The sequence below is a fragment of the Gobio gobio genome (genome assembly GCF_949357685.1).
Source record: "Gobio gobio genome assembly, chromosome: 20".
NCBI lineage: Eukaryota > Metazoa > Chordata > Actinopteri > Cypriniformes > Gobionidae > Gobio > Gobio gobio.
The window spans coordinates 4509074-4581162 of record NC_137113.1 but is presented as its reverse complement, the minus strand read 5'-3'; the positions used below and the strand labels follow the sequence as shown (position 1 = coordinate 4581162).

The window sequence follows — 72089 nt, the reverse complement described above, 5'->3', positions numbered from 1 at the left end:
CGCAGCTGGCTATTAAAGGGAATGGGAGATGAAACTCTGATTGGTTTATTGTAGGGATGCACCGAATCCAGATTTTTGGGGTTCGGCCGAATACCGAATCCACTGGTTAAGATTCGGCCGAATCTGAAACCGAATACCGAATCCTACTCCCATCCTCAGTCCATTATCAATGTAAACACATTAATGAAGTAAACAACTTCCACAGCAGTGTAGGGATGCTATTGACCATTTAACCGTTAATCGAAAATAAGAACTTTGACCGATTAATACTATCAGTTAAACGGTTTAAATGTTTTTAACGCTTTTTTGCTTTGTTTTTTTTATGCATGTTTAAGAAAAATATGCTGTATAGCGTTATTTGTTCACTCACGGAGCGTGTCGACGTGCAACCACAAATCAGATATATCTTGCAAAATTAAGCAATGGAAAAGCTTACTGTGTGGAACCATTTTGACAAAAAATACAACAGTAGTACAAGCTCCTGACTGGTGGAAAGCAAATGAAAGGCGCTTCCTGAGGCTGGCCACTCTAGCGAGGCGTTATCTCTGTATTACCGGGGCATCAGTGCCATCTGAAGCCTTGTTTAAGGCTTTTCGTAGTGCAGTTTTGGTGAAGTTTACTGAAGTAAACATTGTCGCGTATGTTCTTCTCGCCGCTGTTTCCTGATGGTTTATAGAAAAATGACCCCAAGTCACTCTCTGTCATTTCAAAGAACAGCACAACGGAGAGCGCAGGAGGCGAGCGCGCTGCAGTGCGGAGACAGAAGGATTGAGAGGTTGTCTTCTGCCGCGGGTTTAACTGTCAACAGGCTGTGCTCCAGACTAACCCACATCACTTAGACATGTTACTTAACCCTCTCGAGTCGGCTGTCGCGCCGGCGTGATTGGCTTGCTTTTTTTGTTTTAAGTGCCAAAGAGACTCAAATAACTTTGTCGTTTTTTATCATTCAGGCAAGTGTTATAAATCATTATAATCTGTTAAGTTTCAATTTTTTTTGTGTACAGTCACAATAAAAACAAATTGTTGTGCTTTTTGCAAAATAAGGGAAACAAACATGATCTTCAGCCTCTCTCTCAATGATGTCTTATCTGATTCTCTTCAGAAAATGACCTCTAGTTTAGTGAGAACTTGACACACAAACATGAGACAAATGTCTAAAGAAACGTTGAAATGTCAGGTTTTAAATCATGTAAATCAAAATGAAAACAAATATTCTGTGCTTATGTAATCTGTGTGAAAATTGGGAGATATCAGTCAACTCATTACTGCCTCATTACCCGCTAATGCGGCCACGCCCGCGGACCGCGAGCTCATTCAGATTCAAATACAGGCAATCCATGCGTCGACGCCCACACACACATCAACTTATGCAAACAACTAATGAAGCTATGGGTCAGATACATCGCTTTGAGTAATAATCCTGGAATAATTCTCCTAATGGAAAGCTGATTGAGAGTTCATTGTCAGGTAGGCTAAGTTTAAAAGGCTCAGTTAGCATCTGTGAATATTAAATGCAAAAAGACTGTTTAAATATAAATCCTGATGCAACATGACGCAAGACTGTTTAGACAATATTTTATTTGGCCTGTTTTCGTTTTGTATAAATTGTATCTTAATTTTAATCAATGTTTTTAATATAGTTGCTTCTTATTTTATAAGAAGTCAATATAACAGACAATAGCCTTAGCGCTGCATTGCACGCCTCTCATAAATGAACTTAAGATGGAAATTATATTTGAGTATTAATTGCCTTTTTTCCAGTGAAATTTTTGTTTTTGTATAAATTGTATCTTAATTTTAATCAATGTTTTTAAAACGAATTTTGCTTCATATTGATGTTTAAATATTATACCCTATGTTGATGTTTTTTGTTTGTTTTTTAGAAAGTTAATTGCTTTCTTTAAACTGAATTTCGTTTTGTATAAATTGTATCTTAATTTTAATCAATGTTTTTAATATATTTGATATAATATAACAGACTGGTATAATACATATATTAGTATATTTGATACCAATATAGCAGACAATAGCCTTAGCGCTGGCTCATGCATTTCACGTGTTTCTGACTGAAGCTCGAAATGATATTTGAGTATTTTGTCTATTTGATCGTTTACAAATGATTCAGAAAATATTTGTTATTGAAATGACTGGGAAAAAGTGTCCCAATCAACCTAAAGTCACCAGATATTTGAAATCATAATTGCATTGCATAATCCCAAATATTTTACTTATAACATTCATCATTACCAATTGTCACAATATTACTGTTTTTTTTTAGCTCTTCTTTCAAAAACATTTCTGATTGAAATCTTGTTTCTTTTTTGGCAGATCATTTAGCTTGCTTTAAGTAAAAGAACATTTAGATTTCCCCCCAGAAAACTTTTTTTTTTTTTTTTTTTACTGTTACTGTACTTATCTAGTAAACCTAAAATCTAGTAGGCCTACCTAAAGCTCATTTATTATGCAGCTCATTATTATGCAGGTCTTTGTTTCTCAGGAGTGAGCACATTATTATCCATGGATTGTTCACGTCTACTCGCATAAGGCCTGAGTAAAGAAAAAGTGTTTTACAAAATGTAAATTAATATATTGTTTTATGTGAATGAGTAGGCTCAATAATTCTCACATCAGTTTAAAGCAAAAACTCTAAACAAAAACACCCAATAATCAAAGGGCTTGTGAACACATATCTGTTGTGTGTTTTGAAGCCTTAATTTAAAAAGTTTTTTTTTAGTTTTTTCAAAAATTATGCATAAACATTATTCTCTCAAAAATACAAGCATATACATACATGTTGCTCACATATTATGGTAGCCCAGTTTGTGCTGAATACAGTGTAATTACACTTTTGCCATTAATATGTTTATAAGCAACTGAATAATTCACAAATGTCAGAGCATGACAAAACTTCCAAAGGGCCCCAAAACAGCTCAGACTCCTAGGGGTTAAAAAACAACAACAACAAAAAAACATACATGGTGTAGATTGAGGTAGCCTAGGCCTGCTATTTTTATAAAAAAAAAAAAAAAATAAAAAAAAAACGATTCCGGTTCTTCAAAGCTTCAAACGGATTCAGTGTCTTTTCGTTTTGTCATCTTAATTTGGTAATTATTTAAGTGAACAATATTTAGTGTAGGCCTATTTATTTTATTATTTTTATTTACATTTAATCTGTGCATGCGGCTGTTTGCATGGTAAAATAAAATACATTTTGGCTGCTGTCTGTAGATTCCATCATGCAAAACTCGTATTCTTTCGGGTATTTCATACGCAAATGTTGTTTAGGGTCCTTGCCACCACGAGACAAATCGGCATTGCAAATTGAACATGTAGCCTTTTTTTGACTTAAAGTACTGCCACGTTTTCTGTTCATGAGTTCCATTTTCACTTTCAACAGCGGCGTCATTACGTTGACCAGCGGAGCGTGCATAGTGCAAGCCTAGGGTTCGGTTCGGTGGAAAAAAATTCAGCCCAATATTCGGCCGAATCCGAACCCGTGCATCCCTAGTTTATTGGAAGTTTATTGGTATTGGAACCCACCCACTACTCATTAAGAAAATAGGGACAACCCTTTTAGACCATGCGCCGGGCGCGCCAACCATTTTTCCCATCATTAAACTAGCAAAACTGGATTCGAACACTCCCTAAGTACACTTGCGCCGACCACACACTTGCGCCGATCACACACTTAGATCGTTAAAATAGGGCCCTTCATGTTAGGCAGAGGCAGATCTTAAAGTGACAGCAGCCACTAATGCTGTCTGTCATTAAAGTTAAATAAAAGAACAAAGGCAAAAGAGAAAACTGTAGCTTTAATAAGGATTAATCTATAATTCATTTATAATGTATGTAGTTAAGACTGTAAAGTGTTTGAAAACTTTATTAAATTTCTGTATATTAATTATATATGAAGGTCACAGGTAAATATGACATTTATTTTAAAGTATATATAATTTATGTGAAGATTGTTTTAAGTTCACTTAAATTAAAAGTTATTTTTTTAAAGCATAATAAATGTTGAAATTGATAGATTTCAGTTATACTGTAATGTCTATCATTAATGTTTAAAAAACAAACAATTTAATTGAGACATCAGTATCAGTATTAGCATCAGTGATACTGGCCTTCATTCATAACACTGCATGAAAAGTGGGATTTTCGACCCCATAAACGCCTGTATACTCCTGGAAATCTCCCTAATTTTCGGCAGTTTTCGACAATTTAGAGGCAGCGAACGTCGCGTTCGTCTGTGCCACAAATTGTCGTAAACGAACCATGACGTAGGTGGAGAGCCCCCCCGCTGAGAGACCGCGCGGAGGTGCGACGCCTCTAATTTGCATATGAATAGCAGCGAAACCAGAGAGTCAACGGCCAGACTTGAATTTACTCACTCACTATTGGCTGAAGCCACTACATTTAAAAAAGAAAAATCCCTCGTGATTGGTTGGCAGATCACTGCAAACCAATCATTATTGGTCCCCCTGGCTCATTATAAATGTAAACCCCAATAATAATAATAATAAATATATAATTTATGTTGTAATAATTTGTTTCATATTAATGTTATTGTGCTATGAAGTATTCATACCATCAAGGAATATATGGGAAAATTATACGGACCGTGCCGTTTATTCAAACAAGGGGCTTCATTTATAAGCATACAGCTGTTCATTCAAAGAAAGGGCTTCATTTATAAAACACAGCGGTTTACTCAAAGAAAGAGCTTTATTGTTAAACACACAACTATGTACAGTGCAGCAGTAATGTCTCGTAATGTAAAGTTCGTCGAGCTCCAGGCTGCGAGAGCGCGGTGGCCGCACAATCCATCCAGACACCCCGTCAACAAAGCCGTCTTCCTCGTCAAACATGAGTTCAATGGCCGCGGACTTCCAAACGTCCACCTCATCCAGCACACTCTTGCTTCCAGCAACTGTAATACAATCCATAAAGACAATAAGCAACCTGAAAAATACTCACATTGACAAAAAACGGATCTAATATAATAAATCTTACCCTTTTTCTTCTTGATCGACTCCGAGCTAAACTTCGCAGTTTCTGCCTGCGATGTAAGTTCAGGTTGTTTGTATCTGAAGCTCCGGCGTGTCGATTCATAATACGTCTTACAGGCAGCTGGAAAACAATTACATGAGACTGGTATTAATAAAAACAGTCACGGTAAAATTAAACAAGGAATGAGAAACACATTAGAAGTTACTTACACACAATTTCGTCATGATCAGCGGTTAAATCTGGACTCGCGGAAATCTCTCCAAGCAGATAAGAGCTCACGGCTTCGTTATGAGGCGGGGATAGTCTGTGTAAACAGAATGTGCAGTTTTAAGCTCGGATCTATTAACGCATCCATTTCCTTATACAGCTGAATAAAAGCATATTCTTTAAATCGTAACGTTACATTACCCATGCTGTGGTTCATAGCGGCTGCAGTTTGCCTCAGAGTTGTGAAGACGAAGACAGCCTCCTGAAAATGAGTCCAAAAAGTTCGTCGCGTCCATGCAGAGATTGAGTTGAAGACGGTGTCCTGTCATTGTTGATCACGAAAAAGGAAAGCAGCAAAAAACATAAAAAAATAGTTTAAAGCTCGTCTTCTACGCGTCATGGCCATGACCTCGACCTCGCACCTCATTGGACTAGGGCTCTGATATGGAACGCGCCCGGGGCCAAATCTCTTTATACGAAACGCGTGACTTATGATCGTTTCAACCTTCAACACGCCCTGTTTTCCGCTTCACGCACAGTTTTAACATGTTAAGAAGACACATTTGAACGTGTTTCTTAACGCGCACATTCTGTACATGTCGAAGCGTAATATTTTTTTTTTAAAGCAGACTTACCTTTAGATGTAGCCTAGGCTACATACATATTAATATAAGATATTAATTAATTGCTTAACTGACTACTGTGCTAGAGTAAAGTAGCCTAATGTTACAATGTATATTAAGTAAATGCTTAATATTATACAATTATTATAATTTATCTATATGGGTTATTGTTTGTTTTTTAAAGTTAGGCTATATATAATTTCTAAAAGTATAGGCTAATTTACACAGCACATATTTATAACTGAAAACACACACAACTTTATTCACTTTCACATAATAATGTTTTTGTAATTTGGTGTTTAGTTTGTTGTATAGTTTGTTTATACTGTTCTGTCTCTGTTTTGTTTCCAGGAACATCTGATGAGTGCTATAATAAAATGACTTCATTATATTTAAAATATGTTTTGATATTCATTTTATTTATATTATTAATATTTTATTTACCCATAAACGTGTCTTTAGGAAGCCATAAGTTATAGAGACAAGAATAACTTTTGCCATTTAAATGCCACATTCATTTACTGAGGACCCATACAGCCAATGATCATGTGTGAAAACACTTATACATAAATTGATCACTTAGAAATCAAAACTAAGGTTTGAGAAAGAAAGAATATGCATACAACAAAATATATTGTTTCATAGCAGCTTCAGTAACAAGTTCAAAACAAATTCTGCTGTAAACCGGCTCTAACAGGCCAATATAGTGTCAATATTCAGCTCAAGTGACTTCAGTGTTGATTCAGTTCAGTTGATTTCAGTTCAACTGTAAATTCCATGTTAATCTTGAGTACCTATAGAGTAGTGTTGCATCCGTCATATCTCTGTAGAGTCTTTAGTTTGATCATATTTATAACGCTGTACCGATTCTTTTCGAAAACACCCGAGCTCATGCAGGCGTGCAGAGCTAAAGAGTCACGGACACACACACACACACACACACACACACACTACATCATGACATTATCCCTGGATAACTTTCGATTCACTATAAATGCCACCCAGTTGTGCATTGTGTAGTTAGATATATGCAAAAACAACATTTTTGGAAATAGTTAAAATAGTTTTGCACAAAGTGTTGCTTTTGCAAGAGATGTCTGATGTTTTGTGTGTAGAGTTACAAGAAATGGAGCCATATTTTCAGAAATTGTGTGTAAGCAATTAGATAAAACTGTAAAAGAATCCAGTTTATTTTAGTTCAGGACTCATAGTCCAGGTGTTAGTAATCTGTGCTTAATCTTTGTTCCAGGCAACAATTTTTTAACTCACGATTAACTAGATTAAGGCCTACTCTTGGCATAATTTAAACCAGGAAACCACCTATTGAAAATCTGCATTGATAATTCATAAAATGTGGTGTGAGCTCAATTTAAATGACAATTACAGAAAAACACAATCTGACTTAACTATAAACACACAAACTTGTACTTTTCACATTTATGATTAATAGCCATTTAAAAAATCATTCACAGTGCAGGGTGGAAAAATTAATGTTGGTATGTAAACTGTATGCTTTACTTGATTTATTTGTGTGCTTTGGTTCATTGTCTTGTTGCATCACATAACCTCTCTAAAGGTTGAAGACATGAACTGCTGTCCTGTATTTTTTTATTTTTTTTACATAACATTGGTTATTGCTAATGACATACAGAGTAATTAATCTACACTGTGAGCCCGGACAAGTTGAATCTACTTAAAAAATTGGAGCAAACTGGTTGCCCTAAAAATTTAGTAATGTGTACTAAAACGAGTACATTTTACTTAAATTTAAGATAACATTTTAACTTAAACTTTAAACTTGTTTTAGTCAAAAAAATTCAGAACCTAGATAAAACTCCCCCTGCTGCTACTCTGATTTGCATTTTTGTAGCTCACAGCATGTTCATTTACATGATAAAGCCTCCCCTAGAATTAAGGGGAGGGGGGGTAATGGGGGGACAACTGCCAAGCAAGGCCCACGTCAATTTACCACAATTTACGGCAGTTTTCGGTGTTGCCTGCAAATTGCCGTGCACAGTCGTAAACCTGAAGTTTCACGGCAATCTACAGTGTCACATACTGACGAAAATCCCACTTTTCATGCAGTGTAAAAAGATGCCATTACAACAAATATTTAAAATATACTGTCTTTAAGTTGTCGCTACATTAATCTGGAGAGTAACTGTGAAATTATTACAATATAAAAAAAAAACCATTAAAAACTGTGAAAAAATAGCGATTAATTAGTTTTAATCGATTGATAGCACTAGCAAATATATTTACCTGCACAGTATGTGTGAAATATATTAGAAATTGCTACAAATAAAGTCACAATTGTGAGATAAACACTGTAAAATCGAATTAGTTAGACTTACTTAAATAAAGCATGCAAACCGATTGCCTTAAAAAAAACAAGTAAAGTGAAATAGAAATAGTATGTTGAGCTAACAAATGCTTAGTTGGTATAGTTCACTTACACAAGAGTTCTAGTAACTAAAAAAGAACTGCAGAGAGTACTTGATAATTTATTTTAGATGTACTCTTGACTTAGCATAGCTACCATTGTTGTTCCCGTTGTTGTGTTTTGATGCTGAATGTTGAAGTCTATGTGTGACTCAAGCATGATCAACTGCAAGATATTGTTACAAATATAGAGGGATTATATCAACCCAATTGAAAGTTGTTTAATAAAATTGTAAACAATCATTATACGACATGACATATACATTACATACAGTGAGGAAAATAAGTATTTGAACACCCTGCTATTTTGCAAGTTCTCCCACTTAGAAATCATGGAGGGGTCTGAAATTGTCATCGTAGGTGCATGTCCACTGCGAGAGACATAATCTAAAAAAAAAAATCCAGAAATCACAATGTATGATTTTTCAACTATTTATTTGTGTGAGACAGCTGCAAATAAGTATTTGAACACCTGAAAAAAATCAATGTTAATATTTGGTACAGTAGCCTTTGTTTGCAATTATAGAGGTCAAAGGTTTCCTGTAGTTCCCTTTCGTTCAGTCACTACGACGTAACGTTAGTGACTAACGAATGGGGGTTTCGCTTAGAAGCCTATCAACTTCGAGTTTTGAGAAAACGCCCAATGGCGTGCCAATGCCATGGGGCATGCGGAATTTGCATACGTAGCTCCGCCTCACTGCGTGAGTATATAAGGAAGTACGAGGCAATATCGCATTATGTTTCTGCTTTCGGAGCCAAGAGTACCTACCTCTTCACTCCTACAGCCTTCTGAGACTCTGTCAGCTTCTTCGAGACGAGCAGCTTTCCAGTCGGTGTTGGTGTGACGGCGCGTTCCAGTGATCGCATACTTCCTGCCTGCTGATCTGTGCAGTGGTCCACCTGACAGCTGGTGTGTGTTTCCCTGGGCGCTTCGGCATCGACTGCGAGGCTTTCCTCTCACAAAAAGAGCTTGCGCGTGGCACGTCTTTTTCAAGACGGCTCGCCCGTGCACTTCCGGGTGCGATCGATTTTCCGCTGCTGTCTGAGGACGCATTCACTGCTCGAGCGTGTTTGGGCTTCAGCGCGCACGGGCAGTGTTTGCGGATGTGTCACGTTTCCATTACGGGGGCGTGACCATCGCGATGTCACGGTCGAGACTCAATGATCTCCGTGAGGAGAGAGAGTCCCCTCTGCCACACCCCAATCTACCGTCCCCGAGTGAGATGGTACTTTGGCTGGTGGCCAGGGTGACCTGAGGGCGGTGCTGTGGTATTAAGAACCCCGACGTTCATTCCTCGGGCCACACCCCCCTCTTATACATCGCCTCCGCGAGTGTTGGATTGAATCTACGGCCCGTCTCTGACGCCCCGTTCGTTCAGTTCACGCTCCGGATAGCAGTGAGATGTCGATCGCCGCATCCCAAGGTGGGCTGGAGTCCTTTGGGGATGACGATTAGGTTGTGCTCCGCCTCCGGGTGTGTCAGCACTGCCTGATCTGACCTAAAGTTGACAGCCATGTTATCTCGGGCAGCCGCGAGTCTCGCGCTGGTGTGGAACTCCGCCCAGTCGTGGGTGCTCGTGGTTGCGCGATTGGTTTTTGGGGGCGGCACCCGACAGCTGTTGGGCCCCGCCCCCAATGCCTTTCGCTCCCGGGGTGCATGAGGAGATCACGCGGTCCCGGAAGTCCCCGTGCTTCTCGCGACCGTTTGGTGGCCTCCTCCGCCTTCTCTGCCCTTGATGGGGCCGCGGCCTAGGGTACACTGGGGCCCCCTCCCCCCCCACTGTTGAACTCTCTGTTGCGCACTACGGTGTCCACAGAGGGCTTTGACGTGGCGTGGTGTGGCTGTCCTAAGCACCCCCCCCAAAGCCTGTGGGCTCGTCTACTTCGGTGGCGTGGTCCCGCAGTGCTACGGGCAGGCCGCCGCCCCTTTGCACATGCACAAGGGTGGAGCCGACCCAGGGCTCTTCATTGAGCTGCGTGCCGCAACTGACCCCGCCCCCGGGCGGTGAAGGTGGCCACACGCTCCCTGGGTCGGGCGATGTCCACAGCTGTGGTCCGGGAGAACACCAGGCCTTACCTGGTGATGTGGAGGACGTTGAGCGGGCCCGCCTCCTCAACTCACCCATATCCCAGGCTGGCCTCTTCGGCGGCGCGGCTGAGAACTGCGCCCAACAGTTCTCGGCCGCCCCAGAGCAGACTGAGGCTGCAACACGTACTGCCCCGGCGGCCAGCTGCTGCACCAGCCGCCGGCCCAGTCGCCTCAGTCCGCTCGCCGCCGAGGGCGCCCTCCCTCTTCCCGCCCGGCCCCAGCAGCAGCCTTCACCTGGGCCGCGCCGTGGAGGTGGTTGAGGATGTCGCCCAGTCCGCTCCCCAGACTGGTTAAACGCCAGGATGGAGGTGGACAACTCAGAGATGGGTTCCAGTTCTTCCCAGGGGATGGTAGCAGGGCCTCTCCTTCCCCCGGTGGAGGGCCGGGGGAAAATCCTTCCGCTGCTGGCCCCCGGGCTAGCAGCGCTTGGGAAGAACTCATGTTCCTGTCTCTGAGCACCCAGAGACTGGTGATGACAGTGCGCGCCACCCTCGGGTCTCGCCACTCGCATCCCTCTCTGTCGCCAGCCCCCTGGTAGAGCAGACCCCAGTGGAACGCGAGTCCTTCCCTGGTCTCCTCTGTCAGGGCGCAGCCGTTAACCGTGCTCCGACCCGGGGACGCCCAACAGCCTCCCCTGTCCGCGCCGGTAACGCTGCCTCGCTGCCCCACCCAGGGTACGTCTGTCGTCCGGATGACCCCGTTGGTGCAGTCTCTGGAAGCCTGGCTTCAGCTTCCGGGGCTGTCCCGCTGGGCTGCCCGGACCATCAGGCTCGGCTACGCAATTCAGTTCGCGCAAGCTCCTCCCCGTTACAGGGGAGTCCGCTATACCATGACCGGGGCCCATGCCCCCGTCATGCGTGTGGAGATTGCCACTCTACTGGCGAAGGGTGCGATCGAGCCTGTCCCTCCAGCCGAAATGAGGTCGGGGTTCTACAGCCCCTACTTCATTGTACCCAAGAAAACCGGTGGGTTACGGCCAATCCTGGACCTTCGCATCTTGAACCGATCCCTTCACCGGCTTCCGTTCGAGATGTTGACTGCGAAACGCCTTTTCGAATGCGTTCGTCCGTACGATTGGTTTGCAGCGATTGACCTGAAGGACGCCTACTTCCATGTCTCCATCCTTCCTCGACACAGACCGTTCCTACGGTTTGCTTTCGAGGGGCGGGCATACCAGTACGCAGTTCTCCCATTCGGGTTATCTCTGTCCCCTCGCGTCTTCACGAAGATCGCCGAGGCAGCCCTTGCGCCCCTTTGGCAGCACGGGGTCCGCATCCTGAACTACCTTGACGACTGGCTCATACTAGGCCACTCTCGAGAGCAGGTTTGCGGACACAGAGATCTGGTTCTCCACCACTTAACCCGTCTGGGCCTTCGGGTCAACTGGGAGAAGAGCAAACTTTGCCCCGTGCAGAGGATCTCTTTTCTCGGTATGGAGATCGACTCGGTCGCCATGTACGCGCAGCTTTCGAGCGAGCGCGCGCAGTCTCTGCTGACTTGCCTCCGACAAATCGAGAGCAAGAATGCGGTTCCACTGAAACTTTTTCAGAGGCTCCTGGGGCATATGGCATCTGCAGCCGCGGTAACGCCGCTCGGATTGCTTCATATGAGACCGCTTCAGCACTGGCTTCGCGATCGAGTCCCGAGATGGGCATGGCAGTCTGGCACGCTCCGGGTCCAAGTGACTCGGGCCTGCTTACAGACACTCACCCCGTGGTCGAACCTCAGCTTTCTACGGGCTGGTGTGCCCTTAGAACGAGTTTCCAGGCATGTTGTCGTATCGACGGATGCCTCTGCCACGGGCTGGGGTGCCATGTGCAATGGACAAGCAGCCGCGGGCTCCTGGACAGGACCCCAGCGTCTCCTGCATGTCAATTGCCTCGAGTTGCTGGCAGTACGGTTCGCCCTGCACCGCTTCCGAGCGTTGCTGAAGGGTCAACATGTGCTTGTCCGGACAGACAACACGGCCGTAGTAGCGTACATCAACCACCAGGGCGGTCTACGCTCCCGCCGCATGTCTCAACTCGCCCGCCATCTCGTCTTATGGAGTCAGAAGCGCCTGAGGTCCCTTCGTGCTGTCCATATTCCGGGAGTCCTGAACCACGCAGCCGACGAGCTCTCGCGGTTTCAGCCTCTCCCGGGAGAATGGAGACTCCATCCCCGGACGGTTCAGCTGATTTGGGAACAGTTCGGCGACGCACAGGTAGACCTGTTTGCCTCCCACGACTCTTCCCACTGCAGCCTGTATTATTCCCTGACCGAGGGCACGCTCGGCACGGATGCACTGGCGCACAGCTGGCCGCGGGGCCTACGCAAATATGCGTTTTCCCCCAGTGAGCCTACTCGCACAGCTTCTGTGCAAAATCAGGGAGGACAAGGAGCAGGTCCTTTTGGTCGCCCCGTACTGGCACGGCCGGACCTGGTTCCCCGAACTCATTCTCCTTGCGACAGCCCCTCCCTGGCCTATTCCTCTGAGACCGGACCTCCTCACTCAGAGACGGGGCACCCATTGGCACCCGCGTCCCGACCTTTGGAACCTCCACGTGTGGCTCCTAGACGGGACCCGGCAGGTTTGAGTGGCCTACCACCTACGGTGGTCGCCACCATCACTTCCGCTAGGGCAGAGTCCACTCGGCATGCCTATGCGTTGAAGTGGAACCTCTTCGTCACCTGGTGCTCTTCCCGCCAAGAAGACCCCTGGAAATGTCCGATCGGGTCCGTGCTTGAGTTTCTCCAAGAGGGGCTGGAGCGAAGGCTGTCTCCCTCCACCCTCAAGGTATATGTGGCCGCAATATCTGCCCACCACGATCTCTTGGAGAACAAAAAGGTAAGTCAGCACGACCTGGTCATCAGGTTCCTGAGGGGAGCTAGGAGACTGAATCCTCCTCGCTCTCCTCTCGTACCCTCTTGGGACCTCGCAGTAGTACTAACTGCTCTGCAGAGACCTCCCTTTGAGCCTTTGCGGTCGGTCGATATTAAGTTTCTGTCTATGAAGACGGCTCTGCTGACCGCATTGGCCTCAGTCAAGAGGGTCGGGGACCTGCAGGCATTTTCGGTTGACGAAGCGTGCCTGGAGTTCGGGCCGGCTAACTCTCACGTGATCCTGAGACCCCGGCCTGGATATGTGCCCAAGGTTCCCACCACTCCGTTCAAGGACCAGGTGGTGAACCTGCAAGCGCTGCCTTTGGAGGAGGCAGACCCAGCCTTGGCATTGCTCTGTCCAGTACGCGCTCTCCGCGCCTACGTAGACATGACGCAGTGTTTCAGGACCTCAGACCAGCTCTTTGTCTGTTATGGTGGACAGCGGAAGGGAAGTGCTCTCTCAAAGCAAAGGCTGTCTCACTGGATAGTGGACACCATTGCTTTGGCTTACCAGCAGCAAGGCCGACCATGTCCCCTTGGTGTGAGGGCACACTCCACCCGGAGTGTGGCTTCCTCTTGGGCTCTAGCGCATGGCGCCTCGCTAGCAGACATCTGCAGAGCTGCAGGCTGGGCGACACCCAACACATTCGCCAGATTCTACAATCTCCGAGTGGAGCCAGTGTCCGACTATGTACTCGCCCCCCCGAGGGGCCGGTGATGGGCCAGGCTCAGGTGTCTTCGCTTGCTCGCCACTCCACTCCACGGACTGGATACGTGCGATATTTTCCTCAGGTGAGCTCCCCGAGAGCCCTGAGCTCCTCCAGCACTGTCGACGCCGACATCAGTTCAGTCTGCCCTCTCGAGCCCAGACCCTCATGTCCGGCCAGGTGCCCCATGTGCATGGTTCCCTCTGGCGACCCCCACATGTGTATTTCACCGTAAGTCTCCGCAGTGAGCGGGTTTCTTCCCTTGGCGTGTCCCCGCCACCCCTAGGGTTAAAAATCCACCTTCGGCTGGTACCCTAGAGATCTTCCATATGCAACCCTCTCCGGGTCATATGTGTCTCTTAAGTCCTCCCCACGGGTAGGCATCTTGGCATTCCCTCACTGGGATATGCTTCCCAGTGTACCTTGGTAATCCTGTGTTAAGTGGGAGTCCTTCGTCCGTACTAGTCTTACGACAGGGAACTCACACTTACGCAGGGCGCTGGAAGACGGCTGAGTGGCGGGATTATATTGGGACCCCCATTCGTTAGTCACTAACGTTACGTCGTAGTGACTGAACGAAAGGGAACGTCTCGGTTACGGATGTAACCCTCGTTCCCTGAGGAGGGAACGGAGACGTAACGTCCCCTTGCCACATCAGCTGTGTTGCCTGGAACGCAGGAGTTCAGTCTTGGCTCCTCAAGCAGGTAACATAATGCGATATTGCCTCGTACTTCCTTATATACTCACGCAGTGAGGCGGAGCTACGTATGCAAATTCCGCATGCCCCATGGCATTGGCACGCCATTGGGCGTTTTCTCAAAACTCGAAGTTGATAGGCTTCTAAGCGAAACCCCCATTCGTTAGTCACTAACGTTACGTCTCCGTTCCCTCCTCAGGGAACGAGGGTTACATCCGTAACCGAGACGTTTTTCACCAGGTTTGCACTGCAGGAGGGATTTTGGCCCACTCCTCCACACAGATCTTCTCCAGATCAGTCAGGTTTCTGGCCTGTCGCTGAGAAACACAGAGTTTGAGCTCCCTCCAAAGATTCTCTATTGGGTTTAGACCTGGAGACTGGCTAGGCCACGCTAGAACCTTGATATGCTTCTTACAGAGCCACTCCTTGGTTATCCTGGCTGTGTGCTTCGGGTCATTGTCATGTTGGAAGACCCAGCCTCGACCCATCTTCAATGCTCTAACTGAGGGAAGGAGGTTATTCTCCAAAATCTCGCAATACATGGCCCCGGTCATCCTCTCCTTAACCCTCAGAGCCCGACGGCATCGCCCACGACGTCACACGGCACCTCCGATAAATATTTATAATATTTAATGAAAGTTTTATCGATTTTCTTACCGTTTTTACCAGCAGAAAGCTAACGAGCTAGCCATCACGGGGGTGACTTTGGTGTCTTTGTAGCCTTTACAGAAGGTTTTCTATCCAGCCTGGAACATGTGCATCTTTTTGGAGTTGTTCAGCAATAAATCAAAACGCTTACATCCAAGATTTATCCACTTGATGTCCATAATTTATAAATTTTCCGTCATTTTTGCCGCTAGCTCGATGCTTGCTGCCATTTTGGATGAGGGTTTGACCAATGACAAGCTGATCCGTCATCCACGTTGGTGTGCGTCATTACGCATGAACCACAGCTCTGTTATTGTGGAGAGAGAGAGACGCACGGCAAGTAGTGTTGAGGAGAGAGAGAGACACGCGGCAGTTTTGAGTAGTTTTGGAAAAAGGAAAAAGTTTGAGGAGAAAGTTTGAGTAGAAGTTCCTGATAGGAACTGTTTTGAGGCTTGGCACCAGTAAATATCCAAAATCCAAAGAGGCCAAAAACGCCTGGACTTTGTTTGGAAAAATGTAAATAGTTTTGGTTCTGTATGTTTATTCCTGAGTTCCAGGACTCCAAAGACTTGAACAAACTGTTTTCCAGAGGAAATATGCTTAGCTTTTATTTATTTGTGTGTTTTCAATAAATATTTGAGTGATTCAATTTCCGTTTTATGTTTTCATTTGTCTTTATGGTCCCATAACTTATTTTACATTCAGGTGACGTCAATGCAACACAAATATACTGACAGTGCAACTTGTCTTGAAAAAAAAGAGGTGTGTCAATTGTCTGTGCACAACAGGGTTGATGTTTTACTTTTTTAGTAAATAAAACCAGGCGGAAAATTAATTGTAAAAATACCCTTAGGTCTTAAAGGGTTAATACAGTGCAGTTGCCCTGTCCCATGTGCAGAAAAACACCCCCAAAGCATGATGCTACCACCCCCATGCTTCACAGTAGGGATGGTGTTCTTGGGATGGTACTCATTATTCTTCCTCCTCCAAACACGTTTAGTGGAATTATGACCAAAAAGTTCTATTTTGGTCTCATCTGACCACATGACTTTCTCCCATGACTCCTCTGGATCATCCAAATGGTCATTGTCAAACTTAAGACGGGCCTGGACATGTGCTGGTTTAAGCAGGGGAACCTTCCGTGCCATGCATGATTTCAAACCTTGACGTCTTAGTGTATTACCAACAGTAACCTTGGAAACGGTGGTCCCAGCTCTTTTCAGGTCATTGACCAGCTCCTCCCGTGTAGTTCTGGGCTGATTTCTCACCTTTCTTGATCATTGAGCCCCCACGAGGTGAGATCTTGCATGGAGCCCCAGTCCGAGGGAGATTGACAGTCATGTTTAGCTTCTTCCATTTTCTAATGATTGCTCCAACAGTGGACCTTTTTTCACCAAGCTGCTTGGCAATTTCCCTGTAGCCCTTTCCAGCCTTGTGGAGGTGTAAAATTTTGTCTCTAGTGTCTTTGGACAGCTCTTTGGTCTTGGCCATGTTAGTAGTTGGATTCTTACTGATTGTATGGGGTGGACAGGCGTCTTTATGCAGCTAACGACCTCAAACAGGTGCATCTAATTTAGGATAATAAATGGAGTGGAGGTGGACATTTTAAAGACGGACTAACAGGTCTTTGAGGGTCAGAATTCTAGCTGAAAGACAGGTGTTCAAATACTTATTTGCAGCTGTATCATACAAATAAAGAGTTAAACAATCATACATTGTGATTTCTGGATTTTTTTGTTTAGATTATGTCTCTCACAGTGGACATGCACCTACGATGACAATTTCAGACCTCTCCATGATTTCTAAGTGGGAGAACTTGCAAACTAGCAGGGTGTTCAAATATTTATTTTCCTCACTGTATAGGTTGCTTTTAAAGGGTGATCTAATTTCTAACTAAATCATTACATATGGTTGGTTTTCCAGTCAGAAGCTAGGTCAATTTTTAAAACAACCTATTTATTACTTATCTTCCTTTGCTGCAATAATATGAATGTTCCAAGTGCCCAACCAAAGGGACACTGATCACATAATGGTTATAAATATATATTTATAACCATTATATATATATTTTTTTTTTGCTTGACAAAATGGCACTCAAACCAATCAATTAATCTTAACTTGGATTTTAAACAAACAAAGCATACATATTTGAGTGTTTTGCGAGAGCTGTGGTCTGCTATAATAACTGAATGCAAAACAAGTTGTGCAGTTGATAAATGCTATAAATTCCAAACACATTGTGATTGGTTCTCACTCACCGTTTATGAGCAGAAGTGACACACACAGTGAGATCAGAAACCTCATTGTGATGAACGGTACCTGCACACACACATATATAATGTACACACACGTTTCTTATATTGTGTTATATTTCATTCCATGTTTGTTGAGGATATTTGTAAAACAACTATAACATTCACAGATATAAAAAAATAAATAATAATAATAATACAACATTTAGATCCATCAAAAGCTGGAGCCCAATGGACTAAAATAAAGAGAAAGAACTTTACCTGAAGTCAGAGCAAACTTTCTTCAGCCTCTCAATACAGTGATTCTGACCAGCAGCTCTCACAATCTTATCAATGCCTTTAATAACTGTGGGTGGACCAATACTGGAACCAGAAGTCATTTCTACAGAGAGCATAAGTAATATTTTTACCTGCAGAGTAGGTCTCTACTCTCGACCCCCCTAAATGAAGCTTTATATAAGGCTAATAATGCTTAAATGCCACACATTAAATGGATCACCACTGACATTAGTACCTGAGCGAGTGTTTAAAATGCATATGAACAGTAAAACTGAAAAAGTTTAGACTACCCTCTTAAACGTAATGCTGTTAAACTGAATGTACAAAGCAAACTGTTCGCTGAAAAATCCACAAAACATCACTGCAATAAAAGTGTGGCTTGCAATTTAGCGGGTTCACATTAGGCAAATGGGTATCTAATATTTGTGTACTGAGTGACAATGAAGGGAAAAAAACAAGGACTAATCAAGGAAACTGATTTACAAAGACCGCAGAGAATACATACATTTAGGCTAAACAGACAATGTGGGTATTTCCCTAAAGCGAGGACACCTAACGTCTCTTTTATATAAAATGATTTGTCATATACGTGTATATTTTATATATTGTTTGCACAACACTTTTCATTAGGCATGCACATGAGTTGATCATTTAATTTAAAGAATCAGCTCTGACCTCTGTTCTTGGAAATTTTAAGGAAGTGAAAAATATTCAATGGTTTACTGGAGCAGAAGGTTTGACTCTTTAGGAATGTTCTACATTCCTCACTTGCACACTTAAAAAAAATGCACTGATGCACTGTCATGCACTTAAAATGTGTCTTGACAGTAATGTCTCCTCTGTAAATTTACAGAATAGGCTAAAATGTAATTTTTTAACAGAATTCGGTAACACTTAATTTTGATGGTCCCTTTTGAACATTCTGTTGATTATAAGTAACTTTGCAACTACATGTCAACTAACGTCTCGGTTACGTATGTAACCCTCGTTCCCTGAAGGAGGGAACGGAGATGCCACGTCGGAGTACCGACGAATAGGAATCTCGCTCGCGAGAGCCAATCTACTTCGAGTGTAACTAAACGAGCCAATGCACATTGGCATGCAATGATTGCACCAGGTGCTCATGCCACGTTGTGCGGGTATAAATGAGACACAGGTGATTGCATCAAATCAGCCTTTTGCTGAGGAGCCGAGTAGGTAGACAGGCACCCCAGCAGGGTACAGAGGACATGGCGACGGGACGTGGCGTCTCCGTTCCCTCCTTCAGGGAACGAGGGTTACATACGTAACCGAGACGTTCCCATTCAGTCGTCACTCTCCAACCCCTGTTGCAGGAAGGAAAGCACAGACGCGTTTGAACATCTTCAGGGGTCTTCTCGGCGAGAAGAACACCACTCGACGAACAGGTCCCACTTCAAGGCGTAAGCCTGTCTTGTAGACGGAGCTCGTGCCGAAGTGATGGTGTTAACTACCTCTTGGGGTAAGTCACCTAGAACCTCCGCGTCCCGTCCAGGGGCCAGACATGAAGCTTCCACAGGTCTGAACGCGGGTGCCAAAGGGTGCCCCGTCTCTGAGTCAGAAGGTCCTTCCTCAGAGGAATCGGCCAAGGAGGGGCTGTCGCGAGGAGCATAAGTTCTGGGAACCAGGTCCGGTTGGGCCAGTACAGCACCACCAGCAGGACCTGCTCCTCGTCCTCCCTGACCTTGCACAGTGTCTGTGCAAGTAGGCTCACTGGGGGAAACGCATATTTGCGCAGCCCCTGGGGCCAGCTGTGCGCATGGGCATCCGTGCCCGAGTGTACCCTCGGTCAGCGAATAGAACCACTGGCAGTGGGACGTTTCTGGGGAGGCAAACAGGTCGACCTGTGCCACCCCGAACGGTCTCCAAATCAGCTGAACCACCTGGGGGTGGAGTCGCCACTCGCCTAGGAGCGCAGCTCGTGAAAGCTCGTCGGCCACACGGTTGTGCACACCAGGGACCTGAATGGCCCGAAGCGACCTCAGACACTTCTGACTCCAGAGGAGGAGATGGCGGGCGAGTTGCGACATGCGACGGGAACGCAGACCACCTTGACGGTTGATATACGCAACGGTCGCAGTGTTGTCCGTGCGGACCAGTACATCTTTGCCCCGTAACCACGCTTTGAGGCGGCTCAGAGCAAGATGCACTGCTTGCAACTCGAGGCAATTGATATGCCAATGCAGGTGCGGGCCCGTCCAAACCCCTGACACTGCATGCCCGTTGTACGTGGCTCCCCAGCCCATGGGGCACTCCGGCCCGAAGGAACGAGGGGTCTGACCATGGACTGAAAGACTGGCGGCAGGCCGGTGTGATGCTCACCCGGAGAGTGCCGCGTTGCCACGCCCATCTCGGGACTCTGCCGTGTAGCCAATGCTGAAGCGGTCTCATATGAAGCAGGCCGAGCGGTGTTACTGCCGCAGCGGCTGCCATATGCCCCAGGAGCCTCTGAAATTGTTTTAGTGGAACCACCATCCTGCCTTGAAACGTGTTCAGGCAGTTCAGCATTGACATCGACTGGACACGCTCCTCTGGGAGGCACGCTGTCCGTTCGACCGAATCCACACCGAGAAAAGAGATCCTCTGCACGGGGGCGAATTTGCTCTTTTCCCAGTTGACCCGAAGACCCAACTGGCTGAGGTGTCTGAGCACCAGGTCCCTGTGTTCGCACAACTGATCCCTGGATGGACTGTGCTAGAATGAGCCAGTCGTCGAGATAGTTGAGGATGCGAACGCCCTGTTCTCTCAGGGGAACAAGGGCCCCCTCCGTGACTTTCGTGAAGACACGGGGGGACAGGGACAGCCCGAAGGGCAGGACTCTGTACTGATATGCTCGACCCTCGAACGCAAAGCGCAGAAACGGCCTGTGTCGAGGAAGAATCGAGACATGAAAGTACACGTCCTTCAGGTCAATCGCTGCAAACCAATCTTGGGGACGGATGCATTCAGAAATGCGTTTCTGCGTGAGCATCTTGAACGGTAGCTTGTGGAGGCTCCGATTCAGGACTCGCAGGTCCAAGATTGGCCGTAACCCACCGGTTTTCTTGGGTACAATGAAGTACGGGCTGTAGAAGCCGGTCTTCATATCGGCTGGAGGGACCGGCTCTATCGCGTCCTTCGCCAGTAGGACAGCGATCTCCGCACGCAGGGCATGGGCATCTGCGGCATTCACCGAGGTGAAGCGGACGCCCTTGAACCTGGGGGGGGGGCGCCGGGCGAACTGAATCGCATAGCCGAGCCAGATGGTCGGAATGAGCCAGCGAGACGGACTGGGGAGCTCTAGCCAGGCTCGCAGAGACCGTGCAAGCGGGACAATAGGGACCACCGCCGTACCCACCGTGGGGCAGCGAGGTGGAATGCAGGTACCAGGCTGGGGCGGCTGTCTCGTGGAGGCGGCCCGCAGCACGGTTGTGAGTGTGCGGTGCACACTTACCTGATTCCATGAGAGGGCAGAGGGTACGTGAGAAGGCTAGGTTGCGTCCTCGAACCGTCCACTACTGTCCACTGGCGAAGGAGGAGGATGAGTGTAGTCCGGCGTTTGACCGTCCACAGCTCTCCGAACCCCCTTGGGACCCAGAGATGGGAGGAACTGCTTTTTTTGTTTGTTTTTTTTTGAGAATTTGGGTACCACTGGTTGTGACACCAGCGGCAGAACGGATTTTGACTCAAGATTTCCTGCCCGGCCCTCCTCCGGGGAAGAGCAGCCCCGCCCATCTCCCGGTCACCCGTCTCAGAGGTGATGTTTCACCGACCGCTTAAACAGCAGCAGAGACAGGTAGCGTCATCTTCCTGCAGGACACAGTAGAGCAGGCTGTGCCAAGTGTGTTTTTTTTTTTTTGCAGGGGACGACGCCTTTGGCGACGAGCAGACTGAGGGGCGGCCCACGAGGCACTCTGATGGTACGTCGGGGGAGGTTCTTGATTGCCTCAGCCTGCTACCGACTGCGAAGAACTGCTGGGCCCAGTTCTCAACAGTGTCGCCCAAGGCCATCTTGTGAGATGGGAGCATCGAGAAAGCGTACTTTGACGACCACTCACATCTCAGCAAGGCAAGCCAGGAGGTTTTTCTGGACCACTGAGGTGGACATCGTCTGGCCGAGGGCCTGCGCCATGACTTTGATCACGGTTAGTCAACATGCACAGCTCAACCTCAACTCAGAACTACCCTTGTGCAGGCAGGGGTGGTCTGCGTACAGCCACCCCACCGTTGAGGGTAGTGAGAGAGGAAAAACTTATGCAGTTTTGGCCCTTTTGGCTTTCCATATCCAAAGAAGTGCCACACTGCCATGTTTTCGATGCACATCCGGGAGTGATCCCGGGAAGCATGGCTGTTAACTCTGAATCCGATTCAGCGAAGCACACACCATTACAGTGGGCTCAGCATCATCCTCATTCCCAGAGCACAACAGCCCTCTCTCCGATGCAGCGATTGACATCTGATCCTCAGCTGGAGCACTGAATGAAATGCTAGGTTCCCCCATAAGAAGGACCAGCAATTTCACCCAGAGCTGCACAGCTTGCAGTGCGCTAGAGGGGGAGGGGCCCTAGAGGGTTGGTTCCCCGAAGGAGAAGCCCTCCTCTCCTCAGGTCACCCCAGCTATTTCACTGAAGTAGACCTCTCCTGTTGCCAGGTAGGGCGCTACAACGAGAAATAGGCAAGGGGACAGCGCACCTAGAGCGCAAAGCGAGCGCTGGATTGCCGTGACAACCCGCGCTACAGCCTAGCACTCAACGGCACACGGCACGCAGAGAAGCGAGAGGTCCGTTCAGGTTTCCCCGACTGCAACTCTCGCTGATCTCCGCGGTCTCCCAGAGTGTCGAGCAGACCCGCGGCTGTGCTTTTACACACGAGCGGCGGCTGGCCAACAACAAAGGGGACCCAAGCTTCCCGGAGAAAGATGAGTCGCAACCGGCGTGCCGACGTGGTCATGTTCTCATTAGAAAACATGACCACCCACGAACACAGTCTCAGCATGCGCCCAGACATGTGAAACAGTGTTCGTGGCCGTCAGTGAGGACAGGAAACAACCGCATCCAGAAACACACAGATAGAATGTCATCTTTAAAAAGACGCAAGCTCTATCTGTGTAGCTCTTTTAGGGAAACTGCTCTCCGCGGTACTGAAGCACACAGGGGAATAGTCGCGGCGACACAGACAGGGAAAAAGTGCAGCCTGACATGCGCGCTCTCTCTCTCTCATAGAAGGCGATCTCTTACCAGCCGTGAAAACGGCTTTTCAGCGCTCTTAACAGCGCACCGAACCAGCTGTGAGAACAGCCTTTTGTTTTTGCTCAAAATAGAAAAAGAAAGAGAGAAATCAACCCCGCTGCCGTGCCGTCACTCCAACACCAAACGAGGAGAGGTCCACCGAAGAGCTTGACTCGTTATAATGTTAACACACGCTTTGTAGAGAGTGATTTCAGGACAAACCATTCACCACTCGGCTCCGAAGCAAAAGGTTGATTTGATGCAATCACCTGTGTCTCATTTATACCCGCACGACGTGGCATGAGCACCTGGTGCAATCATTGCATGCCAATGTGCATTGGCTCGTTTAGTTACACTCGAAGTAGATTGGCTCTCGCGAGCGAGATTCCTATTCGTCGGTACTCCGACGTGGCGTCGTGAGTGACCGACTGAATGGGAACTCTCATTAAAGTATTGGTAGACTGTCTGATTAATATTGGCCAACTCTTTATTGTGATGCTTCCCCAACAGACATCATACTGGCAATAAGTAACTTTGCAAATACGTCAACTTATTCTAACCCTAACCCTACCAGTCTACTAATACTCTAATGAGAGTGAGTAGACATGTAGGTGTAATGTTACTTATAGTCAACAGAATGTGGTAAAGGGATCATCAAAATAAAGTGAAACCCAGTATTCTAAAGTGAAAAACATGATAACTTTCCAGCAATTCAATGTAAGCTTTTGAGGTTTTTGTAAACTTTGGGATTAGCCTGGATGCCAGCCGAATTTAGCCCCGCCCACAACATTTGAGGTCAGCAAGTTCGGTCTGGTCTTGATCCGTTGTGGAGCAACTATGCTTGAACCAGAGCTGTTCAGACCAATCAAATTGTCAGGGCGGGATTTATACGAGGATGGACAGATGATCAACAGTAACATAATCATCCACGTCACCAAAGAACGCTTGGGTTGAACTTGTTCGTATATATGCGTTCACCTTTACTATTTCTCTCAAAAATTATGATTGTGTTGGTAAGTACACCGTGTATCCTTAAATTATTTTTACAACACCGGCAAAGATCGTTTACACTCATCTTCTACTTCTACTTCTTCCAGTGTGCATGCAGTTGAGTTCTGTTGACAACTATGTGTCACTCAACACGTCACTTGCTCCGTTGCTCTGATTGGTTGTAGGTCTATCCAATTGAGTGCAGAGGCATTTTCTTTCCTGGTTCAGCTGAAACACACCCCATAATCACAGCCCAATGGAGCAGGAGCAGACTCATATTCTGACTAGAATCTGAGTATGAAGACGTCAGGCTACTTTGGGATAGTAATCACTCAAATATTACTACATCCTTCTAAAGGAATTACTAGCCATTTGGAATAGTATTATAAAGTGAACACCGTGGTAACAATGTCTCAAGTGTTACTAATTATTTGGAAGCGTATTCAGTTACCTTTTATTGGTAACATTTTATTTTAAGGGTCCATAATTATGCGGTAGTTAAGTTTTAACACAACAGTAGTTAATGATTAACTGAATGTATGGTAAAGGTATATTAGTCCTTATTTATGCAGTACATAAACACCGGCGCTACGTCATATTCTCGCGCATGCGTCGTGGAGGCGCACACGGAAGACAAGAACAAGTTGGATAAAGGTGTTATTTTGATTTTTTTTTGCGCACAAAAACTATTGTCGTCGCATTGTATGATTATTGTAGAGCCACTGTGGTGAGATAGACTTTGTAACGACGTTTTAAGTGCCTTTCATGGATCTTGGAAGTGTCAATGTACTGAATGCCAATGGAGGCCTGTGTGAAGCCTTTCTCAGCCATCAGCTTTCAACTAAAATATCTTCATTTGTGTTCCGAATATGAACGGAGGTCTTACGGGTGTCCAACGACATGAGGGTGAGTAATTAATGACAGAATTTTCATTTTTGGGTGAACTAACCCTTTAAGCTTTAACAACCAATTAATAATAATCAAAGGGATAGTTCTTCCTACAATAAAAGGTCATCATTTACTTAGCCGTGTGTTGTTCTCAAATAACTCTAAAAGAGTTTTAGAAGACTGTTCGGTAATGGTTAGTTTTAGGGTTTGTAGAATAAGTTAACATCTAGGGGAGAGCGGGGCACAACCTAACGTGGGGTTAGTTGTAACACACATGGTTTAACACTTTCCACACATGCCAGGATAACAAAACTTACTGTATTTACTAGTTGCCATATCAACATTATTTAGAGTTTTTTTTTTTTTTTTAATCTTTGGAAGATATCACTGAACATTTATTCAACCATAGCAAAAGTACATTTCTTACTTAAATTTATTTTTCATCTCTGTTTTTTTTGTGTTTATTTAAAATAATACAAATCTGATATTATTGTAATCTTATATCTGTTATTTAACAGTTGATATAGTTCTTTAATGCTGATCTAATCAGCAGAGGACATGAGCCGGGGTTAAATCCCAGTTGCGCAGGCAGGGTGCGTTATCACAAAGAGCCCCTATTAGAACTATGATATTATATTCTATACTTTTATGAATTATTTTGAGAAACCATGAGAAAAAGGTGAATAAACACTGAGAGTCAATGTTCAGAAATGATTCATTATTAATATGTTTTTAAATATGCTGTATAGCTGTATTTAGTGATGTTTTTGCTGTCAAACTCAAAAATTTGATTATGTTTATTGATTAAAAAAAAAGTTAATAATTGTATTTTATTGACAAAATATTTAAGTTTGTCTTGTATATTTTCTTATTATATCAGGTAACATTTTAAGCTGTCGTATGGTCATGTTACAATGTACCCCACCTATGGGGCATGTTGTCACATTTCACTTCCATTCTTTCAGGGTAAATCAAGAAAAAAATCTATACACTGCTAATGAAACAAAACCACATAATTGTACTAGACGTGTGAAATTAATGTGGGGAAAAATAAATACTCTGAACCACAAGTGGATTTATACAAACTGAAAAAGTCAAAAAGCGTTAGGTTGTGCCTCTAGTTGCAAAGTTACTTATAGTCAGCAGAATGTCTTTTGGGGGAGCATCAAAATAAAGTTTGACCAACTTTATCTCATGCATATTATCATAGCATCACATTGGAAAATTAGTAAACGATTACAAATACAACAGTAAAAAGATAACAGAATGATCATTAATCTTTCTCATACTTTTACAGAAAGAAATTTATTTTAAAAGGAAAAACAGACTATGAGGCCAACCATCACATTTATTTATTTTTCCTCATTTGGATCTTTCAGACCTTTTTCCATATATGCCTTATAATAAATGTCTGAATAAAATATTGTACCAATTTTATTTTAGAATGAAATACGTCGTAATAGTTAGTCATACTATCACACTATCATGTTTCCATGAGTGTGAAAGCCAGTCTTTTGTAGAAGTATTTCTTGAACTGACACACAAGCCATATAGAATTGAAAAGGAAATCACAAAAACCGTAATGACCCAGTGTTGTTTTTACATGATTTGAATAAACATGAATCTGATGGTCTGTCTTGTTGCAGCACATCCGCTCAAGTAATACAGAATGAACATAGTATATACAGTAGCAATTCATGTAAATGATTGAATAATAATTTATTTATTTTGCCACATAAAATATCAGTTATGAAATAAAGAAACATTTAGAAACCCACAACCAATGTGGCTTCAGTTCCACATTAATTAAAATTAGACAATATGCATGTCTGTGGGACTAAACTAAAAGTGTGTCAGGACACACATCAGAGGAACAAGTAACAGCATCAGAGAAGCACACAGACAAGAAGCCTCAGATACCTTCACTTGGTCTGGGACCCACTCATCTGTGAACAGGGAATATAATGAAATGAAGTGAAATGAAATGTAATGTATTCACAGTAGAAATCATCATAAACCTTTATTACAAATGATTATAATAAATGAAATGTTCACCTGTGTTCCCTCCAGACCACACCAGAGGACCCATGGATATGGAAGCACTGTCATGGAAGTCCAGAGACCTGCCCTCTCTCCGCTGGTGTCCAGAGTCACAGTCCTGATAGAGAAAAGAGCAAAATCCAGCTGTGTGAATCCCTGTTAAATATCACTGAACTAACATGAAATAAAGGTAAGTCTCCAGCAGAGGGCAGCAAAAACAGGTATTTCAGCAGCATTACACACTGACACTGAAGCATTTAATAAAAGTTCTAATACAGTATTTAACCATAATTTTTATATAAAGTGATCAATTACATTTATTATCAGTTACTCATGAAACATTATCATTATGAGAGGTTTTGTAAACTCACATTTGAGCAGCGATTGCTTGACAGAAGGCAAAGGTGAACAGCACAGTGCAGGTAAAGCTTAGTGGAGTTTTCAGTGAAGATATTAATCCCAAAAGAGAAACGACTGAATGTCGAGACCCCGTTCTGCATAAGATTCACTATGTCGTCATTTGGATTGGGACACCTGATAATATCAATAAAAATAATTTTACAAAAATTTAATCCTGGGCTTTAGTCTTGAAACACTGATAGATAAAGTATCTCAGGCAATCCAAAAAAGCACAGCTATTTTTTTTTTTACTCTGAAAGGATGAGATCCCAGCGGAGGCTGTAATCAGGATCATTCACAGGTGTAGCCCAACACGTGTCCATCACCAGGGCAAACTGGCGGCTGTCGACCCCCTCAACACGAACTTCCACATGCATCTTCTGGTTGAGCTCTGCATCCACTCTACCAGTGAAGGGCCGGATAAACTCATCATCCTCATATGGAATCATCCGGACCCGATATCTGCCTTCACCAGCAGTAAGAGTCTTGTGCACAATGCTGATGAAATAGGAAAAAAAAAAAAAAAAAATGCTTATAAGAATAGTTAACACAACAATTTTATTTCAGGCATAATTTACTCACTTGTGTGTCCTTCTAAACTATGACATTATGAACTATGGCATTTTTTCTTTCATGAAGCACAAAAGGGGACATTTTCAAGCTTAAAAAAAGTCAAATGAAAACATAAAAGTGTCATTAAAATAGTTCATACTCTTGCTCTCTTTTTCTTAACGCATTATAGTCCTTCATGTCTATTGCGATCTCAAATTTCTGGCCAGTTAATAATACTTAGAATATCAAAATCTGCTGGCGGTAGATCCTTTTCCTATTTAGCACCCAAACTGTAAAATAGTCTTCCTAGCCTTGTTAGGGAAGCAGACACACACTGTCAGTTTAAATCAGTTTTAGTTTAGACTAAAAACACAAATCCTATGGCCAGCTTCAGCTCCATACTGGCATGATAAATTGATCTTCAAGCAAAAGGAACTGAATGAATATTTTAATGCTACTAATGCCAATCTAAATTCTGACTTTTGATGCTGCCTGAATCATAATGACACCGTGTTCATTCATTAGCCAGAGGAGAACTGGCCCCTCGACTGAGTCTGGTTTCTCCCAAGGTTTTTTTTTTTTCTCCATTCTGTCACCTGGTGGAGTTTGGGTTCCTTGCTACTGTCGCATCTAGCTTGCTTAGTTGGGGTCACTTAAAATTCAACAATATTACCACGTTTGTTTGGCCATATAATCTTAAGATATTAGGTTAAACTTATTTGGCTTGCTGTCCAATGATGAGGGGCTCGATGAAGCAGCTTCAACTCAAGCTCTGATACACCCCACATTGGCTAAATCTAGGATATGATAACTTAGGGCAAGGTACCTAAGATGTATGTGGAGTCTGGGGAGGTGGTGGGATGCTGGAAAAGCTGAGACTGAGGAGAGGTAAGCAGCTGCTTAAATACTCTGGCTGTTGATTGGAAGATTAGATGGGCTCACTCCTCCCTAAATTATGTTTTATTAACAAGGTTCGGGAGGAACATGTTCAGATAATTTACACAGGTTGAGAGCACTCAGCCAATCAACAATAGAGGTATATATATGCAGCAGTCCTACCTCTGTTTGTGGACCGTTATCAGCAACCCTCCACCACCCCTTCTCCACAATTTTAGTTCTGACCACTTACATATATGGGGTTACTCTGGGTTCGGGCCTAATTCCAAGCTCGAAGCCCTCCCCCCGGACAGCACGCCAAATACGCATTTAAATTTACTCTCTATAAATTATAGTATGTAAGTGTGAACTCGTGAAATCATGTTTAAGAATTTCACTTAATGAGTTTGTTTGCCCATATAATCTTTAAGATATTAGGTTAAACGTATGTGGCTTGCTGTCCACTGATGAGGGGCTCGATGAAGCAGCTTCAACTCAAGCTCTGATATACCCCCCAAAAAGAGCAGAATACATTTGGGACAGCAAGTTGGTTTTAGCATGATAAAACTGCTTAAGGATTTAAAGTATACGGGATAACCAAATGCTTAAAGCATGATGCAATACAATACAATATATTATTTATTTATAAACCACATTTAAAAACATCCAGGGCTGACCAAAGTGCTGTACATAAAATCATCAAACTAAAAGATAAAGAAAAAAGTACCACACAACAATATTTAAACAATAACCGAGCCTAAGATCAAGGAGTGTTGAAGGATTACAAGGATACCCCCCAAAAGGAGTGAAAAATTGAAGCGGTATGAAAAATAGAGGTGAGAGATGTCGAGTGGCTCTGGTGACCTGGAGTCATGAATGTACACTGCTGCGGCAGTGATATTTAACAGGGCCTCCTGCAGGAGGTGGGCTGGAACGCTTCTCCCTACTATGTCCACCATGTGGAGCTATGAGCGGGTTTCTGCTGCGGCAGTATTATTGTTTAGAGAACTCCGGCGGGAGCTGCTTTTTGAAAGCGTGTGCCTGCATTTGTTGCTGCTGTGTGAACAACTTGGAGCTTGTAGAATTTAGAATAGGATGCATCTAGCCGCTGCGGCAGTGACTTTCTAAATGTACTCCTGCGGGAGTATCTTGGGACTAGAGGTTTGAGTACGTGGCTGGAGTACGCCCCGCCGCAACATCCGTGACATGAAGGTCAGTGAAGTCAAAACGTATTTTGATTGGTTATCATGAAAAGGATTTAAAAGAACTGGAGAAACAGAAGGAAGTAGTGATATTACGAATGACACTGAAGCTTCGAAGCATGTATGTAGCGTTGTCCTTGTTTTATTTGTGCTTAAATGGATAAAACAACAGAGCTGCACTCTCAGGCTGCTGTAAATTTTACCTGCCACGACATGGCAATTCAAAGATTCAAAGAGGCTTCATTTCTCAATACCTAGAAGGAAGCAGTAGTGACACCTGACCTGAATTTTAGGTAGGGCAGATTCTGGGTCTTAGCGCTAGTTTATGATTGTTACGTACGCCGTTCTACATAAATGTGTTTTTTTTTGGTATATGCTGTGCAAATGCGTGTGTGTTTGGGTGTAACCTGTCTGTTGCAGATGTGGAAAGTGATTGGAGGACTGACGTCAGGCGCTGACGTCTCCAATTGCACAACCAATCACCGGTCACTGGGCTGTTTATAAATGACGTTAACTTTAATAGCGAGAGACACTTTCTGGGTTGGGAGAATGCATGCTCGGTGAAGACGGTTCTCTCGTTCGAGAGACTGATCGATGTCTGGGGGTTCACTGTTGTTATGATCTAGCAGTTGGATCAGTTCTCTGTGTTTGTACTCGTGCTTGTTTGTCCATTTGTATGTTGCATACTTGAGGTGCGACAATAACTGTTTGTGACTGACACGTCATCTCATTCATCATTTAATGTCGTGTAAACAGGTAGGAGAGGTTGTGAGTCAGGGAAGCAGGTCGCATGACTTTGTGGTCATCCTTTTGCAGCTCCCCTATACTGTCTGAACGCACACGCACTCAAAATACTGTGTTCCCTTTCGTTCAGTCACTACGACGTAACGTTAGTGACTAACGAATGGGGGTTTCGCTTAGAAGCCTATCAACTTCGAGTTTTGAGAAAACGCCCAATGGCGTGCCAATGCCATGGGGCATGCGGAATTTGCATACGTAGCTCCGCCTCACTGCGTGAGTATATAAGGAAGTACGAGGCAATATCGCATTATGTTTCTGCTTTCGGAGCCAAGAGTACCTACCTCTTCACTCCTACAGCCTTCTGAGACTCTGTCAGCTTCTTCGAGACGAGCAGCTTTCCAGTCAGTGTTGGTGTGACGGCGCGTTCCAGTGATCGCATACTTCCTGCCTGCTGATCTGTGCAGTGGTCCGCCTGACAGCTGGTGTGTGTTTCCCTGGGCGCTTCGGCATCGACTGCAAGGTTTTCCTCTCACAAAAAGAGCTTGCGCGTGGCACGTCTTTTTCAAGACGGCTCGCCCGTGCACTTCCGGGTGCGATCGATTTTCCGCTGCTGTCTGAGGACGCATTCACTGCTCGAGCGTGTTTGGGCTTCAGCGCGCACGGGCAGTGTTTGCGGATGTGTCACGTTTCCATTACGGGGGCGTGACCATCGCGATGTCACGGTCGAGACTCAATGATCTCCGTGAGGAGAGAGAGTCCCCTCTGCCACACCCCAATCTACCGTCCCCGAGTGAGATGGTACTTTGGCTGGTGGCCAGGGTGACCTGAGGGCGGTGCTGTGGTATTAAGAACCCCGACGTTCATTCCTCGGGCCACACCCCCCTCTTATACATCGCTTCCGCGAGTGTTGGATTGAATCTACGGCCCGTCTCTGACGCCCCGTTCGTTCAGTTCACGCTCCGGATAGCAGTGAGATGTCGATCGCCGCATCCCAAGGTGGGCTGGAGTCCTTTGGGGATGACGATTAGGTTGTGCTCCGCCTCCGGGTGTGTCAGCACTGCCTGATCTGACCTAAAGTTGACAGCCATGTTATCTCGGGCAGCCGCGAGTCTCGCGCTGGTGTGGAACTCCGCCCAGTCGCGGGTGCTCGTGGTTGCGCGATTGGTTTTTGGGGGCGGCACCCGACAGCTGTTGGGCCCCGCCCCCAATGCCTTTCGCTCCCGGGGTGCATGAGGAGATCACGCGGTCCCGGAAGTCCCCGTGCTTCTCGCGACCGTTTGGTGGCCTCCTCCGCCTTCTCTGCCCTTGATGGGGCCGCGGCCTAGGGTACACTGGGGCCGCGGCCTAGGGTACACTGGGGTTCTACAGCCCCTACTTCATTGTACCCAAGAAAACCGGTGGGTTACGGCCAATCCTGGACCTTCGCATCTTGAACCGATCCCTTCACCGGCTTCCGTTCGAGATGTTGACTGCGAAACGCCTTTTCGAATGCGTTCGTCCGTACGATTGGTTTGCAGCGATTGATCTGAAGGACGCCTACTTCCATGTCTCCATCCTTCCTCGACACAGACCGTTCCTACGGTTTGCTTTCGAGGGGCGGGCATACCAGTACGCAGTTCTCCCATTCGGGTTATCTCTGTCCCCTCGCGTCTTCACGAAGATCGCCGAGGCAGCCCTTGCGCCCCTTTGGCAGCACGGGGTCCGCATCCTGAACTACCTCGACGACTGGCTCATACTAGGCCACTCTCGAGAGCAGGTTTGCGGACACAGAGATCTGGTTCTCCACCACTTAACCCGTCTGGGCCTTCGGGTCAACTGGGAGAAGAGCAAACTCTGCCCAGTGCAGAGGATCTCTTTTCTCGGTATGGAGATCGACTCGGTCGCCATGTACGCGCAGCTTTCGAGCGAGCGCGCGCAGTCTCTGCTGACTTGCCTCCGACAAATCGAGAGCAAGAATGCGGTTCCACTGAAACTTTTTCAGAGGCTCCTGGGGCATATGGCATCTGCAGCCGCGGTAACGCCGCTCGGATTGCTTCATATGAGACCGCTTCAGCACTGGCTTCGCGATCGAGTCCCGAGATGGGCATGGCAGTCTGGCACGCTCCGGATCCAAGTGACTCGGGCCTGCTTACAGACACTCACCCCGTGGTCGAACCTCAGCTTTCTACGGGCCGGTGTGCCCTTAGAACGAGTTTCCAGGCATGTTGTCGTATCGACGGATGCCTCTGCCACGGGCTGGGGTGCCATGTGCAATGGACAAGCAGCCGCGGGCTCCTGGACAGGACCCCAGCGCCTCCTGCATGTCAATTGCCTCGAGTTGCTGGCAGTACGGTTCGCCCTGCACCGCTTCCGAGCGTTGCTGAAGGGTCAACATGTGCTTGTCCGGACAGACAACACGGCCGTAGTAGCGTACATCAACCACCAGGGCGGTCTACGCTCCCGCCGCATGTCTCAACTCGCCCGCCATCTCGTCTTATGGAGTCAGAAGCGCCTGAGGTCCCTTCGTGCTGTCCATATTCCGGGAGTCCTGAACCACGCAGCCGACGAGCTCTCGCGGTTTCAGCCTCTCCCGGGAGAATGGAGACTCCATCCCCGGACGGTTCAGCTGATTTGGGAACAGTTCGGCGACGCACAGGTAGACCTGTTTGCCTCCCACGACTCTTCCCACTGCAGCCTGTATTATTCCCTGACCGAGGGCACGCTCGGCACGGATGCACTGGCGCACAGCTGGCCGCGGGGCCTACGCAAATATGCGTTTCCCCCAGTGAGCCTACTCGCACAGCTTCTGTGCAAGATCAGGGAGGACAAGGAGCAGGTCCTTTTGGTCGCCCCGTACTGGCACGGCCGGACCTGGTTCCCCGAACTCATTCTCCTTGCGACAGCCCCTCCCTGGCCTATCCCTCTGAGACCGGACCTCCTTACTCAGAGACGGGGCACCCATTGGCACCCGCGTCCCGACCTTTGGAACCTCCACGTGTGGCTCCTAGACGGGACCCGGCAGGTTTGAGTGGCCTACCACCTACGGTGGTCGCCACCATCACTTCCGCTAGGGCAGAGTCCACTCGGCATGCCTATGCGTTGAAGTGGAACCTCTTCATCACCTGGTGCTCTTCCCGCCAAGAAGACCCCTGGAAATGTCCGATCGGGTCCGTGCTTGAGTTTCTCCAAGAGGGGCTGGAGCGAAGGCTGTCTCCCTCCACCCTCAAGGTATATGTGGCCGCAATATCTGCCCACCACGATCTCTTGGAGAACAAAAAGGTAAGTCAGCACGACCTGGTCATCAGGTTCCTGAGGGGAGCTAGGAGACTGAATCCTCCTCGCTCTCCTCTCGTACCCTCTTGGGACCTCGCAGTAGTACTAACTGCTCTGCAGAGACCTCCCTTTGAGCCTTTGCGGTCGGTTGATATTAAGTTTCTGTCTATGAAGACGGCTCTGCTGACCGCATTGGCCTCAGTCAAGAGGGTCGGGGACCTGCAGGCATTTTCGGTTGACGAAGCGTGCCTGGAGTTCGGGCCGGCTAACTCTCACGTGATCCTGAGACCCCGGCCTGGATATGTGCCCAAGGTTCCCACCACTCCGTTCAAGGACCAGGTGGTGAACCTGCAAGCGCTGCCTTTGGAGGAGGCAGACCCAGCCTTGGCATTGCTCTGTCCAGTACGCGCTCTCCGCGCCTACGTAGACATGACGCAGTGTTTCAGGACCTCAGACCAGCTCTTTGTCTGTTATGGTGGAGAGCGGAAGGGAAGTGCTCTCTCAAAGCAAAGGCTGTCTCACTGGATAGTGGACACCATTGCTTTGGCTTACCAGCAGCAAGGCCGACCATGTCCCCTTGGTGTGAGGGCACACTCCACCCGGAGTGTGGCTTCCTCTTGGGCTCTAGCGCATGGCGCCTCGCTAGCAGACATCTGCAGAGCTGCAGGCTGGGCGACACCCAACACATTCGCCAGATTCTACAATCTCCGAGTGGAGCCAGTGTCCGACTATGTACTCGCCCCCCCGAGGGGCCGGTGATGGGCCAGGCTCAGGTGTCTTCGCTTGCTCGCCACTCCACTCCACGGACTGGATACGTGCGATATTTTCCTCAGGTGAGCTCCCCGAGAGCCCTGAGCTCCTCCAGCACTGTCGACGCCGACATCAGTTCAGTCTGCCCTCTCGAGCCCAGACCCTCATGTCCGGCCAGGTGCCCCATGTGCATGGTTCCCTCCGGCGACCCCCACATGTGTATTTCACCGTAAGTCTCCGCAGTGAGCGGGTTTCTTCCCTTGGCGTGTCCCCGCCACCCCTAGGGTTAAAAATCCACCTTCGGCTGGTACCCTAGAGATCTTCCATATGCAACCCTCTCCGGGTCATATGTGTCTCTTAAGTCCTCCCCACGGGTAGGCATCTTTGGCATTCCCTCACTGGGATGTGCTTCCCAGTGTACCTTGGTATTCCTGTGTTAAGTGGGAGTCCTTCGTCCGTACTAGTCTTACGACAGGGTACTCACACTTACGCAGGGCACTGGAAGACAGCTGAGTGGCGGGATTATATTGGGACCCCCATTCGTTAGTCACTAACGTTACGTCGTAGTGACTGAACGAAAGGGAACGTCTCGGTTACGGATGTAACCCTCGTTCCCTGAGGAGGGAACGGAGACGTAACGTCCCCTTGCCACATCGAGCTGTGTTGCCTGGAACGCAGGAGTTCAGTCTTGGCTCCTCAAGCAGGTAACATAATGCGATATTGCCTCGTACTTCCTTATATACTCACGCAGTGAGGCGGAGCTACGTATGCAAATTCCGCATGCCCCATGGCATTGGCACGCCATTGGGCGTTTTCTCAAAACTCGAAGTTGATAGGCTTCTAAGCGAAACCCCCATTCGTTAGTCACTAACGTTACGTCTCCGTTCCCTCCTCAGGGAACGAGGGTTACATCCGTAACCGAGACGTTATGTCTGATAATATATCTAGACAAATTAACATCTAATTAACGAGGGCCGTAACAATGATAATCATTTTGTAAGCTTTATATTCTAATAGCTGAGCACATCAAACTTACTTTTGTCCAAATGTCCTTGCCTATTCCATTTGAGGATGGCGCTCTAGTGATGATTTACAGACTTTATTACACACAACAAATGCATAGAATTGGATCTTAGAATTGGCTTGAAGTAGTATTGCAACCGAATGTTGTTTTAGAATATTACAGGTTCTGTAGGAATTCCAGTGAGGAAAACAAAGTAATGTCTATTCGCAGAACAAACATGAAACAAACACAACAGAACTGTATATAAAAGCTATTCACACGAACACGTTTCAAATTAGGAATTAATAATCTCATTAATTTGATACGCTACTCCACATATGAAGAACAGACATGCTAACTGGTTACTAACCTGATGCAGACACAAGTGGACTGTTATCGTCTTTGTTTGGAGCGAGAAGTCACGTGAAAACAGATTTACATTGGAAATTTGTGGTGCGGTTGTAGAGCTATCATAAAAACATGCCTGCCGAATCCATGCACTACGTGTTAATATATCCTGCTCTAGAAAATCAGAAAAATATTGGTTGCAGAACGCTGAACACATTTATAATTTATTATTAATTTAGTGTATATAGAGGTTTATGTTTGGATTTATATTTTGGTGGGGCTCATAAGGACGAGCCACAGCTGGAAAGGAAGTACAGTGGAGAAAGTTGGAATAGTTGGTTCTAGCCTGGGGAGTGGAGTTAACTGCATATGGGAACTCATGAGAGCTGGGGAAGCAGTGAAGCTGTTCTTCCACGGCCGCTGTTGTTGGCCGGGAGGAAAGAACTGGCGGACGAGGAAGTGCGTGCGGCAGCCTCTGAATTAGATGTTTACACTCAGAACGCCGGGCCGAAAGAGAAACAGAAGTGGATGAGGGCTGAGTCTTGCTTTTATGAGATGTTGAAGTGTTTTTTGGGATTCTGGAACTGTTGTTAGAACTGATGAATAGATCATAGTGTTGAGCTTTTGATGATCTGCGGGATAAATGGATTCCAGAGCTGGAGAGGATTTGATGTAGGCTGTTGATGGACAATTTTGAAATGTGTGGAATCTTTGGATTAATGGCGGTAGAATGTAGAGATGAAGTCTGTGAAGAAGATAGATAAAACTGGCGGTCTTGAGGGTTGAGGAGGGAGTGGTCTTCTTGAGCATGGTTTGTAGGAGCGCTGGATTTTGCAGCCGGAGCGCTCAGAAAGAGTATCTGTGTTTGGATTTGTGAGATCCGATCTTACGCGAGATGTGACTGTTGGTGTCTCGGGAAGAAAGTACAGTTTGTCATCTGAAGGGAAAAGCTGGATTTCCGGAGTGTTGGACACAGTGGCATAGCCAGAGTTTTATTTTTGAGGGGTCCCATCTAAAAATGAGGGGGCCGCTATATATATATTTAATTTTTTAATTCAATGATTTAGCCTACTTAATTTTGTTGTCACGGGAAATGATGAGCTCGAAATGTGAATCATTGTCTGTCCATCATTTTGTGTGACCATAAAGAAAATTGTCACGCCAATATTGAAAATATTTGCATCTTAAATCATGAGGCCAGGCCAGTGGATATCATATCGCAATGTTCAAACTTTGCACGAGAGTTATGCCGGTGAAGAAGTCTCAAACACCAGTCAATTATTCACTACACAAAGTGAAAGTAAAAAACTGAGTTTATCTGATGCTGTATCTGACGCCTTTCTGAACATTCCGTTCATTTCTGAAGCTCATCCGCTAAGCACCGCACGCTCAACCCAGAATGCCCTTTGTGACAAATGCTGGTTCGAATAGGCCTATCTGAAATAAGTAGCTAGGGCTGCCCAAACTAAAAAAAAAAATGTTCTAGTAGTTGTTCATTTAAAGGGATAGTTCACCCAAAAATGAAAATTCTGTCATAATTTACTCACCCTCAAGTTGAGGGTGAGTAAAACAAAGCAGATAACAAAGCAGATAGAGCAACCATTGACTACCATAGTAGGGAAAAAAAATACTATGGTAGTCAATGGTTGCTCTATCTGCTTTGTTACACACATTCTTCAAAATATTTTCTTTTGTGTTCAGCAGAACAAAGAAACTCATACAGGTTTGGAACAACTTGAGCAATTTCATTTTTGAGTGAACTATCCCTAATCACACCCATGTGACGAATATAAACATGCCAGGTATCGTTGGAATCGTGTGTTCATTGGCTACATTTTCTGTCAGTCATGACGATTCAATGCTTTTATTGGCTCCAGATAAACAGACAATATCATTGGATGAGCACATCATGACATCAGCTAAACCGAGTGCTATGGTTGGACATTTTGGACTAGATCCCGGCTATCTTTGCATGTTTTTGAGTGCGAGTGGTTTTATTATGTTCGTAACATTCTAAGCTATAAACCCATGTCACTTTATGCTACCGGGAGACTGTTTTTGGTGCATTATTTTATTGCATAACAGTCTAGTATGATACTTCGCTCCACAGAAATGCGATGTAAACAAAGGATTAACCATCAATATTACACCGTTATTGTTTCGTTGGATTAAAAATGCTCTATGGGATGTTATTCAATGGACCCTCACCTTTCCATTAATTCTGGAACTTTTAGCAGTGTATGCGTGTGTGGCTCGTAATTAGGACACTAATGGTATGTACTCTGTTTTTCTTTATGCTTGTTTTGATGTGTATTGTTTACATTAATGCAAAAATACAGCCGTTATAAGCTTTTCATTGAAAAACAGTGGTCTGTTCTCGATGCTTGGGGTTTAGACCTTTAGAATGATATATAGTTTGTCAAGATTAATTATGTTTTTTTACGTTAAATCTATTAATAAACATTACACTCGTGCTAAAAATAGTGCTTCAACCCGAGCACGTCATCGCAACGCTTAAGGGGTTAAGCCGTTGTTCACATGGCGCCGGCGCCTCCCATGTCATTGTCTATATTTGCTTATTATTTATTAAATCCAGGCAATAGGTTGATAAAACATTGATTCAAATTAAGATACAATTTATACAAAACCAAATTCACTTTAAAGAAAGGCTTTCAACAAAACAAAACTTAATGAAGTGGTCAAAATTATTATTGCGCATCTTATGTGTTCTGTTCACTTTTCATAATCAACGTAATTTTTTTTATGAAATAAAAAAATAACATTATAATATTTAAACATATGAAACTAAATACACATTTTAATAGCTACAAGTATAGGCTACAGTACAGAGAAATTTTGTGTTGGAGCGGGATTTCAGCACGCGTCGTTTTACTGGTGAGCTGTTTACGAGTGGAGCTCCGCTCCTGCTCTGGTAAGGTAAGCCGTTTTTTTGCGTTAATTTTTATTTCCTGTTACTGTGCAGGCTCTTGTATTGTATATGACAGTGTAAACAGCTCAATAACCCTTTTATTGAAAGGTTTAATGTAGGCCATAGTCCATTGCATTACAATTGCAAGAAGAATCAACAATGTCAAAAAAGGTGATGTGCAGTCAAATGTCCTGGTATGCATGCTGTTTAAACAAGTGTTCTCACCGATATGCTTGTTGTGCTTTCGTGTTTTATAGACTCGATATTGTTTCTTATTGAAATGTGGCACTGTCTGAAGTTTAGTTTAAACTCGACGTGTTCGCACAAGCGGCAAAAATGAGGCGGGATAAATCCTTTGGATTTTTGCGCACAGAAAACATAATTTGATCACTGTACCGCCTTCCTGTAATAATGTAGGCAACCACTTGTTATACATAAATCATGTAGCCTAACAGTTCATGTTTTTACTTGCACATATGATTTCGTTTTGATTCAAATGATGCATGTGCTGAGTGATCGGTCAGCAATCAAGAGCATGCAACAGAAGTGCGCACTCGCTCTCTCTTTACCGTCAGTTAGTAATATGCTTCCTATTTAACTTTTTTTGCTATAATATCCGACCGAACTTCAAACTTCCAGCCATGTCTCTGGAAAAGGGATGTGTGCTCGACAAGCTTGCACCTCTGTTTGCCGCTGTGCGCTCAATCCATTATTTTATTTTAAGCAATCAGAAATCTGGGGGGGCCTGACATGTAAATGATTTTTTTCTTGTTATCACTGTAAAGCTGCTTTGAAACAATCTGTATTGTATAAAGCGCTATATACATACAGGTGACTTGACTTCATTTCAAATGTTCTGAAGTCACGTTTTGTTTAGGGAACAGACACAAAGTCATACGCACTAGCTCTCTTTGGTAGTTCCATAAGAGTTGATCAGAGATGTAGTAATGTGTGAATCGTAAGCGAGTTGTTCTTTTGAGTCAGATCTTTTCAAGGAATCCAGTTCACAAAACAACTCAGAATGATTTGAACATGAGTCTGACTGCTCTACTTCTCAAGCTCATTACGCAAAGCTAGGGAATAATTCAGAGAACTTGTAAAATCATCTTTCTTGAAGCTTGAAAGTCTCCATGAGGAATAATGACTAATTGCATAACAATGTTTAATCCTTTAACAGAACAAATAAAGACATGCAGGTTTAAACAACATTACGGCGAGAAAATGTCTATATTTTAGTTGAACTACTCCTTTATTAAGAAAGGCTGAATTTGTATGTGACTCACACCTCTCTAGTGGGTTGTTTTCCACCTTCATGGAAAATGTTTGTGTTTGAGGATAAACACAGCTGAAAGAAAGCTTCAGGCTTTTCTCTGACCTCGGTGTTCCCAGATTAAAGTTATCATAGATGAAGTGGGTGCCGTTGGCCTGTGGACAACAAATATAACATTTCATAAATTTAGCCTAAATTGAATTCAAGGTATATATATATATATATATATATATATATATATATATATATATATATATATATATATATATATATATATATATATATATATATATATATATATATATATATATATATATATATATATATATATATATTAACCACGATGTTCGGTTCTGATGGCTTGTCACATCAGTTTTTTGCTATTCTATTCTTAAGCGACAGGAACAGCAAGAGGTTAAGGAGAAAAAAAAAGACATTTTTTTTATTGCTATACTCTTTCTTTATTTTACTTAAAAGAATTGGAAAAACCTTACTTAAACTTAAAACTTTACTTAAAAAAAACCTTCTACACATTCCTAGTGTATTGTATAATATAAAATAAATATATATAAAGATTTACACTGGCAGCTCAGAGCTGTACAGCAGCATTTAAGTATGAAATTGAATGAATAAAAGTAAAAATAAAACACTACATAGACTTCACTATAAAATATACATTGATTCTTAGCTACTGTATTAAAGTTTTTCAGTCAAGATCAGTGAGTGATTTTCTCTGTCTTTTGTTGTTGTATTAACATTAAAGGGATAGTTCCCCTGAAATTCTGTCATTGAGAAATGAATACAGGTTCGGAACAATATTAGAGTGAGTAAATAATGACATCATTTTAGAGGTGAACTGTCCCTTTAAAGACAGCGTGTTCACTAGGCTGCGCTGCTTTCAAGACCTGCTTTCAAGACCTGCGTGCATCTAATATACAGACACGCGCCGATTTTACTTTCACTTTAGACATAACCGACTGTGTTTATGTAAACTTTGTGTGTATTTGACAGTATTAGCGCAGTAACACTACTTAGTCCAGTAATCACGTGCTTGACAAGCGTTTAGCGCGCACGCTCGGAAAAGCGCATGTTAAAACCGTGCACACGCCGGCAAGGCTTTAAAACTTTCGTGATTGTGAATTACTATGTGTTTCGTGAGTATAACTCTACCAATGTGTGATGTGAATGTATGTTGCGTTGTTCAGTATATTGGGATGGAGGCAAATGATAGAATTTGTAAAAAAATAATTACAGGCGCGTATTGACCCGTGAAGGCCGTACTGAATGGTTCAATATTATATTGAGAACTGTGGCATCCCTAATATATATATATATTATATATATATTAGGGCTGGGCAAATTAACGCGTTAACGCGGGCGATACATTTTTTCAGCTTAACGCAATTAAAATATTTAACGCAAATAACGCAGCGTCCGTTTTTATATCCATTTTTGCTTAGCATTACATGATCATCACGCTCTTATTCATGTAAATGCTTCCAAGCGTGACAAGACACAAGCGAACGCGCTGTATGCCAATGTCCTGTGTGTGTGTGTGTGTGTGTGTGTCAGTGTCCTGTCTGTGTAGATGCGTCTCATGTCAGCCAATCAAGGGACACACACACACACACACACACACACTCGACGCATAGATAGACTCGTGTCAGTTTCCTGCTCACATCGAGTTCTCTTTTGCTCTTGAACAAACAATAACACAGAGGATTTTGAGTATTCTCATATTAGGAGTCTAAAAATTAGTTAAATATCGTCTTAAATGAACTTAAAGAGTTGTGAGGAAATGAGATGCGCGGGACAGCGCGTGAGATCCGCGGATGTTCTTAAAGTGACAGTAGCACTGATGATGCCGGTCATGAATGTTCATCAAAGAACAACGGGAACAGAGAAAATTTTAGCTTTAATGATGATTCATCTATATTTAATTTATTATTTATGCAGTTAAGAAAGATAACTATTACATTTCTGTATATGTATAACAGGGAAGGCCATGGGTAAATATAACATTTATTATTTTGGGTTTATGTAAAGATTGTTTTAAGTTCACTTAAATTAAAAGTTGTTTTTTTTAAAGCCTAATAAATGTTGAAATTGGGAGCTTTCAGTTATACTGTAATGTAACGTCATTAATGTTTCATAGACACTTTAGTATCAGTGATACTGGCCTTCATTCATAAAAATATGACAATACAACACATATTTAAAATATGCTGTCTTTAAATTGTTTATACATTAATTTGGAGAGTAACTGAAATTATTACAATATCAAAATATTAAAAACGTAAAATATTAAAAACTTGCGATTAATTACAGAAAAAAGTGTGATTAATTAGTTAATTTTTTTTAATCGATGCCCAGCACTAATATATATATATATATTTAAATATATATACCAGTCTGGCATGGTGTTGGGCACCCTCCTCCACTGAATCTTTTTCAGACACTGAGAATTCTTCAGGGAGGTATGTTTTGGCTCTTTCTATGGTTGTTACAGATTCATTCTTCAGCACCCTTACAGACCTCCCTAAAGACTTCTCAAAGTCTCATAAAGATTCCCCAGGTGGTCAAACTGTGTTAGTTTTGGTGCTACATCAGGTACTACAAATATGTGGATGGTGTATTTGAATAGATTGTACATGGTTAACCCTACCAGAAGATTTGTACCACATATGTGTTCATCATTATTGAAATGGAATTCCACTCTTCCATTCCGGACCGTTCCTTTGCAGCTGGGATCATTGAGGTGTAAGACATCAGCTGGAAAACCAGCCTCAAAGAGCTGACAGCGAGACACAGACATGGAGCCAGAACTGCTTTCACAGGTTTCTGAGAAATCTGAGAAAAATATACAAAGATAATTAATCACTGAGGAAAAAGATAAATATTTAAAAAAAAATTGTGGAATGATACCAACCAAAAGAGTCAGAATGTAGTTGTGGTTTGTTCTTTTTACATAAACAGCCATAAACACCATTTTTCATCCCACACCTTTCATCCTCAGAGCAGCTAAGCTCAAAACAAGGATCTCTCACATCTAAGAGGAAAATAACAGATAGATTAAATACAACACGAAGACACTGAGTCATGTTAATGTGGCATCCGAGTTAATGATTAAATGTAGGACTTCACCAAAAAAAATATTATATTATGTGAACATATAAACGTATTTACGAGTATTTAGACAATGAGGGTAGCCGAGGAGTGAGCTTATATGGTGCTACTGACGAGGGTGATTGCTGGCAGGTGCAGGTAATTGTGAAGTGCGTGCAGGTTAGAGCCAGGGAGGACGATGGGAAACGGAGTGCAGAAGTGACAGGTGAGATTGTGACAGTACTACCCCTTCCCGGAAGGTGTAACCTTCCGCCAAACTGAGTCCAACCCAGGGAGGGAGGGTGGGTGCCTTGGAGTCTGGAGCATGACATACAGGGGACCGGTGACCAGGGCGATGCCAGCAGGATGGGAGTCTTCCAGGGCGGCACCGGTGATGCAGGGAGCCAGGGAGGTGCAGGTAGTTCAGCGGGCCAAGGAAACACCAGCTGTTCAGGGAGCCAAGTAGGCACCAGCAGTTCAGGGAGCCAACAGAGTGCCGGCAGGTTTAGAGGGTCAAGGAGGTGCTGACTGTTCAGGGGTTCAAGATGGATCCACCTTCGTGGCCTTACCAAGGAAGCCAGGATCGGCCACTATGGCCATGGAACTAATGCCACACTAAACATATGAAACCAACACACTAAAAAATGTATTGGGGGGAGCTATGCGGTTGTGAATGGGAGCGTACTTTGGAGTGGGCTTGTGGGCTGAAGCGGACTCTGGAGCAGGTTCAGGGATAGGAGCAGATTCTGGAGAGGGCTCATGGGCTGGAGCGGACTTTGGAGCAGATTCAGGGGCTGGAGCCAACACGGGACTGTGCTCAAAGACTGGAGCCGACACTGGAATGTGCTCAGGGGCTGGAGCAGATGAGTGTGTGGCCCAGACACACAATGCCAGAGCCATTATATTTACAGTTGTACACTGAAATTACTCTTACTGGAACAGACTCTGGAATTTTACTCACTGGAACCGGTTCTGGAATGAGAGTGGGCACTGGGCTGAGCTCTGGGATGAGAGCGGACACTGGGCTGAGCTCTGGGATGAGAGCGGCCTCAGGGCTGAACTCAGGGGCTGGAGCCATCACTGGACTCTGGTCAGGGGCTAGAGCCATCACTGGAATATGGTCTGGGGCCGGAGCTATCACTGAACTCTAGCCCTGGAGCCATCACTGGAATCTGGTCAGTGGCTGGAGCCATAACTGGACTGTGGTCAGGGTATGGATCCATCGTTAAAGCAGACTCTGGAGAGCATTCTAGAGCAGCTTCCTCTCGAGTATACAATGATCCCCACAACCATAGAACATAGTCTATATAGTTCAGTAAGGAATATGTAGTTGTAGCTGCTGGCACTCACTTAAGCAGACTCACTTAAGCAGACTCACTTAATCGTCCAGCCCCCTCCAGAAAATAGTCTTAAGAGTGTCATCGTTCCAGGGTACTTGATGTGAGAGATCAAAAAATTCCTCTACATATTCCTTGATCAAGTGGCCATTTTGAGAGCTGGAGATAAGATGATCTGTGAATCATGAATCTGAATTCTCATGTTGCTGTAATCTTTATGGTGGTCCAGTCTTCTGTCACGGGATGTGGACTCAGACAAGATGATGTGCATGGAACAGTTTATATATAGCAATGGGTGAGTAAACAGAAGTGCACACTGGAAATACCCGTTGGAGATACACGCTGGAGATACATTCGTGAGATACAGGTGGGAGGTCCACTTTGTGCAAACATATAAACATATTAACGAGATTGGACAATGAGGAGAGACAAGGAGTGAGTTTATATGATGCTACTGATGAGGTTGATCGCTGGCAGGTGTGGGTGACTGTGAAGTGTGTGCAGATGAGGAGGATGATGGGAAACATAGTGCAGAAGTGACAGATGACATTTAATATGTCATATTACAACTAGTTGGGTTCACAAACTCATAGACATAATAATCTCCTGGACAGGCGTTGACTTTTATGGGATTGGATTGGAAATAGCAGCAGTTATTTCTCCAGAGACCGCAGACGTCTCGAGTGACCACTCCATCCTCAACGGTTAGATGTCCTCCATTCAGCCACAGTGGAGCATAAGTGCCACAACTATACTGATCAACACATGTGTCTGGCATCTGAACGCTCTGACTCTGAATGAAGAGACGGTACCAGCCATCCCAGCTGACCCATGCATCACACATTATTTCAGAGAAATATAGATTGTTGGCAATGTCAGCAATTCCAGTCTCACGTCCTGTTACGGACCTATATAACAATGTACACATTTGCATAATGCCAGCCTGTGGTCTTTATTGGCTGCCCGTGAATGTCTACCTTGCCCCACCTTTAAACACTGTAGTTGTCGCTGAGACTGGAAGAGTTTGGTTTGTATTGCCAACTTTTCTGCACTTCAAACGGATGAGGACTCACACTGGAATTGATACAGAAAAACCAATACTATTGTTTCTGTCTGTATCACTGTACATTGAGCACTGAGGAAGCCTCCAGAGCTGAAAATCAGATATGGTAATGGCTGTTTCATTTCCAACGCGCTACGAGCGGGAGAGACCAATCACAACAGACTGGACCATCTAACAAATTACAACAAAGAAGGTTTTCGGAAAGGTGGGGTTTAGAGAGACTACATCTTCGAACAAACTCTTTTCAGACTCTTTGAGAAATGAGGTGATGTTCAATGTATATTATGAGAAAATATACTTTTTTTTATCTTGGATGCATGCTATTTTAGGAGACTCCAAAGCAAAATTAGGATACTTTAAAATAAACTTCGAATAAATGTTGTGCTTACTTTGAGTCAAATCAGCAATGAAAGTACTATTGTACCTGTTATCTCTGTACACACACACTATTAACTAAGTTTTGCTATGACTTTTTCTACACCCTTGTGTAATGGGTTAACAAAAGACGGTTTTATAAAGGAGTCAAGACAATACTTTACCAGTGGTTGTGATTGGTGGCGTAATGGACTCTGTGGGTAAGATTTTCTCTGTTGTTGTAGACACTGAGGGGATGGACTGACTTGTGGATTCTGGTATTAGAAACATTTTATATCAACAGGAATCATTTTCAAAATAAATGACTGAAATGCATACGAGTAAAAGCTCTCCTACCTAAACAGTAAGCTCCGCAAAATATTGGCTTGACAAACTCATAAACATGGTAATTTCCTGGACAGGCTTTAACTCTTATAGCGTGGGATTTGTAAGTACAGCAGCCATTCCATGAGGAGACACAGACCTGACGGGTGACTACTCCATCTTCCAGCTGTGGGTGAGATCCGTTGAGCCACAGTGGGTGATAAGTGCCACACATGCCTTGATTAACACATGATTCTGGCATCTGAGCATGTAGACCATTGTAAAACAGTCTGTACCAGCCATTCCACTCCACATTATAATCACACATGCCTAAGTTATAATGGTCAGTGGCCCTCCACATCTCCTTCAGACTGGTGTAGTTGTAGCAGGGGTCGACACTTGGGGGGATGAAAACTTCTATTATGAAAAATTATAAAGAAAGCATTACATACTGAAGAGTGAATGCATCCAAGTAGAAGACACTTTAACAAGTCTGCACAGGTAGTTATCATTTGAAAATCTACAATACAACCCATGATAATCACGACAAATACAAAAATGAACGATTGTACCTGCACAATATACAGGAGCTGGGATTGACAGAGTAGGCCTGGCAAATTTGTAGACATAATAATTTCCAGGACAAGCTTTGACTTGGATTGGGTTGGATCTGTAGCGACTGCACTGACCATTATGGGAGCCATAAATTTCACGAGTAACAACTCCGTCTTCCAGCCGAGGATGCGAGTCACCAAGGTACAGAGAACTATAACCTCCACATGACATGTCAGACATACACCACTCAGGCATCTGAGCACTTGATCCATTAATGAAGAGTCGATACCAGCCATCCCATTCTACACGAGTGTCATCATGTCTATTTCCATTTCCATCTGTATTCCAGTAAATGGCTGTGCCTCTCCAGTAGTTATCGAGTACATTGTAGTTATTGCAAGAGTCATAATCTGTAATAGTGAGAGATCAAAAGATAAAATGCCCTAATTTGTTCTAGTGAAATCTAATCTAAATAATAATCATAAGGCACTTTTGGCATTTGTACTGTACATGACATGACTGCCTAATATGATACGAGATGCTACAAGCATAAAATGTGTCATTTTAACCCCCTGGGGTCGGTGGTTGCCCCAGCACGACCACCTCACTTTTTTTCTTATCAGTGTGAAAGAGACTCAATTTTAGTCATACAGATAAATGCTATACACCATTCAAAACTTAATTGTCTACTTTCTGCCGTCTCAGTCTCTGTGAACTTTTTTTTCTGAAACGCATTTCAAAAATGAACTGAAACTCAGCGAATACTTGCCACACAGAATCGAGAGATATGTCTTTAAAAAGCTTGAAGTGTATACTAAGTCATTATTAACTATATGAAATGGCTGTTTATGATTATGTGAATCGACAGTCTTTTCCAGGGGTCTCCAAACTCGGTCCTGAAGGGCCGCTGTCCTGCAGAGTTTAGCTCCAACCCCAATTAAACACACCTGAACCAGCTAATCAGTGTCTTAATAGGACCGTGTAAGACCTTGATTAGCTGGTTCAGGTATGTTTATTTGTGGTTGGAGCTAAACTCTGCAGGACAGCGGCCCTCCAGCACAGAGTTTGGAGACCCCTGGTCTATTCTGTTACTGCTTATAAAGCATCCTTGAGCCTGGGAAAGGCGCTATATAAATTAAACATTATTAATTATTTTTATTATTATCATTATTATTATTATTATTATTATCTGCTTTTCATTGAGTTTGTAAGACGTGCTGAGAAATTTACCTCAGAAGATTAAAAAAATGTAAGTTTTCTGCAAAGTAAAATTATTATTATTATTTTATGCAGCCATAAAACCTGGTGTTCTTTATATTTTTGTGAAATTTAAATCAGAAAAATCACACTTAGATTTTCCCCCTAAATCATGCAGCCCTAGTTGCCCCTGATATCAGCAGTGCTCCTGATTCTGCAAAGTGTAATGTAGAATAATTGCAAAAGGAAGCACATTCTGGATATTTCTAAATCATACATTATTATATTTACTGTATACAACTTACTCAAGATGATTTTGGATCCAGTGATTATATCTGGACTGGAAACCGCCTGAGAAATAGTGCCGACATCTAAAAAGAAGGAAATTCAAAACATGAAACTGAAATCATTTTAAAATGTTTTAAAATCGTTGTTAATACGGGGGGAAAGTACAGTACCTGTGCAGTATCCAGCACACCCAAATTGTGGATTCACAAGTTCATAAACATAGTAATTGCCTGGGCACGCTTTCACTCGGATGGGTCTTGTCTTGTAATCACAACAGCCACCCCAATAAGTCCCTCCACAGACCTCCCTGATCACCACTCCCTCCTCTATCTGAGGGTGAGGATCATTGAGCCACAGATTGATGTTTGTGTTACAGGTTAATGAACTAACACAGCTCTCTGACATCCGGATGTCCATTCCATAGTAGAAAAGCCTGTACCAGCCATTCCAGGAGAACGAGTTGTCACAAATGTTATCTCCACTTTCATTGTTGGCTCTCCAGGGACGATCCAGAGACTCATAGTTGTAGCAGGGATCACTGCTGATGCTTTGGAAAGCAACTGTCATGGACAAAAGAGATCTTTGTAAAATAATGTTAAATTTCTTTATTTATATGGAAGACTATTTAGCTTTACACTGGGAACACTGGGACAATGTGTTGGATGGTGTTGGAGAATAGATGGATAATTTAGTGGTTTATCCTAAAACTACAATGATCGGTAATTTCGTGTTTTTGAGCAATTATATGTTAACCCGTGGTGTGATGTAACATCCAAAAGAAAGTAAGAAAGAAAGAAATTCTGCATTCAGCCCTGCAAAGTAACACGATTCGTTAAAAGAAGAAAAAAAAAAGCTGAGCCTTAGAGTGACATTAATAATTTCCTTTTCCTTCAGCTCTGAATCAGCAAAAAGCTGTGGATGGACTGCAAAACACTGATTCTAACTGGCTAAAACAAGCTTAATTTTGTTAAACAAACCATTGATACATGTAAAATGATCTAATAAACAGCCTACTACAATTACTCTTGATACCAACATTAAAAATCCATGTTATCATCACAAAAACCTCAGAGTAAAAGAGTTAAGGCAGTTCTCACCAAGGATAAGCATTATAATACTATGAGAATAGCAGAGCCCACGCCAAAACTATAATGACACAGCGAGGAACTATTTAGTTTGAGTCACTTTCAGAACCATTTTTTTCCAGCTGATGAATAATAAAAAAAAAACATTGACAATTAGAATCATCCGGCTTTAAAGAGCTCAAGCATTTAAAGGGGTCATATGACGATTCTAAAAATAACATTATTTTGTGTATTTGGTTTAATGCAATGTGTTTACGCAGATTTAGGTTACATTTTTTATTTTACACATAATGATGTTTTATTAACAAGGTTTGGGAGAAGCACGTTCAGATAATTGACACAGGTGGAGAGCACTCAGCCAATCAACAATAGAGGTATATATATATACGCAGCAGTCCTACCTCCGTTTGTTGACAGTTATCAGCAACCCTCCACCACCCCTTCTCCACACTTTTTAACTCTAAACCATTTACATATATGGGGGGTACTCTGGGTTCGGGCCTAATTCCGAGCTCAAAGCCCCCCCCCCGGACAGCACGCCAAATACGCATTAAATTACTCTCTATAAATTATATGTAAGTGCGAACTCGTGAACCTATATTATTGTTGCTCCTCTATGCCCCTCCTTTCTGAAATGTGTACATTTTTACAAAGCTCATCATTCTGAAAAGTGTGGTGTGCAGAACAGTATTGTGCATTGGTGTGGATGCTAATATAGTTTTCATTATAGTTATTGCTCTTGGTGTGAACAGGCCTTTAAAATTTTTACCTGCACAGTACATGGGCCTGGGGGCTGATGTGATAGGTTTGACAAATTCATAGACGTAATAATCTCCTGGACAGGCTTTGACTTGGATGGATGTGGATCTGTAGTCGCCACACTGAAGGGAATACTTCCGCCATGAACTAGTTCCCACAACGTCACGGGTCACCACTCCATCCTCAAGTGTTGGATGAGAACCGCTGAGATACAGTCCAGTTTCACCACCACATCCAGCATTAATCACACACCACTCAGACATCTGGGCACTTTCTCCCTTCAAATACAGCCGATACCAGCCACTCCATTCAACAAGGCTGTCATCATATCCATAGTTTTGGCTTTTACGTATGTCTCTCCAGGATTCATCAAGAGTGTTATAATCATAGCATGGATCAGAGCTGGAAGTTGTTGATTCTAGGAGAATAAAAGCAAACAAACAACAGACATATCTGTGATGATACATAGTCATTTACTGCACTGTAAAAAGGTGATTTTCTTCCTCAGTATTTTCCTTATTCTCACTGGGTTGAACAGTTTATCGGCATTAGGCTTGAGACAGTTTTAGACAGCATTAGACATTTATTGTGTGCTTGTGTGTATTAACCCAAACCTAACTTACTCTGGGTATGTCACTTCCAAAACTCCTACAAAGAGTTAGTTCAATGAACCTCCTATTGGGAACCCAGTGTGCAAGCTGTCTCTGTCTGTCAGTCTTTGTTAGGAGTAAGTTTCCGACTGATAGTGTGCAGAAAATTATTTGCGTTTACAGGAAAAGGAAAAACAAAAAAATGAGCGACGACATCGAGATAGTTATATCTGATCCTGAGCCTAAAACTACAGCTCGGGCCCTCTTTTTGGATTTTACCTCTACACTGAATACAATACAACCAGAGCTTCCTTAAAAGTCAACCCTTACCCGATTCATTGGTACTACACTTTTTTGTAGAACACAGATAGTTAAGAGACCATCAGAAATATTCAAATCCCATTGTCACTTCAGCAGCGCCTTAGTGGCTGTGTGAGTTCACCTTTCATTTTTACCCTTTATACATACAGTTGTAAAACTGACACTGTAAACGCATAAATATGGAAGTTCTCGGATGACACATGTGCTATTGTCTGCAGACAATAGCACATGTGTCATCCGAGAACTTCCATATTGAACATAGGGGTATATTGAAGAAAACAAATGTATGATTTTATTGAACTGCTCCACTCCTGTCAAGCCACACTACACGTGCAAACTTTGTCTGCATCTCACTATTATTATAATTTTTTTCTCAGAGTTTTCTTTGGGATCAATCCTGAGCGAGGCTCCAAGGCAGAGAAGAAGGGGAAGAAACGGCACTTCATTCCTCCCCAGGTGTGCAAGCTGGTTTCTCAGCTGAAGGAATTTGAATGCAAGCAGAAGGAATCTGAGTGGGCCATTTGAGCTGTTCTCAAAGCTCAGAAAATACCCTTTTGGATTGAATGTACACACACACACACACACACACACACACACACACACACACACACACACACACACACACACACACACACATCCAAAAACATGGGGCTTGGGAGTAGAAATACAGATTTTTACAGTATTATGTGAGTTCAGATGTTTTAACTAGATGCCCACAACACACATGCTGCAGTTTCAAATCCCCCATGTTGAGGGGGAGGGAAGGTGGGCAATATTTGTCATTCCAGGTAGAGCTTTGCCTGTCAATGTGGAGTTAAAGTTTATTTTTTGCAGAAATGTCTTTATGGCATGTTGCACAGAGTCATCCTTCTAAGGTCATGGTTGTTATTGCTGCACTGATGTTTTATAGAAAAGTTGTATAATGTAATACTTCTAATGTTCTATTTGTTTTTTTGTAGAAAGGTCAGACACTGATTGCAGAGCTCTGCCTGTCAGTGTGATTTGTGGAGTTGGAGGTGTAGGTTTCTGCATCCTCCTGGAGGGGGCTCCTCATTTTGCACTGACAGGTGAGACAGCAACAGCAATGCTGGCAGTTTTATTGTCTTATTTTGTCAATGTCTTTAACAAATCCATTTGTTATTAATGCCTGTCAGCCTGTGGGTGCTAAAAAGTTGCTAGATTTGGCAGCTCCCTGTTAAAGGACATGGCTGTAGTTCTTTGAGAGAACAGCTGGTTTATGTATGTAAAATTGCTCTGAATGTGAAGGTGATGTTCTGAATGTTTTAATGGTTGTAATGTAAATATTGCAATTCATTCACCACAAAAAGTGCAATCACTTTAAAGCACTGGCAGCTGTTAAAGGTCCCATGGCATGGCATTGTTCTATTATTTTATAGTGTTTCCTGAGGTGTACTTAAATTGTTAGTATGATTTTTACATCATAAAATGTCATAATTTAGAAATAAAAGACATTTTGTCTATACTGCTGTTTGCCCTGTAGCTGACTGCCCTGTTTCAAGAGGCGTGTCTGCTGTGAGACTTCAGTAAAAACGCCCACTGTTGTGATTGGCTGACATCTTTGCATTTGAAATGAGCGGAGGGGGCGTGGTTTAACGAGGTCTACGACGCACGAGCTGCTGTCAGAGAGACGGATGGACCTGAGTTCACTTCTCATTAGTTCTCTCAGCATGTCTCAGTTCAGGGTGAACTGTTGTAGTTACTAGAATATACTTCAGGTTATTAGTTTATTTCTAGTCGGAGGGGCTGTCACTCATGTCAGAAAGTTAGTAACTTTAGTAAATTATGGATCAGCGCTGACTCGAGACGCGAACCGTTTAGAACGATTCAGTCCGATTTGGTGAACTGGTTCGGTTCACTAAAAAGAACCGATTCAAAAGAATGATTCGTTCGCGAACCGGACATCACGGAGACGGAGCGATTGCTAACAAAGTTATTTATAGTAACTACTGAGTTATGAGAGCGCTGTCTGTCAGCGCAAGTTTGTTGTGTTTGTATCTGAGAGTTCTGAATAAACACGAGTCCCAGTCACGCCGAGTCCGTCTTCATCATTATTCTACCAACTTTGTAACACATGCAATGTACCATTACAGCGAGATGAACGAGTTAGTAAGTTTGATTAAAGCATTATTTCAAGATATGTTCCAATCATATGAAAAGCGTCAGTGACGCGCATTGAGTAACTTACACAGCGCAAACAAAGACACAACAGCAGTAATCGAATGTAATCCAGTTTATTGTGGGGAAAGCTGGCTAGCCTAGCCGGATACCCTCACGCTTACCCCCCTTCTGCTTAATCTCGCGCCGTGTTTGGTGCCTCCGCTGTGGGCCAGATGCAGTACTGGGGGTCGGGGATGTTGAAGGCCGAGCTTCGACTTGCGTGAGGTTTATCTCTAAAGATTTGGCTCTGCCGATGTTAAGCAGAAACTCCCGACTGTATGCACATTTAAGAACAGATAGACGCGACGAGGACGTACAAAAACACTGACTCACAAGATAGAAAACACGAAAACACGTTCTGTCGGGAGAGAGAGAAGCCGCAGTGTGTGCACGAATAATAAATAATTAGCTACACATAAGAAATCACTGATCACAGATCAGAAGGAACTGAAAAAAGACTTCTGTTTTCATTTGTACATCCAAACACTGAGAAACTGCCAGCATTCACTCGTTCACAACCCATGATCTCTCGAGCGTTTGCATGGGCGTGCCAGATTCTCTGGGTGGAGGAAAGGGAGGTAACCGTTCCTGCTTGGACATCAAACCAGTAGACTTCAGGATTGGCTAGTCTGGCCTGTCATTTTCTCAAAGGCAGAGAAAGAAACCAGAACTCGGTTTTACACCGATCAACATTTCTATCCACTTGGGGACAATATTCAGGCTAGGGGAACTCATATTAATGTTGAAATACCTCATAAAATGAAAATTTCATGCCATGGGACCTTTAAAGGAAATAAATAATTGTTGTGATTCTACATTTGTGCTTTATTGATGATAAACGGTATAGAGAACTGTACGGAATTAAACATTTTAGGATGACTGAAGTGTCCGTAAATGGTACGGATTGAGTACTTTAATAATAAGGAATATTACATTTTCGGTTTGATGGAAGTGTCCGTAAATGGTAAAGAAAAAGTCTGGTAAATCTACGGAAATATCTGTTATAGGGTTTACGGAATTGTCCGTACAATAACGCAAAAATTTACGGAAAATACGGAATTTTCCATTTTAGGTTTGACGGAAGTGTCCGTCAATGGTACAGAAAAACAGGTAAATCTACGGAAATATCAGTTTTAAGGTTTACGGAAGTGCCCGTACAATAACGGAAAAAGTGCTGGCACTTTTTCCGTTTTTTAACGGAACTTTTTTTAACAGTGTGTATTGTGGCTTGAAGATGATTATAAATTAAATATAAATAAAAAGAATAAAAAGAAGACAAAGGAAATGATATTTGGTCATGAAACACAAGTGACTAGTCTATACATAATTCACTGAATGAACAAGTATCGTCTTACAAATACTTGGGTGTCTATGTGGACGCTGCTTTATCACGGAGTGCACATATAGATTATTTTTGCTGTAAGGTACAACAACGCATGTACTTTCTCAGGAGATTAAGGTCCTTTGGAGCAAACAAACAGAACCTGCTCTTGTTTTTTCAATCTGTAATACAGAGTGTTGTACAATATGGTATGTGCATGCTGTCTATACAAAAGCTGTCTATCTGTTCAACTCAAAGCTCGACTGGCTAGATTGGTATCTATTTATTAAGATTGTGGACCAAATGCTTGAGGCAAGTTTGAGTTAAACACTAAAAACTAAGTTGTCCCTGACAGGTAAAATTATGTCAGATTCTTTTTTATTTTTTATTCAAGTGGTGTCTATTGTAGTGTCTTATAATTTGATGTGGATGTGTAGTGAAGTGAATTAATGTGAGACAGTAAATGCTGTGAGATGCAAGACAATTTTTCGAAGATCAATAAAGTGAAAATTTAATTGACTTCTTTATCATTGAAAGCAAAACTCATTATTTCTATGGGATTAGGCATGCACATATTTCATTGATCTATATGCGATCATTTCAGCAGCACTTAGCTCACAGGAACAGCAATCTTTACTACAGTAACACATATCTTCAGAAACATGAATAAGAAAATTAACTTGAGTAACTTGAAACATAATTATATTTCTAAATGATTGTTAAAAACAGCACCCAACCTTTAAATATTTATATTGTTGTGTTAAGTAGTTGTAATTGCATACACATTTTTGCAGTTGTATGTGTGAAAAAGTTATGAAATCAGGTTCTGCAGTTAGCACGGTTACTTACATACCCTGAAAGTTACCTCAGGACACAAACCAAAAGTTGAGGTTTTTCATTTACCCAGGTATGCTGCATAGCCTGCTTTTCTGGAAAACGTCCCCACCGGGCTGTGCTTCTCAAAAGCATTGTAAGCCTATATCAGAGTTTGTGGGTATTTATTTCATTATAATGACCGACTGACATATCTATCCCTTATATTGCTATTGATCTGATGAGCTCCTAACAGTAGAAGTAGTTGTTTTAGTAATCGCCATGTGAGTCCAATCACTCACTATATGGGAATACCTTTAACTGCCTGCTCGATCAGATGGTTGAACACATTTTGAGTCACTATATTTTATTGAGAGGAGTACCTAACTTAACTCAAGCTGATTGAGCCATCTCTACCATCTGGTATGTTATGCCAAAAGAAATGCACTAGATGTCACCGTGTCAATCAACAGCACTTGTCACAACGCTTCTTCTAACTGATGTCAGAAATAAAAAAATCACTCCTGCCATGTGAACTGTTTTTGGTGAAATTTTGCAAGGTGAGCATATTACACTGTAAGAGCCCTAACTTTACAAAATGATGTTACTTAGTGCCATGAAATAACTTTAGTATGTTTGTAATAATTTTTCAAAAACATGCTCAACCAAATGGTTGATTTGTCACTCTATGGTAAAAGTAGAAAAGCTAAGCTAATGTTTTCAGATCATCCATTAATGCATTCAGAATGGACTATTTGCAGATAAATATAAATCATTCATAGCTATGAATATGACACAGCTATTGTTATTTCTTCATGAATATAATGATATCATTTCTTAAGCATGTATTTTTTTTGCCACTTTTGGATAATTTTTTTTACAGTAAATATAATGAATTAATATAATTAATGTGTGGAAATCATAATTATCTTCTTAAATGACAAATGCTGGTGTACTAACATTACTAAAATTGTAAGAGATTGTTTATTTATTGATTGATTGATTTATTTATTTTTGTTTACAATTACTAGATGGATGTCAACAGTTTCTAAGGTCCAAGAATGTGCTGTTGCACCATTTCACATGTAAGAGATGTTGCTGAAATGTTTTACAATCCCTAGTGTTTTATATTGTTTGAAGAATTGTTTCTAATGTTGGCTTACATTACACAGCATTGCTGGTTTACAAAGAAATGTTAATTTATAAAAAAAAATCCTGTAGCACTACCACACGTGATGGCGTGTTTCTTGAAACATAACAGCCTAAATTTCCATTATATTACTATTATATTACATTTTTGAATGCAGAAAGAATGTTTGGTTTTTCTTACTTTTAGTTATTTGTGTTATTTATTTTTGTCTATTGTTAAAAAAAAACAAGAAAACATAATTTCTTGTTAAAATGAAAACCTGAAATATTTAATGGCATACTTCAATAAGTAAAGAAGATTCAATATACAACAATATTTAATTTTGATTATGTTTAAAACATTTTTTTTATTATAGTTCATATTTTCTGATTTTCATATTATGTGTATGAATTCTGGTACTTTTACCTTGAAGTGACATATTAACCATTTGGCAGAGGCTTTATTTACACCTATTTATGCATTTAAAATCTCTAAAACCACCTGTATGTGACAAATGCAATAGCCACACTGCGCAGGGCCAAAAATACCTGAACATTTTTGTTTGTATGTTGGAAATAACACGGTTGTGTGTATAACACGGAAACAAAACTCATAAACATTTACAGTCACACACCCCCCACAAGTGTATGTACAGACATGAATAGCTTGGTTAAATACCCCAGTTAATACTTTTAGTTTTTTTTTTTTTTTTTTTCAGGTATATTTTGATGATTGTAAAAATAATTCACATAATTTTGTTTCTTAAATATATATAATAGATCTCATTTCACATGCTTCATATATTATATTATATAAGCCTAATAAGGAAATGAAGTGTTCTGCGTGAGAATTTTTAAATATAATTTCTTGGTAAAGAATGGCAGTGTTAACACAGCACTGTAAACATTTGCTTAAGTAACCTAAAATTGTGCTTCACTTAGTACATTCTTACTGTTCAAATAAAATAGAAATTACAACTGTTACAACTGAGTTAGAGAAGGCTCTTTCACTACAGCAATTATTCATACTACACTTCTTTAATGTATGCATTTTAAAGAGGAATTGAAGATTAGAAGTGAAAGAATGATTGTACCTGTTGTTTGTCCAATGGTTATTTCACCTGCGAAATACACAATATAGGCATCATTTAGTTTTGGGGAAAAACAATATTCAGTCATTTTAAATGACAGATTATAAAACACTTACCAATGCACAGCAGGGAAACACACAGTGAGATCAGTAACATCATTGTGACAGCGCCTACACACACACACACACATATACAACATACAGACGTTGTGTCTCTTTTTTATTGAGCAGAGAAAGTAGAGAGAAATACCTTTACCAGATGCTGAGCAGTGCAAACTCTCACGATCTTTTCAGTGCCTTTAAGCAGATGGGAGTTGTACTTACTTACTCAAACATGTTCTGAGGGCAGAAAGTAAAATGATTGGTTTACAGATTCAACCAATGAAATTGAAGCAGAGGCGGGCCAAGAGGTTTGTACGTGTGGAGGGAATCCCCCAGACTGAGCCCTTATCGCCGATCTGGAGAGAATGCATTCATAACATGGTAAGTGTATTTACTTTCAATTTTGTTAAAATTCAACATCCTCCAACGTTTACTAAGATAATTAGCGAACATTAGACATACACAGAGCTAATAATCATCGTCTAAATGTCCTATCACATGCATTTTAATTTGACTGCTTCATCGCTCGACCACATCAAAGCTGCTTATGGTATCACTGGTAACACTTAATAAGGTATAGGCTACATTAGTTAACTAAGTATGTCAACATGTCCATCTTGATGAGTATTCTAGCAGACATAGTCTGTATATGCCTTAAGTAAACTTTATACAGTCCAGAAAGACGACGCATATCCGAGCTTTAGGTCTCAAATACTCGCCGCGGCTGCAAGAGCGCGAGGGTGCGCGCGGCAAAAATGACGTCAACGCGGAGGGGGCGGTCTCGCGCGTTGGCTCCGCAAGACCCCATTTAGTATGGGGTGTGATTTATACATTTACTTTGCTAACTAAGCAATCAATCGTGTCGATCGTCGCGTACCTTGCCGTGAGCAATGACGTGTGATAATAAGCGTTACACTTTCGTCACCCACATACTCGCCTGAGAAGCTACGTGAGAAGCTACGTGAGAAGCTACGTGATGTCTGCGCCGTGTCTGAAGTTTTGCCAGTTAACGAAAAAAAAACCTTCAATGTTCTAAATTGACGTAATTACAGTAAGCTCTGTGCATTAACAATTCGTCTAGTGAGGGGGACTGATGGATATGTGTTTTTGCCAGTTAATCCCTGTAAATAAATAAAAAAAGGATATTTATTTACAACATGTAATATAGTAGGACTCTTATACTGGAATGCGAAAGGAGTTAGCCTATATTACTTAATTAAAAAAAGGTAAATAACTGTATTAAATTGTGCATTTGAAAGATTTTAGTACATCAATATGTTAAACTATACAGTTAGTAAACATTTAAATGAAATGCCCATTTATAAAGGTGTGTTTAAAATCAGTCAGAAGCTAACCCAGTTCAACACGTCCTTATTAGGAGAAAATACAAAATATGCAATTATCCACATTAGATTATTTATATAGGGGAGAGCAGGGCACAACCTAACGATTTTTTAACTATTTCAGTTTGTGTGAATCCACTTGGGGTTCAGAGTATTTTTTCCCCCCTACATTAATTTCACACGTCTAATACAATTATGTGGTTTTGTTTCATAAGTGTATGCTTTTTTGTTGATATACCCCGAAAGAATGGAAGTGAAATGTGACAACATGCCCCATAGGTGGGGTAGTATGTCCAAATAACAGCTTAAAATGTTATCATATAAAAAAGACAAACTAAAATATTTTGTTAATAAAATACAATTATTAATTTTTTTAAATAAAAAGGCATTTTTTAATCATTAAAAATATACACATTTTTGAGTTTGACAACAAACACATCACCTACCAGTGATACTTGCCTTCTGTCAGTGAGTTTCTAACGACATGAATGAAGCCTTCGTTGAGCATTTGTAAGGAAAATACTGGCGGGTGAGAACACACACTGTAAGCGTGACATCAAGCAAAGTTTCTCACAGCGCATATCAAGATTCAAGAGATTCAAGATTCAAGATCCTTTCCGAACGTTATGAAATATTATTTTATGGTTCGTGCGTGATTGTGTGTGTGTGTGTGAGAGAGAGAGATATAATGGAAGCAATCAGAATACCGGTGTTTCTAAAACACACGCAGCGCCACCGCGCACCTGCAATTAAAATCTAAGCTCAGAATCGATCCAGAATCATTGGAGAGATGATAGTAGCCTATAGTATGAACAACACAATATTAGATAGATCAAACACTAGGGCTGCTCGATTATGGAAAAAATCATAATCACGATTATTTTGGTCAATATTGAAATCACGATTATGTAACACGATTATTTCACATGACTTTGGGAATGTGTTGTATTTATTAAAAATACACCTTTCAACAATTCAATTGAAATTGTAACATTTGTTGTACTTTTTGAACTATTAAAATAAATAATATAACATATATTCAAATCAAAGTATAAAAGTATTCACGTAAAAATGATAACCACAAATAAATAAGATCAACAATATGGTTCGGCTAGATATGCTTTTCAGGTACGTCTAACATTAGTTTTCAGGTACAGAAATGTATCAAATGTAAAATAACATTGCATATTTGAGTGCATAAATTAAAGATGAATCCTATTAAACTTACAAAAGCTATTCAATCCGGATCGGATATGCGTCGTCTTTATCGACTGTATAAAGTTCACTTAAGGCATATACAGACTATGTCTGCTAGGATACTCATCAAGATGGACATGTTGACATACGTTTTGTGTGAGTTTGTCCGTTCAAGAGCAAGACTTAAAAGAGAACTCAATATTTGCGCACTGAGAGACGTGTGCGCGCTCTCGGATGAGCGCACAGAGACACATTTTCTCACTGCGCGCGGCTTCTCATTCACGTCTTCTGGCACTAAACCCGGGTGACGACGGTGAAAACGACTGGTCATATTCAAACATACGGCAGCACTCGCATGCATTGAACAAAGTTTACAAAGAGAGAATTATTTGAGAAATATGAGGGAAAAAAAGGACGTTTACACGGCACCCCTGCTCTCGTCAATTTTTGTTTCTTTATTAGATTGTCATAGGTCACTCTGTGTTTAATTTTCAAGTGGTTAAACAAATTCGTGGTGTTCCCTTGCGTTGCAGCCACTACCATGTAGCAAATCTTACACGTAGCATGTTTCTGCTCGTTGTCTGATTCCTCAAAGCCAAACTGTTCCCAGACAACGGAGTTGGTTTTGCCTTTTTTGCTCACCAAACGCTGCTGTAACTGCCCTCCTTCTGCCATCTTTACTCGAGTTTTTAAATTCCAGCGGATGATATGCACACGAGACTCACGAACTGAGAGAGATTGTGGCTTCGGGAGGGGCGGATGAACGCGTGCGCGTTTCATTCAGAATGCAAGACAAAATAAGAGTGTTCTTGCAAAACTGAACATGGCAAAATAATCGTTTTTTCTCGATTGTACTATTTTGGTGATCGTTGGGAGGCAAAATCGAAATCGAAATTCGATTAATTGCACAGCCCTATCAAACACAAACAGTTTTTTTTTCCTTTTAGGCCAGGCATATGATATGTGTAACGTGCCAAGTTGATGCTTCTTCTGCAGACTTTACTCTCGCGTGTCATGTGACCAGACTGTAATCGCAGCCTTTGCGGTTAGGAAATCGCGTTATATCATATTGCGATATTATCGCAAATGCAATTAATCGTTCAGCCCTACTTCAGTCCATGATGAGCAGAGAAACACTGATGAAACGCGGCCTGATTAATTATTTAAAGACAGTGACTGTGTTTGCTGATGCAGTTATGAGCTTGTAATTGAGTAATTTATCACATATATGTGTGCTATTGCTAACGATGAACAGCAAAGATTGAAGTTAAAGTGTTTTAAGTATTTCACTACTACACATTACATGTTTGCAGTTTACATTAACTCTTTCCCCACCAGCGTTTAAAAAAAAAAGTTGACAGCCACCCAAGGTTTTTTTTTTTACCATTTTCACAAAAATATAATAGCCCATAGAATATTTTGTTTTATTAATATCTGAGAATGCAATATATCAAAAGAAAGAGCTGACCCTTTTCCTTTAAACAAAAGCTTTGTGCATTCCTTTTTTATCAACACTTGAATAGTTTCATTAAAAAAGCAACATTTTGAACAAAAAGCTGAGAAAATCACGTTTTTGTCAAAGACTGCATTTAGATCAGATTCAGAGCGAAGATCAAACACAGATGGAGTAGATTGAGTCCATCAACACCCCTAATGCTTGCACAGTCCTGTAGCTCGTCCTGGGTCCACATTTCAATTTCAATTAGTTTACAGTTCAAACACTGTATAAATACTAGTTTTAAAATGAGAACTCTTTGAAGCAACCAGTTTTTTAAATGAAAAGAGTTACCTTTCATGGTATTATTATGGGTAACATACTGCAAAATAGGATAGCTGTAAATAAACAGTAGAGGGCTGTAAATTAACAGTACATTGCTGGCAACCACAGCTGCCAGTAGATTATGGTTATTTTACAGCAATCTCTCTATTTTATTGATCAACATTTAATCATTAACCTTATTAGTTATGAAAGCCTTGGAAAGGGAAGTTAAGTTACAGCTTATGACAGTTGCAGGTGAGATGTTAGACCGGTTACAGTTTGCATATCACACTAATAAGCATGGATGATGCAAAACAGTTCCTTTTTAACAATCTACATCAACATTTGGAGAGTGGAGGCACTCTGAGAGTGGAGGTTTGTTGATTTCTCCTCAGCGTTTTACACCCTGCATCCTTATGTTTTAGTTATATATATATAAAAAAAAAAAATCGTCATCATTCGAAGTATTAAAGGTCTTATGGTTTTGGACTTTTTGACCGGTAGGCAGCAAAAAGCAAGAGGTTAAAGCTTGGAGTATGATGATAGTCATGTACTTCATGAGTTTATTACATGGTGCAATGGAGCTGAGCTGCAACTAATCTCTAAAACAAAGGAGATGGTGACTGATTTGAGGAGAAATCTATAACTGTATATTCATGATAAGAGAATTGATTCATGTTGGATATCACTTTCTTTTAAGAGTAAGAATCATTTGCAAATCATAGTTAGGAACTGTTCAAAAATTACCGGTGTGTCTCTGCGGAGGTTAACAGATTATTACAAGTTATGAGGAAGGCGGTTTCGAAGTATTAAATGGGTACTTCACCGCTGGAAAGATGAATGTGTATTTAAATTGGGTCATTTATGTAATAGAAATATATAAATAGTTTTAGAAGTTGGTGCCTTCTAGCCTGAGAAAAGTCAGAAAATTTATTTTTGGCTCATGTGGAGATAAAGACAACGAGGCCACTCCCAAGCCGCACCTACTGGTTACCGCTTGCCCACCGCGGCACTGCCCCCTACCGGCGTTTAAATTTTTATAGTAATAAAATAATTTTGTTCAGTTAGAGAACAGTGAAATATGCTGAACTAGCTCCTACTACCGGCTGTACAGTCGTGGCCAAACGTTTTGAAAATAACACAAATATTAATTTTCACAAAGTCTGTTGCCTCATTTTTTATGATGGCAATTTCATAAACCACAGAATGTTCTGAAGAGTGATCAAATGCATTGCAAAGTCCCTCTTTGCCATGAAAATGAACTTAATCCCAAAATATGTTCACTGCATTTCAGCCCTACCACAAAAGGACCAGCTGACATCATGTTAGTGATTCTCTTGTTAATACCTGTGAAAGTGTTGGCGAGGACAAGGCAGGAGATGTCTCTGTCATGCTGATTGAGTTCGAATAACAGACTGGAAGCTTTAAAAGGAGGGTGGTGCTTGAAATAATTGTTCTTCCTCTGTTAACCATGGCTACCTGCAAGGAAACACGTGCAGTCATCATTGCTTTGCACAAAAAGGGATTCAAAGGTTAAATTGTTGTGAAGAAGGCTTCAGGGTGCCCAATAAAGTCCAGCAAGCGGCAGGACCGTCTCCTAAAGTTGATTCAGCTGCAGGATCGGGGCACCGCCAGTGCAGAGCTTCCTGAGGAATGGCAGCAGGCAGGTGCGAGTGCATCTGCATGCACAGTGAGGCGAAGACTTTTGGAGGATGGTCAAGAAGGGCAGCAAAGAAGCCACTTCTCTCCAGGAAAAACATCAGGGACAGACTGCTATTCTGCAAAAGGTACAGGGATTGGACTGCTGAGGACTGGGGTAAAGTCATTTTCTCTGATGAATCCTCTTTCCGATTGTTTGGGTTCATCCGAAAAAAAGCTTGTCCAGAGAAGAAAAGGTGAGCGCTACCATCAGTCCTGTGTCATGCCAACAGTAAAGCATCCTGATGTGTGGGGTTGCTTCTCACTAGAGGTCGACCAATTCATCGGTTTTGCCGATTAATCGGCACCGATAGCTGATTGGTGGAACAATCGGTTATCGTCAAAAATCCACACCGATAGTTTTTCCGAATTGCGTTCGTTGCTGGAGCGGCTGAGACGGATGCGCTGTCATTACACAGTATGAGAGCTCTGAGAAGGGTCTGCTGGCATTATATAGCACGAGAGCGGCCTGTAGAGGCCAAATGAAAACTCACTGACGCTTTGTGTTTACATTAACACGTGAGGCTGCACGCGGCTCTGCACGGAGAGTGATGACACATCAGATGCGTGTTTAAAACATGACAGCGAAATGGTATGAATACAGAACACTACAGTATATGTGTTGCTTTGCTGGTCCTGTCTTTCTATCTTTTGTCCCACCCTTTCTTTCACAGTATTGGATCCTACCGAAGTGAACTCCAGATCTGATTGGTGCTAATGGGACCAAGAGGCAATAAAAGTATCTGCAGTGCCTGAAGAGTGAGCTCTCTGGCGGGGAGGTGGCTGGCAACGACTGGACTGTGACTGGGCAGGAGACGGCAGAAGGAAGTGACGAGTCAGGAAGTAAGATGGGATTCGAAGAAGCAGGAGTTAGTAGTGTATGGAATGTAGTACGATCGCGAAAACGAATTTAAAAAAAAAGGAAAATGAAGTATTGATTATGTATGAAACTGATAGTGAGTAAAGTGTTGTTATAACAACAAGGCAGGAAGAGGAACATAAAGTGATCGTGAAATTAAATATCGAAGGGACGATATTTGGTGAGTGGAACCTTGTTAAGTTGACAAATAAAATAAATAAACTGCTGGGTGAGGTCAAAAATGCTAAGGTATTGAGAAACAGGTCACTGCTGATTGCTTGTAGAAATAAAGTTCAGCACGAATATGAATTCAGAAAGAATATGAATCTATTGTAATCAAATTATGGACAGGAAGAGATAGTATAATGATAGTCAAGTTTTACGATCCCTGTAATAGTCTGGACAATGGCACACTGAATTCAGTATGTGGGTTTGATACAAGGGGAAATAGTATGGTGTGGGGGTTTTAATGCACACAGTACACTGTGGAATGCAGATGCAAATGGATCAATAATAGAAGAATTCATAGATGATAAAAAATTTGGTTTATATTAACAATGGGAAGGGTATAAGATATAGTAGTTCACATAATACAGAAAGTGTTATTGATCTGACAATAGTGTCGACTGAAATTGCAGGAATTAGTACATGGGAGGTTTTAAACCAGTCGACAATAGGTAGTGATCATTATCCAATAATAATTAGAGATACATCAGGATAGTGAAGTGAGAACGTCAAGGTGGAAGTTGGATAAAGCTGATTGGCAGTCATTTCAAATGCTGAGCGAAGTTAAGTGTGTAGAGTTATTGAATGGAAATATAACAAGTAGAAGAAATGAATGGAAAAGTGGTTACAGTAGAAGCTACGGAAGAAACAATTCATAAAAATGCAGGAGGGAAACGGAAAAAAGAGTGTGCCATGGTGGGATGAGAGCTGTTGTACAGCAATTAAGAAAAGGAATAACATTTTTAAGCAGATTAAAGCCCACCATACAATGGAAGCTTTGGTTAATTATAAAAGGGCACAAGCAGTAGTTAGGAAAACAATTAGGTCAGCCAAACGAGTATATTGGAGACAATTCTGCATTAGAATTGGAAGAGAAACTCAGCTGTCAGACATATGGAGAACAATTAGAAAAAATAGTGTAATAAGAAACAATGTGGAAATACCAGTGTTAGGTAGTAACAATAAAAATGCAATTAGTAATGCAGAAAAAGCTGAATATTTTTTTAAAACGTTTGTGAATATCCACAGTTCCGAAAATGTATCCTCAACAGCTAAGCAGTATAGAGACCAGACACTTGCTCAAAATTCAGGGATAGTAGAAAGAAGCGTTCTATCAGGAGGAGATTTGGAGCAGCCATTTACTCTATTTGAGTCAAAAAGAGCTATATCAAATACACGACAAACGACACCATGGAAAGATGGTTTATGCTATAGAATGTTAGGTCATATGAAAAACGTCACACTTGAGATAATATTAAGGCTGTTTAATATGGTATGAAATGCAGGTAAACTCCCATTAATATGGAAACAGGCAATTATAGTCCCAATACTTAAACCTGGCAAAGATCGATTAGATAGATTAGATTACTTTATAGAACATAAAGGTCTTCTTTCTCCATATCAATCTGGATTTCGTAAAGGAAGGGGGACAATGGACTCTGTATTATGCCTAGAGTCAGTAGTTAGGAAAGCTCAAAGTAATAAGGAAAATGTAATTGTTTTTTTGTTTTGTTTTTCGATATTGAAAAGGCATATGATATGCTATGGAAGGATGGTCTTCTAATTAAACTTAATAAATTAGGAATATAGGGTAAGATGTATAATTGGGTATTATATTTCCTGAATAGAAGAACAATAGAAGTTAAAGTAGGTACAGAATATTCAAATAGATATACAGTGGAAAATGGTATCCCACAAGGCAGTGTATGTAGCCCAATATTATTTAAAATTATGATTAATGATATGTTTGATCAGGTTGAAGGAAATATAGGTAAGTCACTTTATGTGATGATGAGGCACTCTGGGTTAGAGGTCGGAATATGGAATATTTAAGAAGGAAAATGTTAAATATAATAAGGAAAGTAGAACAGTGGACAAATAAATGGGGATTTAACTTTCACAACACCCTTATTGCTTTAACAATGGCCTTTAGTCTCATGACAATTTCACATTATTTTAGAGAGTATAAGAGAAAGTAAAAATAATCAAACTAATGAGAAAGAACGTCTCGGTTACGTATGTAACCCTCGTTCCCTGAGGAGGGAACGGAGACATAACGTTAGTGACTAACGAATGGGGGTCTCGCTTAGAAGCCAATCATCTTCGAGAATTTAACAACGACCCAATGGCAGTGCCAATGCCATGGGCATGCAGAATTTGCATGCTTAACTCCGCCCCACCGTGTGGGTATATAAGGAAGTACGCGGCAACATCGCATTATGTTATCTGCTGCGGAGCCAAGACTGAACTCCCGGCCGTTCCAGCAGTACAGCGGATGTGGCAAAGGGACGTTACCTCTCCGTTCCCTCCTCAGAGAACGAGGGTTACATACGTAACCGAGACGTTCCCTTTCGTTCAGTCACTACGACGTAACGTTAGTGACTAACGAATGGGGGTCCCAATACAGTGACACCACTCGGCTATCTTCCAGTGCCCTGCGTAAGTGTGAGTGCCCTGTCGTAAGACTAGTACGGACGAAGGACTCTCACTTATCACAGGAATACCAAGGTACACTGGGAAGCATATTCAAGTGGAGATATGCCAAAATGCTTGCCCGTAGGGAGGACTTAGAGTACACATATGACCCGCTAAGGGCTGCATATGGGAAACTCTGGGGTACCAGCCGAAGGTGGATTTTTAACCCCAGGGGTGTCAGGGACTTGCCAAGGGAAAGACACCTGCTCACTGAGGAGGCTTACGGAGTAGTAGTGGGAAGTTCGGATCATTTTACTGACTCGGATCTTTGAGTCTCGTTCAGCAAAATGAACGAATCTTTTTTCGAGTCATTTCGAGTCATTTCTTTCATTTCAGAAAAATATAATTAAAATGACATGTTAAATAGCCCAACCCATCTAGTACTTATGAAAATGTTGATTACATTTGTAAAACTAAATAAAAATAAACTATAGGGTGCTGCAACCAAAGCCAAATTATAAGAAACTGAAACGTTTAATTAATTGATTAGTTGTTGGGTCAGGCTATTGCAGTCTAACTCTGTTAGTTCACCTCACCTCCTGATCCAAGACATTCTTTCTTTTGCAACTTCATATTTATCACGTTTGTTCTCCGCCTCTCTTGTCTTCGAACTCCTCGAGACGTTAGTTGTCGACTCGTCTGTGTCTGACTCTGAGCTGGGGCTGGGCCATGTGACACAGGTCCGGGAACAGAATGATTAGTTCATCTTTCGAGTCTCGAGTTCGGGTTTGAGTCTTTCGTTCTTCCTGTCAGTCCCATAGAGTCTATGCTGTCAGTAGCGGAAACAGAAAAGATTCGTTCTTTCGAGTTCGGGTTTGAGTCTTTCGTTCTTCCTGTCAATCCCATAGAGTCTATGCTGTCAGTAACGGAAACAGAAAAGATTAGTTCTTACGAGTCTTTCGGGTTTGACGTTTGAGTCATTCCATGTGACTTGTCACTGTATTGAACACTAGTTCACAACCTTTTTACTAACAAGCACGTAGTTATTTTTTTATTTTATTTTTATTTTTTATATATATAATTCTCAGTTAATATCAGACATATACAAATATGGGAAATATATTGACTATTCAAGTCTAACATCACAAATTCAAGTCAATTAGACTATTACTCATTTTGAATCAACTGTATTTTATTTTTCTCTATTGAGTTATATATATATATATATATATATATATATATATATATATATATATATATATATATATATATATATATATATATATATATATATATATATATATATATATATATATATATATTTTGTCCTTGTGTTATTAATGAATAAAAATCTGTTTAAAAATGTTACCTAAACCTATAGCACCTATACAAAAACATATTACACACACACATATATATCTATCTATCTATCTATCTATCTATCTATCTATCTATCTATCTATCTATCTATCTATCTATCTATCTATCTATCTATCTATCTATCTATCTATCTATCTATCTATCTATCTATCTATCTATCTATATATATATATGTATGCGTGTGTGTGTTTGTGCTATATGATTCAAAATGAGTAATAGTCTAATTGACTTGAATTTGTGATGTTAGACTTGAATAGTCAATATATTTCCCATATTTGTATATGTCTGATATTAACTGAGAATTATATATAAAAAAATAAAATAAAATAAATAACTACGTGCTTGTTAGTAAAAAGGTTGTGAACTAGTGTTCAATACAGTGACAAGTCACGTGGAATGACTCAAACTTGAAACCCGAAAGACTCGTAAGAACTAATCTTTTCTGTTTCCGTTACTGACAGCATAGACTCTATGGGACTGACAGGAAGAACGAAAGACTCAAACCCGAACTCGAAAGAACGAATCTTTTCTGTTTCCGCTACTGACAGCATAGACTCTATGGGACTGACAGGAAGAACGAAAGACTCAAACCCGAACTCGAGACTCGAAAGATGAACTAATCATTTTTGTTCTTTCCAGTACAGATTCAGCGTAATGCGCATGCGCGGTCAACACAAAATGAACGAATCACTCTCTTAGACAACTCGGTAGTCATATTAAAGATTCGTTCAAAATGAACGAATCGTTCATGAACGACACATCACTATTACGGAGGGAACCATGCGCACGGGGCACCTGGCCGGACACAAGGGTCTGGGCTCGAGAGGGCAGACTTACTGGTGTCGGCGTCGACAGTGCTGGTGGAACTCAGGGCTTTCGGGAATCTCACCTGAGGAATATATTGCACGTATCCAGTCTGCGGAGTTTAATGGCGAGCAAGCGAAGACACCTGAGCCTAGTCCATTACCGGCCACTAGTAGAGGCGAGTACATAGTTGGACACAGGCTCCACTCGGAGATTGTAGAATCTGGCGAATGTGTTAGGTGTCGCCCAGCCTGCAGCTCTGCAGATGTCTGTTAGCAAGGCGCCATGCGCTAGAGCCCAAGAGGAGGCCACACTCCGGGTAGAGTGGGCCCTAACCCCAAGGGGACATGGTCGACCTTACTGATGGTAAGCCAAAACAATGGTGTCCACTACCCAGTGAGACAGCCTTTGCTTTGAGAGAGCTCTTCCCTTCCGCTCTCCACTATAACAGACAAAGAGCTGGTCTGAGGTCCTGAAACACTGCGTCCTGTCTATGTAAGCGCGGTGAGCGCGTACTGGACAGAGCAATGCCAAGGCTGGGTCTGCCCCCTCCACGGGCAGCGCTTGCAGGTTCACCACCTGGTCTCTGAACGGAGTGGTGGGAACCTTGGGCACATATACGGGCTGGGGTCTCAGGATCACGTGAGAGTTAGCCGGCCCGAACTCCAGGCATGCTTCGTCAACCGCAAAAATGCCTGCAGGTCCCCTACCCTTTTGATGGAGGCCAATGCGGTCAGGAGCGCTGTCTTCATAGACAAGAACTTAAGATCTACTGACCGCAAAGGCTCAAATGGAGGCCTCTGCAGACTACTGAGAGGTCCCAAGAGGGTACGAGGGGAGGGCGAGGAGTCTATTCAGTCTCCTTGCTCCCCTCAGGAACCTGATGACCAGGTCGTGCTGACTTACCTGTTTGTTCTCAACAAGGACGTGGTAGGCTAATATAGCGGCCACGTACACCTTGAGGGTGGAAGGAGACAGCCTTCGTTCCAACCCTTCTTGGAGAAACGAGAGCACGGACCCGATCGTGCATTTCCAGGGGTCTTCTGGGCAGGAAGAACACCAGGTGACAAAGAGGTTCCACTTCAACGCATAGGCGTGTCGTGTAGACTCGGCCCTAGCGGAAGTTTCCAGAGCTCGGGACGCGGGTGCCAGAGGGTGCCCTGTCTCTGAGAAAGGAGGTCCTTCCTCAGAGGGATAGGCCAGGGAGGGGCTGTGGAAGGAGTAATAGTTCCGAGAACCAGGTCTGGCCATGCCAATAAGGGGCGACCAACATGACCTGCTCCTTCTCCTCCCTGATCCTGCACAGTACTAGTGCGAGAAGGCTCACTGGGGGGAACGCATATTTGCGCAGTCCCCGCGGCCAGCTGTGAATGGGAGGACCGCCTACTGATATGCCCGCCCCTCAAAGCAAACCGTCGGAACGGTCTGTGCAGAGGTATGGTAGGATGGACACATAGAAGTAGGTGTCCTTCAGGTCGACCGCTGCAAACCAATCTACTGGACGAACGCATTCGAGAAGGCGTTCGCCGCCAAGATCCTGAACGGAAGCCTGTGAAGGGATCGGTTCAAGAAGGGCAGATCCAGGATTGGCCGTAACCCACCGGTTTTCAAGGGTACAATGAAGTAAGGGCTGAGGAAGCCGGACTTCATTTCGGCTGGAGGGACAGGCTCGATCGCACCCTTCGCCAGTAGGGTGGCAACCTCCGCACGCATGACTGGGACATTAGGCCCCCTCATGGTGGCGGACTCCCCAGAAGTGGGGAGGAGCCTGCGCGAACTGAATCGTGTAGCCGAGCCTGATGGTCTTCGCGACCCAGCGGACAGTCCCGGAAGCTGTAGCCAGGCTCCCAGGAACTGACCAGCGGGGTCACTCGAACCACAGACGTACCCCGGGTGGGGCAAAGAGGCAACGCGACTGGCCCAGACGTGGGAGACGTAGCGTCCCGTTGTGGGGGCACAGTCAGCAGCTGCATCCTGACAGAGGAGACCAGGGAAGGACGCATGTTCCACTGGGGTCTGCTCTGAGAGGAGGCTGGCGAGAGAGAGGGACCAGAGCGGCGCGGCCCGGAGGCGGCGCACACTGCCATCACTGGTCTCTGGGTCCTCAGAGACAGGGACATGAGTTTTTTCCAAGCGCTGCTAGCCCGGGGGCCAGGAAGGAAGGATTTTCACCTGGCCCTCCCCCGGGGGAAGGAGAGGCCCTGCTACCATCCCCTGTAAAAGAACTGGAACCCATCTCTGAGTTGTCCACCTCCAGCCTGGCGTTTAGTCAGGCTGTGGAGCAGACTGGGCGTCATCCTGCAACCACCTCCATGGCGCGGCCCAGGTGAAGGCTGCTGCTGGGGCTGGGCGGGAGGGGGGAGGGAGCCCTCGGCGGTGAGCGGACTGAGGCGTCTGAGCCGGCGGCTGGGTGCAGCTGCTGGTCGCCGGGGCAGTACGTGTTACAGCCTTAGTCTGCTTTCGGGTGGCCGAGAACCGTTGGGCGCCGTTCTCAGCCGCGCCGCCGAAGAGGTCAGCC

At 42.9% G+C, this 72089-nt stretch overlaps 1 protein-coding gene across 1 annotated transcript; it reads right to left on the bottom strand.

The window, feature by feature from the left end:
* Positions 1 to 26250: 26250 nt before the first annotated feature.
* LOC307116882 (uncharacterized protein) lies at positions 26251 to 58062 on the bottom strand. The gene is made up of 15 exons (XM_079801372.1): positions 57907 to 58062; positions 57794 to 57820; positions 50359 to 50766; positions 48675 to 49064; positions 48522 to 48587; positions 47037 to 47429; positions 46498 to 46881; positions 46326 to 46415; positions 43211 to 43330; positions 42947 to 43131; positions 40297 to 40436; positions 27611 to 27856; positions 27331 to 27493; positions 26975 to 27077; positions 26251 to 26865 (listed from the first exon to the last, which is right to left on the bottom strand). The coding sequence occupies exons 1-15, from the start codon at positions 57947 to 57949 to the stop codon at positions 26762 to 26764; spliced, it is 2862 nt and encodes a 953-aa protein (XP_079657498.1). The 5' UTR covers positions 57950 to 58062; the 3' UTR covers positions 26251 to 26761.
* Between the last annotated feature and the right edge of the window lie 14027 nt (positions 58063 to 72089).

Excerpts from the sequence above, each read along its gene's own strand:
- LOC307116882 (XM_079801372.1), bottom strand. The coding sequence starts at position 57,949 with ATGATGTTACTGATCTCACTGTGTGTTTCCCTGCTGTGCATTG. Across the intron at positions 49,065-50,358 it reads CAGGCCCATGTACTGTGCAG|TTGCTTTCCAAAGCATCAGC; the intron begins GTAAAAATTTTA and ends TGTCCATGACAG. Across the intron at positions 43,331-46,325 it reads GCCACCAATCACAACCACTG|ATGTGAGAGATCCTTGTTTT; the intron begins GTAAAGTATTGT and ends TTTTCCTCTTAG.